Source organism: Trichosurus vulpecula, chromosome 7, assembly GCF_011100635.1.
Source record: "Trichosurus vulpecula isolate mTriVul1 chromosome 7, mTriVul1.pri, whole genome shotgun sequence".
Classification (NCBI taxonomy): Eukaryota; Metazoa; Chordata; class Mammalia; order Diprotodontia; family Phalangeridae; genus Trichosurus; species Trichosurus vulpecula.
In genome coordinates this window covers 243,061,038-243,133,126 of record NC_050579.1, presented here as the reverse complement: position 1 = coordinate 243,133,126, position 72,089 = coordinate 243,061,038, and the positions used below count along the sequence as shown (strand labels likewise).

The window sequence follows — 72,089 nt, the reverse complement described above, 5'->3', positions numbered from 1 at the left end:
CTCTGGTGTCTGAATAAATGGTTTACTTCTTCTACCTTCTATGTGGAGAGTCTTGTATACTTTGCAATACAGAACTACATAGGCATTTTGAAAATTATCATCTACATTGTTATTATTGCCTTGCTGTTGCACACTTCAGGGTGAGGGTGAGAAGCAGAAGAAAAACAGAACGGTGAAATGTCCAGTGAAGGATGTGACCCTGAGCTGAGATTTGAAGGAAGCTACAGATTCTGAGATGCATAGATAAAGAAAAAGTACATGCCAGACATGGAACAACACATTCTTAAAAGACCAAATATAGGAGTGGTAGCAGTTATAATATCAATTATGGGCAACAGTTAGTAACAGGTCAGTTTGACTAAAACAGGACATTCCTGAAAGTGAGTCATAGGGCATAAGACTGAAAAGGGAAGTGAGAATTATGGGATCCCAGATTTAGAACTGGAAAGGACCTTAGAGGCCATTGAATCAAATCTCTCTCTTTTGGCTAAGCAAGAAAATGAGGCAAAGAGAAGTTAAGTGACTTACCCAAGGGCACATAGCTAGTGCTTATTTGAGCTGGATTTGAGCTCACATCTCCTTGACTGGTCTGGTGCCCTACACACTATGCTGTGCTGTCTCTCATGGAAGGCATCAAAGATGAAGTTGATGTTACAGTAATTAGGGTGGGATTTTTTTGTTGTTGTCTTCTCTTTTGGAGTTACTTTAATGAGTCTTGCCTTTGTTTGAATGGGGCAGGTAAAGTGGGACCATTTTGTCTTTTGTTTAGAAGTGTTTCTCAGCACTGAGCTAATCAAACGCCTTTGATGAGTCTTGCTTTTCAAACGTAATGGCAAGAAAAATGGGACTTTTTGCTGTTTTTGAGTACTTCTCAGCACTGAGGTAATCAAGTCCCCAGGGCCCTGTATATAAGATCTGAAATTGGCATTTCACTTTTGGGGAGGTTTCACTCATTGGAAGACTGTTTGTGATTTGGCGAGATGAGAACTCTGGGTAGCTGTCAAGAGACCCACCCCCCGGCTTTGAAAACCCAGATGTTGGTACCTCTCTCTCTAGTAACTATTGTGATTTGGTCAGACGAGAGGCCTGTCTGTTGATCTCTGTGTGTTATTTGTCTGTTTATATAATGTATGCTTGTAATTTTTGTTTGTATTTTCTCTGAAGTTCAGGGTGCTGGCTTTTCCTCCTGAACTAAGTAAATGATATATGTGTGTTTAATTAAACTGAGATTGTTAACCACTTAAAGTTGCTTTCCTTAGAAAAACAGATCAAAGAACTTGTGTTAGCAGCCCTCCTGTGCACTCTTGTTGTTGGTCTTGTGTTGGTCTTTCACCTCCACAGCAGCTGCTAGCAACACTGTTGTTACAGTTGAATGTTTCAAATTTTGTCTTTGACAATGTCAGAACTATATTTTATGAAGATTGTTTTGGCACCTGTGTAGAGGACAAATCAGAGGAGAGAGAATGGGAGTAGGGAGACCAGGCAGGATATGATTGCAGTTGTCTAGGGCAGTGGTAATAGGGGCCTGAAAGAGGGTAGAAGTTGTGAGAATGAAGAAAGGGCAGGTGTGAGAAATGTTGAGGAGGTTGAATTGAAAAGATGGAGTCACTCCTTGGAGTAGATGGAACAGAGATAACAGATGAATTCTGAGAAAGCAGAATTAACCCATCCTTATTGTGCTTCTGTTTTCTCTACCAAGGGGAAGTAATAATCTTTGGTTCTGAATTGATAAAACAAAAAGTGGTCAACTGGGAGGTAAAATACAAAAAAAAAAAAATGACATGGTAAGAAATCATATAATCTGGTTCTGAGTGCTGAGTGAGATGGTAAGGTATCATACAACTTGGTCGTGAAATCACCATGGATCATAGATTTTGACTGAAGGGAACCTAGAGGTTAGGTAAGCCAGTCTCTTCATCCTATTTAATTTTTGACATGCTTCCTTCTTTTACATTCCTATCATTTCCTGGTAATCCTCCTCCCCTTCCCCACCCCCAACAAACCTTTTTGATAAGCTAAATGTAACTAGGATTAGATCACCACTGCCACAGAGATGTCATAAAATTTTGCTAGGCTGGTATGTGTATATGAAATCAGGTACTCTGAGTTATTCAAGGCTTCAAAGATATTGGTCTTGAGGTGAACTTCCACCCAGAGACTGCACAGGAGAAACCAAGAAGGACTGTATGCTGCTCTGGTCTTCCTTCTCCCCATTCTGAGATCATGATAGAGCAGAGGATGGGCACTAACCTTGTCATCTCAAATAGGGGAAATGTAGAGGAACTGAAAGTTCTTTGAAGATGGTTCATGAACCAGATAAAAGAAGAAAAAGAGAAAAAGAGCTTGTTATTTGGGGAAAAGACTAGAAAAAGCTGTCAGGGTAGAACAGCAATCAGCCAAACCAGTAGACCTGTTTGGAGAGTTGGATGAAGTCCAGGCTACATGTCCTTTAATCCCTTTTATCCTCAGAGTGCAAAACTGGGCAAATTTCTACCTAGGATTTAAGGGTCAGTGTCTCTCTTCAGCACTCCCTCAGACCATCTGTAGGGGTGGCAGGAAAAAAGGACAAAAATTCCTCCCTGACTGCCTGTCATTTTACAGTGTGCCATACTTTCTTTTGCTATTTCTTGTTTCCTATGTTCTTTGATACTTTTAGGAAAGTAAATGCATATTCATTCTGATTTTCCCAATCTTATAAGTTTGGGTGTGATAGAATGAGAAACAAAGCCTTAGTGAGGGAGAAAGATAGAGTCTCAGTGTGTGTGTGTGTGTGTGTGTGTGTGTGAGAGAGAGAGAGAGAGAGAGAGAGAGAGATGGACTGACAATAGATAAAAATGAAAATGTAATTGATATATCAGTGAATTTTGGACTACAAACATCATTGAAAAATTATAGCCCAATAGACTTTTGGATAATTACAAAAATGAATTCCCATATTTAAGCAAAAGCAATTTCATGATTCTCTTACCCTGATCTATTGCATGTGAGTGAACATTTTTACTTTTTTAGGTATTAAATCAAAATCCAGAAATAAACTTGATGCAGAAACAAATATAACACAGGATTTGTTTGGTGTTTTGCCAAATATTGTAAACCTTTTTCCAAATGAAAAAGTTTAACATTGAAATTAAATTTATATATGACTATTACATTACAACAAACATATTACAATTTGTACATCAGTTAATTAAAATATTACTTATAGTCAACAAAATTTGTAAAATAAAAAAATTTAAAATGAAGTCTTGCAGATAACAACAAGCATATGAGGTCTTACTGAATTATTCTTTAATTCTTACAAAATGTCCCAAATGAAATATTCATGATTATTTAACAGTTAGACATTAATAATTCTATATATAGAATTTTGAAAATTATAGCTATAACAAAATTTTATATTTCATAACTATATTATTTTTTAAATTTTGAGCTTTTGGGGTAAAAGTTATTATTGTAGTTATTGTAAGCACTTATTTAATCTAAAAGAATTTTATGACTGTTACATAAAATGAGCCCAGGCACTCACAACACGTATTTCTAAACAATGAACATCATTGCTGCAGACTACACCCCATAACCCACACAATGGCTTAATCAATGTATCTTTGGAGACTACATTTCACAATGGGAAAGGGCATAAAATGGTCGTGGGGGGGGTAGAGTTTGTAGTGGGATATTTGATATACCCTGGTCAAATCCATGGCAAACAACCAAGTCAAAATGAGTTCTATCATCTCTCAAAAAGAAGAAAAGGTGTAGGAGAATGTTAGGGGGCAAAGAGAGAGACTGAAAGAGGAGGAAAGAGAAGGACACATCATAGTTCTATGGAAAGGAGTGCAATTCCAGTGAAGAGCATTGCATAGATAGAGAGATATATTCCAAGAAAAGTGATGTGTCCAATCTACAATGGACCCAGTAAACCATGGCAGTGGTCTTTCCCCTGAGAGTGGTCCACATCCTTCTTCAGGAGAATGGACATCAGAGTTTTGGGGGGTCCTAGAATCCAGAAAAGTGAGAAGACAAGACTCAAAGAGGACATTGCATGGCAAATGAAAAAGAAAATGATCACATGGAGTATGAGGAGTAGAATCAGACTGAAGGATTTGGGATACAGTTAAATTTCTGTGGTGGGATAGTGCTTCTGTAGTCATCACATCCCTCATGAATTGATCCTTTAAGACCAAGGCACAATAGAAAAGAGGAATGAGGAGGTGAGAACTACATTTGAAATGACATAAAAAATTGGTTTGAAGAGGAAACTGAAGCTTTAATTTCATGAGGAATGCAAAGACATTAATGAATGAATAAATACACATACAGACAAAGAATCAAGGGATAAGAATTAAAAACACACATTAAGAGAAAAAAATTAAAGCATGGGAAAAAAGAAGAAATCCTTTTTACAAAAGGGAATATAATATTTTTGAAGAATTTGGAGGGTTAGGGAAAGAGGATTTAGAATTAACTGATTAAATGAGAAGAGAAAAAGAAGGGAAGAAATAGGTAACTAAATATAAGAAAGAAATTAAATCAAATTAAAAAGTGAAGCAGAGCTTTAAAACTGGGTAAAGTATTGACAAACCAAGGGGCAGTGGGGTTTCAATAACAGGAAAGAGTCTTAGAAACAGGGTTGTTTTAAAGTACTTTGAGCAAAAACAACTGTACCAACAAAGTACTTATTTGGAAAAAGGAGAAAAAATTCGTAATTCAGAAAATAAAGAACTAAAGACAAAAATGTGAAGAGCTTTTGTTTGGGGTACCAGGAAGAGATGGTGATGAATCTTGGGGAAGTAGGTCAAAGGAAGAAGAGCAAACATAGAGGATTTGGGGGCCCTGAATACCAACTTCACCTACTTCACCATTTGACTGACAGTTTTGCTCCCAATCAATCAGTCAGTCAACAGTTATTTATTAAGGGATTACAATGTACTAGAGACTGTGATAAGTGATGTGAACAAGCAAAAACAATGCTAGTGCTTTAGTCCAAACCATGTGGAGAAGAATACTTCCCTTGTACTCCCAGCCAGGGCTCTCTGAGAAGCTAAAGTTTAGCATTTACCTGAATTGTCTCCAGCACACACCGACATATTCAGTACCAGCAGTTTTACAATCCGAAAATATAAACCTAACTCTCATAATTTTAAACGTGAATATATTGAGCAATCCAATAAAACTGGAGAGAGTGAAAGATTGGATAAGAAAACAAAGCATCCCAATCTGTTACTTACAAGAAACACTACTAAAAAGCAAAGAAATATACAGAATAAAAATAAAGGCTACCATTTCTATAACTATACCACATAACCATGATAAAAATTGGACTTCCTTGCTTTATCCCTGACATAATTGGAATATCCTCTAGTACTATTTCTCTGTTATAGATAATGCTAGCTCTTTGGTTTTAAATAGATACTATCTGCCACAATAAGGAAAGGTCCATTTATTCCTATGCTGTTCAACATTAAAAACAAAACAAAAGTTAATTTTTCTCAAAGGCTTTCTTATTTACATCCCCAAAGTAAACGCAGAGGTTTAAAGATTCTAGTCCTAACCCATCAAACCTCAATCTAAGTCCTTCTATCCTACCATTTTTACTGCCATGCTTAAACTGCTAAGTTCATTTTAACTTTGCTGTTACTGAGGGATAAGCTTTGCTTGCTTTCCCCTTACAGGTGAGATTGGAAGGATTTTAATAAAGCTGGGGTAATTGGTACCCAATCCTAGACATTATAGAAAACATTATGGAATGAAAGTGGTGGAGAGCGTGCTGGAGAGACCAACAGGGCTCATGCAGGATGCAGTTTCTTATGTCTTCATGACTGCATGTTAATGGACTGAAAAAGCATGCCCAGAATCAACCTTCTCCAAGCCCCCTTTCACTTCCCCATCTCTGACCCAGGCAGGGCTTATTTCCTGATCCCAAATCAATTAGTAACACTTCTTTTTCTAGCTGCTGATTGTGAAATCTATAACCAGGAGGTCTCTGATCACATAGCAGGAGGTGAGGCATCCCCTGTCCTGGGGAGGGAGTCCTCTGAGATATAACAGAATTGCCAGCCATGGCTATCTTGTAGGTAGAAAGTATCTGATGAAGACCTTCTGACACTGTCCAGCTATCTCCCCTATAGCCTGGCCTGGCCTGTAACCTGGAGTTTCCAAAAACTCTGTCTTTGGGGTCAATAATTTAATTGGCACCTGTTAAAAACTTGTACTTCATCATGATTGCAGCCTGCATAACCTTTCTAAATGAGTGTTTGATGAATACCTACCATTTCTGGGGTGTGAGCCTAAGACAGGAGCCTTCCAGGGATCATCTGTCAGGGCCAGAGCAGTGAAAACAGGAAGGCAGCAGGAACTCTCAGTCTCATGAGGGTGGAATGGTTTCTTAACAGAACCTACAGTTCTAGTCAGTCCTTATGAAAGCTATGGATATACAGTGTAGGCAATGCCCCATGCAGTCAATCATCCAATCTACCAATATGTATTAAGTAACTACTCTGTGCTCAACACCATGCTTGGGATTCTGGAACATACAAAGTATAATCCTGTACACAATTCATGTTCACATGAAAATATGACCAATAATTTAATACACAACATGTATATCACATTTAAAACTGATACAAAAGTCCAAAGAAGGTTCAAAAAATGATCACCCTATTTCTTGGGATGGTCAGGAAGGAACATGTTACATTTGAACTGTGGAGTAAAGGAATGGTTTTCTCCAAATGACTTGCTTTGTGATCTTAGTCTAGGAGCTCAAATTCTATTGGTTTCAGTTTACCAAAGTATAAAATGGTGGTTGGGGAGAGGACAGACCAATTACTGCTATAGTTCTTTCCAGCCCTAAACTTCAGTTACCTTGCAAAGACCTAACCATGGGGCAGAGCAAAAATGGTGGATTAAAAGCAGGGGCTTGCTTGAGCTCTCCCCTAAACTCCTCCAAATACCTGTAAAAAATGACTCTAAAAAATTCTAGAGCAACAGAACCCACAAAATGACAGTATGAAACAAATTTCCATCCCCAGACAGTCTGAACGGTAGACAGGAAAGGTCTATTGCACTGGGCCGGGAGAGGAGCACAGTCTAGCAGAAAATGTACCAGTACAGACTGGGCCCCAGCAAACCTGGACCAGGCCTCTGGTAACCAAATCACTGACAGCTGTGGTGGTTTCCAGACTTCTCCACCCACAAACACCAGACAACTTAGAAGGTCAGTAGGATAGGTCTATCAGACCTAGGTGAGAGAAGAGTGTGGTTCACCCCAGCCCTGTGGTGACGGTGGCAGCAATAACAGCTATTCTAGAGCTCTTGGCCCACAGATGGTGGGGGGATAGAGGGACTCATCAGAGGGCAATTGCAAGTACCTCTTTGGGGGCACTTAGGCAGGATTGTCTTGCTTTGTCCATGCTTGAATCTGGGTCAGAGTTCTAGGTGGTGGTCGTGGGGTGAGGAGGAGTACTGCCATGGAGGAGCTTCTGGCAGCGGTGGAGAGGAAATCCTCCTCACAGTTCCAAGGCAGAAAAGAGTGCTTGTGGTCACTCACAGATGAGAACACAGGTCAAAAGAGGAGTTAACACCTCTCCTTTGATCATGCCACCTTGGAAAAACTGAAAATTTACAAGTCCTTAGAAGTATCTCTGAAAACAGCTGCACAAAACCCCTGAAGCTTGGGACAGCACACCCTCCACACTAGAAGCAGAGTCCTACCTTAACAAAGAGTTAAAAAGGTTAAATGGGACGTGGAGCAAAAATGGCACTCTGAAAGGAGGGAACTACTGGAGCTCTCTCACAAATTCTGTCAGATACATCTAAAAAAGTGAATCCGAGCAGATTTGAGAGAGTTAGAAGCCACTAGTAAACTGAGAGGGGCAGGAGCGCTAGGCACGCAGAACTGCACCAGACTGCACCAACCAGGAAGAACAGAGGAACCCAGCCAGCATGCCGGTCTGGGATAGCACTGGGCATGGCAAAATGCGGGAACAGCAGCAGGCCCAGGGCAGAAGTACCACCTACAGCAGCAATTGAGCCCCAAGTCTCTCAGGCCAGGACGGGAGTCTGTTGGAGCTACAGGAGACACCAGTACAGAGCCGGTGGCCATGGGAGAAACTACCCTGGAGGCACCCAGCCCACAGCTGAAAGGTTTGAAACTTGCCTTCTTGAAATTCTAGGAGCCATGATGGCTAGGTAAATCCTCTCTCCCTCCCTCCCTTCCTCACCCAGAGAATACACCCTCAGGAGAAACAGAGGAGCCAGAAGTGGGGCTTCAGTAAGTAGCCTTTTAGTGAGAGAAGTTGAGGACAGGGCACTTCTTGTGGAGGTAGAAGGAGACTAGTGCAGGAAGAGAGGTGTCCCAGCAGACCCCACTTCGGCAGAACAAGGAGAGTTACTGAGTCCCCAGGGGGTGGAGCTAGCAAATGTCGACACCGGGAGCCCAGACGTGCCCTTGCACAGCCAGGGGAAGTGACAGACACCAGCGCAGATAACAGCTGAGACCACCCATGCTGTAGAGCAGTCCCGGGGAAGAGGAGACTTCCAGCAGCCAGACCACGCCTCCCCCACACATCACAAAAATCAGAGGTCATAGCGCACAAAGCCAGTGTGCAGGCCCACAGATACCACACAAGAAGCTTGGCACAGACCCCCATGAGCCCCAGAAGCAGACATCCACTTTAGAAGCCAAATTGGAAAAGAAACACCATGAAAAAGCACCCTAAAAAGCCAAAGACCATTGATTCCTATTATGGAGACAGGGAAGATGAAAATACCAATTCAGAAAAGGATAGCATGGACACTATACCCATATCTGAAACGTCAAAGGGAAATGTGAACTGGTCTTCAGCACAAAAAGCATTCCTGGAAGAACTCAAGAAGGACTTTAAAAACCAAATTAGAGAGATAAAAGAAAAAAATGGAAAAAATTGTAAAAAAAATTCACTGATGAAAACAAATGTTTAAAAAGTAAAATTGGTGAAATGGTTAAGGAGATTCCAAATATAAATGGAGAAAATGTCTCATTGAAAAGTAAAATCAATCAGGTGGAAAAGGAGATAGAGAAGCTAAAGAAAGAAAGCAATACATTAAAAATTAGAATTGGAGAAGTAGAAGCTAATGACTCTATGAGACATCAAGAATCAGTCAAACAAAATCTAAAGAATGAAAAACATAGAAGAAAACATGAAATATCTGATTAGAAAGACAACTGACCTGGAAAACAGATCCAGGAAAGACAATCTAAGAATTATTGGTATGAAAAAAGAGCCTGGACAGTATCTTCCAAGACATCATCAAGGATAACTTATTTGAGGCTCTAGAACCAGAGGGGAAAATAGGCATTGAAAGAATCCAATAATCACCCCCTGAAGGAGATCCCAAAATGAAAACTCCAAGAAATATTACAGTCAAATTCCAGAATTATCAGGTCAAGGAGAAAATACTGCAAATAGCCAGAAAGAAACAATTCAAATATAATGGAAATACAGTCAGGATCACGCAGGATCTTGCAGCTTCTACATTAAAAAATCGGCGGGATTAGAATATGATATTCCAAAAGGCAAAGGAGCTTGGACTACAACTAAGGATCAACTATCCAGCAAAATTGAGCATAGTTTTTCAGGCACGGAGATGGACATTCAATGAAATAAGGGAATTCCAGACCTCCTGATGAAAAGGCCAGAGATCAATGGAAAATTTTATCTTCGAATACAAAACTCAAGAGAGACATAAAAAGGTAAACAGGGAGAGGGAAAACCCTTGTTAATCAATAAGGAAAATTATTTACATTCTTATATTGGATTATATTGTTTAATATATGTTTTATAGATATGTCAGTCTTGAGAACAGTACAGTTACTAGGGCAACTGAAACATATATATATATATATATATATATATATATATATATATAGAGAGAGAGAGAGAGAGAGAGAGAGAGAGAGAGAGTGTCAGTATAAAATAACTGACACAATGATAAAAAGAATGATTAAGAAATATAAGGGGATAGTTCTGGAAGAAGAGGTAAGGAGGTAGTAGAAAAGGGTAAATTAAGTCACATGAATAGGCACAAAAATATTATAGTAAAGGGAAGGAAGGGAGGGAGAAGAGCAGTATTTGAAGTTTACTCTCATCATATTTGGTTCAAGAAGGAAATAACATAATCTGATAAGTATAGAAATCAAACTTGTCCTATAGGCAGTACACGGGAAAGGGGAAAGAAAAGGGAGGGGTGGTAAGAAGGGAGGGAAGAAGCAGCAACGGGGGAAAGGCATGACAAGAGAGGGGAATGAAGAGGGAGAGTAAATTTTAGGAGGTGGGGGTCAAAAGCAAAACTCTTTTGAGGAGTGGAAGGGAGAAGAGAGAAATAAAAGCATAAACAGTGGGGAAAGAGGATGGAGAAAAAGACACAAATAGTAATCCCAACTCTGAATGTGAATCGGATGAACTCTCCCATAAAATTGAGATGGATAGCAGAATGGATTAAAAACCATAATCCTACATTATGTTGTTTACAAGAAACACATTTGAACCAGGGGGATACACACAGGGTAAAGGTAAAAGGGTGGAGTGGAATGTGTTGTGCTTCAGCTAAAGTAAAAAAGAGCAGGGATAGCAATCCTAATCTCTGACAAAGCAAAACCAAAGATAGATCTAATTAAAAGAGGTAAGGTAGGACACAACATTCTGCTACAAGGCACCATAAACAACGGAGCAATATCATTATTTAACATATATGCACCAAGTGGTATAGCATGCAACTTCTTGGAGAAGTTAAGGGAGTTACTGGAAGAAATAGACACCAAAACTATAATACTGGGGGACCTCAACCTCCCCCTCTTTGAACTTGATAAATCTAACCTCAAAATAAACAAGAAAGAAGTTAAGGAGATGAATAGAATTTTAGAAAGTTCAGATATGATAGACCTCCGGAGAAAACTGAATAGCGATAAAAAGGAATATATTTTTTCCCAGCAATATATGGCACATACTCAAAAACCGAGCATGTACGAGGGCATAAAAACCTCACAATCCAGTGGAGAAAGGCAGAAGTAGTAAATGCATCCTCTTCAGATCATGATGCAATAAAAATTCTTTGTAATAAAGGACCATGGAAAAATAAACTAAAAATTAATTGGAAACTAAATAATCTAGTCCTAAAGAATGAATGGGCCAAAGAACAAATCATACAAACAATAACTTCATTCAAGAGAAGGACAATATTGAGACAACATACCAAAACTTATGGGATGCAGCAAAAGCAGTTCTTAGGGGAAGTTTTATATCTCTAAATGCTTACATGAATAAAATAGAGAAAAAAGAGATCAGTGAATTGGGCATGCAACTGAAAAAGCTAGAAAAAGAACAAACTGAAAATCCCCAATTAAATACCAAATTAGAAATACTGAAAATCAAATGAGAGATTAATAAAACTGAAATCAAGAAAACAAATTAATAAATAAAACTAAGAACTGGTTTTATGAAAAAAAAGCCAACAAAACTCATAAACCTTTGGTCAACTTTATTTTATTTTTTTTATTATTCATTTATTTATTTCATATTTTTAGTTTTCAGCCTTGATTTTCACAAGAGTTTGAATTACCAATTTTCTCCCCATTTCTACCCTCCCCGCCCCACTCCGAGATGGCGTATATTCTGATTGCCCCGTTCCCCAGTCAGCCTTCCCTTCTGTCACCCCGCTCCCCACCACATCCCCTTTTCCCTTACTTTCTTGCAGGGCAAGATAGATTTCTATGCCCCGTTGCCTGTATATCTTATTTCCTAGTTGCGTGAGAAACTTTTTTTTGAACATCTGCTTTTAAAACTTTGAGTTCCAAATTCTTTCCCCTCTTCCCTCCCCGTCCACCCTCCCTAAGAAGGCAAGCAATTCAACATAGGCATGTGTATCATTATGTAAAACCTTTCCACAATACTCATGTTGTGAAAGACTAACTATATTTTGCTCCTTCCTATCCTGTCCCCCTTTATTCAATTTTCCTTCATTGACCCTGTCCCTTTTTGAAAGTGTTTGCTTTTGATTACCTCTTCCCCATATCTGCCCTCCCTTCTATCATCCCCCCTTTTTTATCTCCTTCCTCCTTCTTTCCTGTGAGGTAAGATACCCAATTGAGTGTGTACGGTATTCCCTCCTCGAGTCAATTCCGATGAGAGCAAGATTCACTAATTCCCCCTCGCCTGCCCCCTCTTCCCTTCCAATGAACTGCTTTTTCTTGCCACTTTCATGCAAGATAATTTACCCCATTCTATCTGTCCTTTTTTCCCTCAATATATTCCTCTCTCATACCTTAATTTGATTTTATTTTTTTAGATGTCATCCCTTCATATTCAACTCACCCTGTGCACTCTGTCTCTCTATATGTGTATATTCCCTTCAGCTACCCTAATGCTGAAGTCTCATGAATTATACACATCATCTTTCTGTATAGGAATGTAAACAAAACAGTTCAACTTTAGTAAGTCCCTCATAATTTCTCTTTTCATGCTTCTCTTGATTCTTGTGTTTGAAAGTCAAATTTTCTATTCAGCTCTGGTCTTTTCACTGAGAAAGCTTGAAAGTCCTCTATTTTATTGAAAATCCATATTTTTCCTTGGAGCATGATACTCAGTTTTGCAGGGTAGGTGATTCTTGGTTTTAATGCTAGCTCCATTGACCTCTGGAATATCATATTCCAAGCCCTTCAATCCCTGAATGTAGAAGCTGCTAGATCTTGTATTAATCTGATTGTGTTTCCACAATACTCAAATTGTTTCTTTCCGGCTGCTTGCAATATTTTCTCCTTGATCTGGGAGTTCTGGAATTTGGCGACAATATTCCTAGGAGTTTTCTTTTGGGGATCTTTTTCAAGAGGTGATTGGTGGATTCTATCAATTTCTATTTTACCCTCTGGCTCTAGAATACCAGGGCAGTTCTCCTTGATAATTTCTTGAAAGATGATATCTAGGCTCTTTTTTTGATCATGGCTTTCAGGTAGTCCAATAATTTTTAAATTATCTCTCCTGGATCTATTTTCCAGGTCAATGGTTCTTCCAATGAGATATTTCACATTGTCTTCCATGTTTTCATTCTTTTGGTTCTGTTTTATAATATCTTGATTTCTCATCAAGTCACTAGCTTCCACTTGCTCCAATCTCATTTTTAAGGTAGTATTTTCTTCAGTGGTCTTTTGGACCTCCTTTTCCATTTGGCTAATTCTGCCTTTCAAGGCATTCTCCTCATTGGCTTTTTGGAGCTCTTTTGCCATTTGAGTTAGTCTATTTTTTAAAGTTTTATTTTCTTCAGTATTTTTGGGGTCTCCTTTAACCAGTCATTGACTTTTTTTTATGGTTTTCTCGCATCGCTCTCATTTCTCTTCCCAATTTTTCCTTTACTTCTCCAACTTGTTTTTCCAAATCCTCTTTGAGCTCTTCCATGGCCTGAGACCAGTTTATGTTTTTCTTGGAAGCTTTTTATGTAGGCTATTTGACTTTGTTGACTTCCTCTGGCTCTATGTCTTGGTCTTCTTTGTCATCAAAGAAAGATTCCAAAGTCTGAGTCTGAATCTGAGTCCATTTTTACTGCCTGGCCATGTTCCCAGCAAACTTATTTGACCCTTGAGTTTTTCACTGGGGTATGCCTGCTTGTAAAGTAGAGAGTACTTTGTCCCAAGCTTGAGGGTCTGTGCTGTTGTTTTCAGAGCTACACAGCAAGCTCTGCCACACCAGCGCTACTCTTCCCCCAAGAACCGCCAACCCAGACTGGCCTCAGATCTAAGCTGGCTCTGCACTCCCACTCAGATCTGCCACTTAATTCCTCCCACCAGGTGGGCCTGGGGCAGGAAGCAACTGCAGCTGTAGTTCTGTAGCTGCACCAACTTCACTGCCCCCTAGGGGGTGGCTGAACCGCAAACTCCTTTCACTCTGTCTCTGAAGTTTTTCCCACTAACCTTCTCTCTTGTCTTTGGTGTTTGTGGGTTGAGAAGTCTGGTAACTGCCACAGCTCACTGATTCATGGGGCTCGGACCTGTTCCACCCAGCTCCTGCTCTGGTTAGCCTGCCCAAACTGGGCTCTGCTCCTCTCCACTCCCAGGTCTGTGCAATAGACCTTACCGTGTGACCATCCAGGCTGTCCTGGGCTGAAGCCCTGCTTCCCTCTGCTATTTTGTGGGTTCTGTAGTTCTAGAATTTGTTTGGAGCCATTTTTATAGGTGTTTGAAGGGACCTGGGTGGGAGCTCACCCAACTCCCTGCTTTCCATCTTGGCTCCACCCCCTCAATTTTATTTTTTTAAAAAAAGAAGAAATCCAAAAACCTCTTGGCACTGGCTAAGAAACAGACTGGTGGTTCAGTGGAATAGGTTAGGTACACAAGACCCATTAGTCAATGACTATAGCAATCTACTCTTTGATAAACCCAAAGAACCCAGCTTCTGGGCTAAGAATTAACTATTTCACAAAAACTGCTGGGAAAATTGGAAAATGGTAGGACAGAAACTGGGCATAGACCAGTACCTTACACTGTATACCAAAGTAAAGTCAAAATGAGTACATGATTTAGGAATAAAGGCTGATACTATAAGTGATTTGAGAGAACAAGGAATAGTTTACCTATCAGATTTTTGGGAAAGGAAAGAATTCATGACCCAACAAGGGATAGAGAGCATTATAAAATGCAAAATGGATAATTTTGATTATGTTAAATTGAAAAAGTTTTCTATTTAAAAAGCCAATGCAACAAAGATTAGGAGGGAAGCAGAAAATTGGGAAAAAAGCTTTACAACCATTGTCTCTGATAAAGGCCTCATCTCGAAAATATATAGGGAACTGAGTCAAATTTATAGGAATACAAGTCATTCCCCAACTAAGAAATCGTCAAAGCATATGAACAGGCAGTTTTAAGAGGAAGAAATTAAAGATATCTACAGGCATATGAAAAAAATGCTTTAAATCACTATGGATTAGTGAAATGCAAATCCAAACAACTCTTAGGTACTACATCTCTCCTGTCAGATTGGCTAACAAGATAAAACAGGAAAATGATAAATGCTGGAGAGATTGTGGAAAAATTGAAAATTGTTAGTGGAGCTGTGAACTGATCCAGCCATTCTGGAAAGTAATTTGAAATTATGCTCAAAGGGCTATAAGTATGTACATATCCTTTGACCCAGCAATACCACTTCTAAGGTTGTATCCCAAAGAGATCACACAAGTTGGAAAGGGACCCACATGCACAAAAATATTGATAGCAGCTCTTTTGTGGTGGCAAAGAATTGGAAATCAAGGGGATGTGCCTCAATCAGAGAAAGGCTAAACAAGTTGTGGTATATGACTGTAATGGAATACTATTGTGTTGTAAGAAATGGGGAAGATACAGACTTCCTAATAATCTGAAAAGACTTAGGTGATCTGATGTTGAGTGAGGAGAGCAGAACCAGGAAAACACTATACACAATTACAGACACATTGTATCTGTGTTGACTGACTTTGATAGACTTGTCTCCTCTCAGGAATACAAGGTTCTAAGACAGCTCCAACAGACTCATGATGGGAAAATCTATGCACATGCAGAGAAAGAATTATGCATTCTGAATGCAGATTGAGGAAAACTGTTTGCTCTCTGTTTTTTTCTTCTTTTTTGGTTTTGTTTCTTCTTTTCTCATGGTTCATTCTATTGATTATAATTCTTCTTTACAACTTGATTGTTGTGGAAATAAGTTTAATGTGAAGGTATATGTAGAACCTATATCAGATTACACGCTGTCTTGGGAGGGCAGGAAAAGGAGGAAGAGAAAATTTGGAAGTCAAAAACTTTTGGAACTGAGTGTTGTAAACTAAAATTAAAAAATAATTTGGAAAAAAAGAGAAAAACTCCATTTGAATGTGAGCTCCTTGGGGAAACCCAATCAAACTAAGCAAAGATTTATCTATTTTATTGGTTGGCTATTCTGTTCCAGGGTTTTTCCTAGGGTGATATTTTCTGGGCTTTCAAAGGTCAATAAGGGAGAGTGACAGCAACTTACTTCTTATTCCACCATCTTGGCTCCTGGAAGTTCTACCTCTGGTTACTACAATTTCAAAGATTTCAATTTCAGTTAGTTTGCTATTATTTTTTCCATTTACTTAGTTGGGATTGTTGTCTTTATATTCTTGATTCTCCTTATTTCACTTCATATCAGTTCATATAAGCTTTCCCTTTATTCTCTATATTAATGATATTCATTTTTTCTCTTAGCATCCTTCCATCGCATTAATAAACCAAAACTTTTTAGCAATCCCCCCATTCAATGCATCAGTACCTCTGATTTGCTTCCCAAAATTGCCCTTAAGGCTTGGGCCCCTGGAGGATGACTGCTGCTTTGAATTCTTGGAGAAAGTATATAGATCTGAAATCCTAAGACTTTAACTTATGAACCCCTGTTGGTATGCTTCCCATTATCAATCAAGCAATAGAATCTGTTACCTCGAAGCAAAGATATTATTTTGAATGATGTAGCAAGAGAAGCAGATATAACAAAAATTCTTTCCATGATATGGTATGGACTCTCCTACAAATACACATTGCATTCATGGAAATCATCAGTCTCAATCTAGACCATAATGGCAATCCATAATTAGAGAAAACATAGCCAAGGTGTAGCCATAATGGCCTTTGTTTTCTTTGAATGACTCAGCTTACCTCATTGAGCCTCTGGACGCTGGGGCTTGCTCTTCCGGGGCAGGACCAGAACTTCCTGTGTGATGAGTCATGGGGCTGGCTGAGGGGAGGTGTTAATGTCTATGCTAGGGGGAGGGGCCAACTCAGGAACCAATCGGCCCTGGTCATTTGGGCGGAGCTTGATGATGTCAAAAACCCTATAAGAGGGGAGAGGACAGCTTGAAGATTCTCTCTTTCCTTTTCCGGTTGGAGCCAGCGACAGTTACGACAGTTACGTCAGTTACAGCCACAGCGACAGACACAGCTGAAGCAGGAGCTGCCAGTAGCAGAGCTAACCTACGGGAGAAAGCTGAACAAAGACTTCAGGCCATTACAGCGACAGTTACAGCGACAGTTGGAGCCAGAGGCAGTTAAAGAGGCAGTTACGACAGTTACGTCAGTTTCAGCCACAGACACAGCTGAGGCAGGAGCTGCCAGTAGCAGAGCTGATCTACGGGAGGAAGCTGAACAAAGACTTCAGGCCAGTGGGTAATCTTATTACCATCGAGGGGGAAGCATGATTTTGCTTTACGCAATCATGCTTCTCTGTAGCCTCCTGGTTACTCTTGCAAGGCGTACTTATTGGGCCTGGAAGATTTTGATCAACATATCAAAATGGGGCTTCTGGTTCATGGGTTGGTTACTGTGGAGCCTAAATAAATGTTTTGATTCTTCTGCCTTCTACTTTGAGAGTTTCTTATATCCGGCGGTTCCGAACCTTTCAGACATGTTTATGATCCTCTTTGAGATTATAAACTCTGCCCTCCTGATACATTTGGCGTCACGAACAGGATCGCTAGGTATAAGAAACTCTCAAAGTAGAAGGCAGAAGAATCAAAACATTTATTTAGGCTCCACAGTAACCAACCCATGAACCAGAAGCCCCATTTTGATATGTTGATCATAATCTTCCAGGCCCAATAAGTACGCCTTGCAAGAGTAACCAGGAGGCTACAGAGAAGCATGATTGCGTAAAGCAAAATCATGCTTCCCCCTCGATGGTAATAAGATTACCCACTGGCCTGAAGTCTTTGTTCAGCTTCCTCCCGTAGATCAGCTCTGCTACTGGCAGCTCCTGCCTCAGCTGTGTCTGTGGCTGAAACTGACGTAACTGTCGTAACTGCCTCTTTAACTGCCTCTGGCTCCAACTGTCGCTGTAACTGTCGCTGTAATGGCCTGAAGTCTTTGTTCAGCTTTCTCCCGTAGGTTAGCTCTGCTACTGGCAGCTCCTGCTTCAGCTGTGTCTGTCGCTGTGGCTGTAACTGACGTAACTGTCGTAACTGTCGCTGGCTCCAACCGGAAAAGGAAAGAGAGAATCTTCAAGCTGTCCTCTCCCCTCTTATAGGGTTTTTGACATCATCAAGCTCCGCCCAAATGACCAGGGCCGATTGGTTCCTGAGTTGGCCCCTCCCCCTAGCATAGACATTAACACCTCCCCTCAGCCAGCCCCATGACTCATCACACAGGAAGTTCTGGTCCTGCCCCGGAAGAGCAAGCCCCAGCGTCCAGAGGCTCAATGAGGTAAGCTGAGTCATTCAAAGAAAACAAAGGCCATTATGGCTACACTAGGCAAATCATAACTCCTGTTGATGCAGGAATTCAATATCTTTTATCTTCTTAGAGGTCACACGGAGTTCTCTGGTGATCAAGGCATTGTGCTAGATGACAGTATGGAAATTGCTCCTCCCGGAGTACAGTCTCCGCTAGGCAATTCAGACCACTGGATGGAATGGCATTGCTCCTCTGTGGAGAACTATGTTCTCCACCACCCCCAGCTTCAAGTTCATTTGTAATCCTCAGGTGGGCTATTGCTATGCTTTTCCAGAAGAAGCAGAGATTTTTAGCCTAGGACTGGAAGACTTATCTGTCCTGCTTCCTCAGTGACTGGGTTCTAAGGATTTCCACCTGCCATTGAATATCATTGTTCCACAAAAGGGTGAATTGAACTGTTTCAGAGCAAACTGGTAATACATGTATGACCTGTTGAAGAATGAAGTTAGCAGAAATAGAAGAATTTATATAATGGTTATATTTTATAAAAATAACAATGTTGATAAACTATAGAACTCTGACTAACACAATAAGAGAGAATTTTAAAATTATTTGACGACCCAAAATCCATAATTGAAAAAGGATCTTAAATATCATTTTTCAAAAAAAATCTAAAGACAAACTGTTTAGACATCTTAGAAATAGAATGCAAAATAGAAATGGAAAGAATCCACTTGTCACATCCTGAAAGAGATCCCCAAATTAAAATTCCCAGGAATATTTTAGCCAAATTTTAGTGCTCTAGGTTAAGAAGTGAATACAACAAACACCCAGAGAGAAACAACTGAAATACCATGAAAGGAACCACAGTCAGAATCACACAAAATTTAGCAACTAGAACAATAAAGAACCAGAAGGTTTCAAATATAATATTCCAAAAGGCTAAAGAGATATGATCAAAATCAAGTATCACCTATCCAGCAAAATTGAGTATAATCCTTCAGGGCAGGAAATAAATATTTAATGAAACAGAAGATTTCTGGATACTCCTGATGAAAAGACCCGAGCTGAATAGAAAAAGTGACATCAAAACACAAAACTCAAAAGAAGCAGAGAAAGGTAAATACTGGTGAGAAATAATAAAGAGCTTAATGAGCTTGAACTGTTTACATTACAAAATGAGAAGATAATACATATAATCCTGAAGAATTTTGTGATCATTAGGGTGGATAAAAGTAATCTACCTTAGAGGTCATGAGTATGATTTTAGTTGTTAATATAATTTCAAAAGGAAATATAGAAAGAGAGAAAGAAGGATATACTTATAAGAGGCAAGGGAAGGGAAGAAAAAAGAAAATTTCCTCACGTAAAAGAGGTGTGTAAAGAAGAGTTTTTTTAATGAGAGGAAAAAATGGGAATGTGGTGGGAAATACTTGAACTTCACTTTCATCTACACTGGCTCAAAGAGGAAATATTATATATACATGCCTTTGGGTATAAAAATTCATTTTTGGGGCGGAGACAAGATGGCGGCTGGTAAGCAAGGACTAGAGTGAGCTCCCTCCAAAAACCTATAGGAAATGGCTCTGAACCAATTCTAGAGCGGCAGAACCCACAGAAGAGCAGAGGGAAGCAGGGCTCCAGCCCAGGACAGCCTGGATGGTCTCTGGGTGAGGTCTATTCCACACAGAGCTGGAAGCTGGGAATGGAGTGGAGCAGAGCCCAGCCTGAGCGGCGTGGAACAACCAAACTTGAAGTCGGGCAGAGGGGGCCCCTAGCGCCCTGAATATGTGAGCTGCGGCAGTTACCAGACCCCTCAACCCACAAACACCAAAGACTGCGGAGAAGGTTAGTGGGAAAAGCTGCAGGAGTGGAAGGAGTTCGCGGTTCGGCTTCCAGCCCCGGGGGCAGCGGAGGTGGGGCAGCTACAGTTCTGCTGCTTCTGGCCCCAGGCCCACCTGGTGGGAGGAATTGACTGGCGGATCAGAGCAGAAGTGCACAGCCTGTTGAGGATCTAAGCCCAGCCCAGGCTGGGAGTTCTTGGGGAAGGAGTAGTACTGGTGTGACAGAGCTGGCACCTCCCCCCCAAACGTGGAACATAGAACTCGTTAGTCTACAAGCAGTCATACCCCACTGAAAAACTCAAGGGTCAAGTTAGTTGGTTGGGAATATGGCCAGACAGCGAAAGCACACCCAGATTCAGTCTCAGACTTTGGATTCTTTCTTTGGTGACAAAGAAGGCCAAAACATACAGCCTAAAGAAGACAATAAAGTCATAGAGCCTACAACAAAAGACTCCAAGAAAAACATGACCTGGCCCCAGGCCATAGAAGAACTCAAAAAGGATTTGGAAAAGCAAGTTAGAGAAGTAGAGGAAAAATTGGGAAGAGAAATGAGAAGGATGCGAGAAAACCATGAAAAATAAGTCAATGACTTGCTAAAGGAGACCCAAAAAAAAATACTGAAAAATACACTGAAGAAAACAACACCTTAAAAAACAGACTAACTCAAATGGCAAAAGAGCTCCAAAAAGCCAATGAGGAGAAGAATGCCTTGAAAGGCAGAAGTAGCCAAATGGAAAAGGAGGTCCAAAAGACCACTGAAGAAAATACTACTTTAAAAATTAGATTGGAGCAAGTGGAAGCTAGTGACTTTATGAGAAATCAGGATATTATAAAACAGAACCAAAGGAATGAAAAAATGGAAGACAATGTGAAATATCTCATTGGAAAAAACACTGACCTGGAAAATAGATCCAGGAGAATTTAAAAATTATTGGACTACCTGAAAGCCATGATCAAAAAAAGAGCCTAGATACCATCTTTCAAGAAACTATCAAGGAGAACTGCCCTGATATTCTAGAGCCACAGGGCAAAATAGACATTGAAAGAATCCATCGATCACCTCCTCAAATAGACCTCAAAAAGAAATCTCCTAGGAATATTGTCGCCAAATTCCAGAGCTCCCAGATCAAGGAGAAAATACTTCAAGCAGCCAGAAAGAAACAATTTGAGTATTGTGGAAACCCAATCAGAATAATCCAAGATCTGGCAGCTTCTACATTAAGAGATCGAAGGGCTTGGAATGCGATATTCCAGAGGTCAATGGAGCTAGGATTAAAACCTAGAATCACCTACCCAGCAAAACTGAGTATCATGTTCCAAGGCAAAATATGGATTTTCAATAAAATAGAGGACTTTCAAGCTTTCTCAGTGAAAAGACCAGAACAGAATAGAAAATTTGACTTTCAAACACAAGAATCAAGAGAAGCATGAAAAGGTAATCAAGAAACGGAAATTGCAAGGGACTTACTAAAGTTGAACTGTTTTGTTTACATTCCTACATAGAAAGATGATGTGTATGATTCATGAGACCTCAGTATTAGGGTAGTTGAAGGGAATATTCATATATATGTTTATGTATATATATAAGTGAATGTGTATGTATGTATATATCTATGTGTATATGTATGTGTATGTATGTATATATATATGTGTGTGTGTTTTTATATATATATATATATGTAAAAAAGAGAGAGCAGACACAGGGTGGGTTGAAGATGAAGGGAAGATATCTAAAAGAAATAAAATGAAATTAAAGGATGAGAGAGCAACATACTGAGAGAGGGAGATAGGGAGAGATAGAATGGGGTGGATTATGTCGCATAAAGGTGGAAGAGGAAGCAGTTCTATGGGAGGAGGGGAGAGGGCAGGTGAGGGGGGAATGAGTGAACCTTGCTCTCATCAGATTTGGCCTGAGGAGGGAATACCATACATACTCAGTTGGGTATCTTACCCCAAAGGAAAGAAGAGGGAGGAAGATAAAAAAATGGGGGGGATGATGGAGGGGAGGACAGATGGGGGTGGAGGTAATCAAAACAAACACTTTCAAAAGGGGACAGGGTCAAGGGAGAAAATTCAATAAAGCGGGATGGGTTGGGAAGGAGCAAAAGGTAGTTAGCCTTTCACAACATGAGTACTGTGGAAGGGTTATACATAATGATACACGTGTGGCCTAGGTTGAATTGCTCAACTTCTTAGGGAAGGTGGGTGAGAAGGGAAGAGGGGAGAGAATTTGGAACTCAAAGTTTTAAAAACAGATGTTCAAAAACAACAACAAAAAAAAGTTTTGCATGCAACTAAAAAATAAGATACACAGGCAATGGGGCGTAGAAATTTATCTTGCCCTACAAGAAAGGAAGGGAAAGGGGGATGAGAGGGGAGGGTGGTGATAGAGGGAAGGGCTGACTGGGGAACAGGGCAACCAGAATATATGCCATCTTGGAGTGGGGGGGGAGGGTAGAAATGGGGAGAAAATTTGTAATTCAAACTGTTGTGAAAATCAATGCTGAATACCAAATATGTTAAATAAATAAATTTAAATTAAATTAAAATAAGACATAAGTGAAAGGAAAAAAATTCATTTTTACCCAACAGGGAGAATGAGGGGAAGAGACTAAGAAAAAGTGGAGTTGTGAAAAGAAGAAAAGAATTTTAAGGGAGGCAGAGATCAGAAGGAAAATAGACTTTTGAGGAAGGAACAGGATAAAAATTAAAAAGGATAAATAGAAAAGAATAGGATGGGGGGAAAACACACAGCAATCACAACTGTGAATATAAATGGGATGAACTTACTCATAAAATGGAAGCAGGTAGCAGAATAAGATTATAAACCACAATCCAACATGTTGCTTATAAGAGACACACATAGACTTTAAATAAGTAGCTTGCACAGAATCTATTTCACTTCAGATGAAGTAAAAAAAAAAAAGTATGAGTAGCAAACATCATACCAGACAAAGGAAAATCAAAAATATACCTCATTAAAAGAGACAATCACAAAAACTACATTTGCTAAAACTCACCAAATAAAATGAATTAATATAAATATTAAACATGTAAGCACAAAATGGCATAGCAACCACATTCATGAAGAAAAAGTTAAATGGTTTATAGGAGGAAATGGAAAGTGAAAATATACTATTGGGGAAACCTCAATGTACCACTCTTAAACCTAAAGAAATCTAATACTGAAGTAAATAAGAAAGAAGTTAAGGAGATAAATAGAATTTTTAAAAATTTTAATATAGTACACTTCTGGAGAATGTTGAATGGGGATAGAAATGACTTTACTTTTTTTGCTCAGCTGTACATGGCACCTTCCCAAAAAAGACCATGTGTTAGGGCATAAAAACTTCCCAAAATTGTCAAAAAGCAGAAATATTAGATTTATTCTTCTCAAACTATAATGCGATAAACATTGTGTTCAATAAAGGGTTTTGAAAGCATAGATTAAATATTGATTGGAAATTAAATAATCTAATCCTAAGCAAAGATATGGTCAAAGAATAAATAGTAGAAACAATCTAGAATTTCATTTAAGGTATTAACAAAAATGAGACCACATAACAAAATTTGTGATATTCAGACAAAGAAATATTTAGGGAAATTTATATTTCTAACTGCTTACATCAACAAAATAGAGAAAGAATAGATTAATAAATTGATCGTGCAACTTAAAAAAAAGAACTAGAAAAGGAACAAATTAAAAATCTTTGATCACACATGAAAATAGTAGTTTTGACAATCAAAGGAAAGATTAATAAAATTGAAAGTTTTTTTAAAAATCATTAAACTAATAAATAGACCTAAGAGGTGGTTTTATAAAAAATGAAACAAAATCGATTTACCTTTCATTAATGTGATTTTATTTTGCAGAGGGGAAGGCAGGGCAATTTGGAGTTCGGTGACTTGCTCGAGGTCACATATCTAGTAAGTGTGTAAAGTGTCTGAGGCCGGATTTGAACTCTGTTCCTCCTGACTCCAGAGCTGGTGCTCTACTCATTGCACCACCTATCTGCCCCAAATGTGATTTTTTTTAAAAGAAAGAAGAAAACCAAACTACCAATATCAAAAATAAAAAGGTGAGTGTACAACAAATGATGATGAAATTAAAACACTTATTAGAAGCTATTTTGCCCAACTGTATGCCAATTACATGTCAAATCTGACTATCATAAAGAAATGGATGAATATTTAGAAAAATAAATTACTCATATTCACAGAAGAGGAGATAGAATACCTAAATAATTTTATGGAAATTGAAAAAGCCATAAATGAACAAGTCTCTAAGAATAAAATCTCAAGATCAGACGGATTTATAAGTGAATTCTATGAAACATTTAAATAACCACTAATTTCAATACTATATAAACTATTTTTTAATCTTTAAAAAGAATTGTAACAAATTATTTCTACAACACACATAGCTTCTTGATACCTGAACCAAGGAGAGTCAAAACAGGGAAATAAAACTAGAGACCAATTTTCTTGATGAGTGTCAATGCAGCAATTTTAAATAAAGACTAAAGCAAATATACCACCAAAATCATATGTAATAACCAGGTTAGATTTATACCAAAATACAGTGCTGTTTGAATATTTTTAAAATTTGATTATGTCAATAGCTGCAGAAAAAAAAATTTTGAGAAAGTGCTGTATTCATTCTTCTTACAGACTCTTAGAAAGCATAGGAATAAATGGAGCTTTTCTTAAAATAACAAATAGTCTCTATCTAAAATCAAGTGTCAGCATGTTCTGTAATTAAAATTAGCTAGGAGGCTTTTCCAATAAGATCACAGTGATGTAAGGATGTTCATTATCATCATGATTACTCAATATTGTAATGGAAATGCTAGCTATAGCAATAATATAACAAAAAGAAGTCAAAGGAATAAATGTAGGTACTGAGGAAATGAAGTTACCACTTTTTGCTGATGATAAGATGGTATACTTAGAGAACTCTTGAGAATGCACCAAAAAACTAGTCAGAACTTAAGCAGAATTGTCAGATATAAAATAAACACACACACACAAACAACAAACTCACATATACATGCACAAATCATCAGTATTTCTATGTGTTACCAAAACCTAATTTAATTGGAGGAAATAAAAGATAAATACTTCTTAAAATAACTTCAGGTAATGTAAAATACTTGGAAGTCTACCTGCCATGACATATACAGGAATCATAAGAACTCAAGCATAAAACACTTTTCACACAAATAAAGACAGAACTAAACAACTTGGGAAATATTATTGTTCATGGGTAGGCTGAACCAATTTGCTAAAAATGATAACACTACCTAAATTAATTTACTTTTTCAGTGCCATACAAATCCAACTACCAAATAATTATTTCACAGAGATAGAACAAATAATAACAAAATTCATCTTTAGGAACAAAAAGTCTAGAATATCAAAGGAATCAATTAAAAAATAAAGATGGCCTACCAGTACCATATCTCAAAGTTTACTTTGAAGCAATAGTTATCAAAACAGTCTGATATTCAAAAAGAATCAGATTGGTCGATCAGTGAAATAGATCAGGAGTACTACATGCAGAAATAAATGACCACAGTAACTTAGTGTTTGATAAACAAAAAGATTCAATCTATTGAGCCCACATTTCACTATACGACAAAAACTTCTGGAAAAACTGAAAAGCAGTTAGGCAGAAAATAGTCAGAGACCAACATTTCACACTATATACCAAGAAAAGCACAAAATTGGAACATGATTTAATCATAAAGAGTGAAGTCAAAAGCAAATTAGGGGAGCAAGGAAAAAAACACCAGTCAGATCAATGGAAAAGAGAAAAAATTTTGGCCAAGCAAGGATCATGACAGATAAAATTAATAATTTTGATTACATTTTAATTAAGAAAGTTTTGCACAAACAAAACCAATACACTTAAAATTAGAAGGAAAGCAGGAAACTAGGGGAAAACATTTTACAGTGAATTTCTTTGATAAAAATCTGATCTCTCTAATAGATAGGGAACTGAGCTAAATTTATAAAAGTAAGTGCCATTCCCCCAGTTGATAAATGATCAAAGGATATGAACAAGCAGTTTTCAGAAAAATAAATAGAAGATATCAATAGTCATATAAAAATGCTCTGAATCAGTCATAATTAGAGAAATACAAATGAAAACAATTTTTAAGCAACATCTTACACTCATTAGATTGACTAATATGAGAAGAAAAAAACAATGACAGATGCTAAAGGAGATGTTAAAAGACAGGCAGACTAATGTATTGTTGGGTCACAAATTGGTTTAACCACTTTGGGGAACAATTTGGAACTATGCCCAAAGGGGTATAAAACTATGCAAAACCTTTGACCCAACAACACTAGATCTATACTCCAATGAGATCAAAGGAAAAAGAAAGGGGATCAATACGTACAAAAAATATTTATAGCAATTCTTTTTGTGGTGGCAAAGAATTGGAAACTGAAGGGATGCCCATCAATTGAGGAGTGGCTTAACAAATTGTGGTATACAATTGTGATGGAACGCTAAGTGATGAATGTGATGGTTTCACAAAAACCTGGGAAGACATCTATGAACTAATGGAAAGTGAAGTGAGTGGAACTAGGAGAACATTATACACACTAACAGCAATACTGTGCTTAGCTACTCTGGGAAAAGACTTAGCTACTCTGATCAATATGATGATCCATGATAATTCCAAAGGACTCATGGTGAAAAATGTTCTCTACATAAAAAGATAGAACTGATACATTCTGAGTAAAGATTGAAGTACATTTTTCACTTTCTTCATTTTTCTTGTTTGTTTGCTTGTTTTGATTTGTAACATGGCTAATATCTTCATATGTATAGCAAGTATTGTATTTTTTCCTTACCAAAGGGCAGGTTGAGGGATGGTGGGAGGAAGAAAATTTGGAATTGCAATTAAATAAAGTAAATCACATTGTGGGGGAGGGGGTAGAGAGAGAGAGAGAGAGCGAGGGAGGGAAGGAAGGAGGGAGGGGAGAGAGAAATGGAGAGAGAGAGAGAGAACCTTTTTTGTTTGTTTAACTACTGCTTTATTTTTAAAATTTAAGAGTTAAAATCCATTTGATTATTCCAACTTTATAGATGTATAACAGAATCATAGGATTTAGAGCTTATCTACTTCAAATTCTTCATCTTACATGTAAACATTTAATGAGAAATGAGAAAACTGAGGCCCAGAGTGGCTTGGTGCTTTTCTAATGATCACACAGTATTTCCATTAAATAATCAGAGCCCCATCCCAAGTCACTTCATTCTTAATCCAGTTCTACCAAACTACATTACTCAGAAACAGTTGTGATAAGGAAAACACATTCTGAGAGAAAGGACAGTTCATTTCTGAGTAATCCAAAGATGCCTGTCTTTCTGATCTGAGGAATGATTCCACTAGTAGGACAAAATCCTTTCCATTTCCTTCTTCAGCTTAAGGAGCCTGGGCTGCCTTTTAGGACATTATGGTACCAGAGTGTTGGATTTGGAGTCAGCAAAAGTCGATTTCAAATTCTGCTTTAGACATTCACTGTGTGACCTCAAGCAAGTCATTTAACCAGTATGGGCCACTATTTCCTCCTCTGTAAAGTGAGATGGTTGGACTCAACATCTTCTCAGGTGCCTTGTAGCTCTCTGTCTAAGATGCTCTAATTGTTTCCTTTGCAACTTCAACAATAGAGTCTCTGGAGTCCAATCAGTGTATACCCTAACTCTCTGGAAGGGTTTCTCAGGACTACTTCTGCCCTTGAGAAAGGGGAAACTTAATTCAAATTATCATACTAATTAATGATATGATAAAGGACAAAGTAGTTATCAGGTCAGCTTTCTGGGGTCCTATGAGAAACCCCCAATAAGCTCCCTGATGTCTGAGTGCAACACAACTGGTAGTAGAAGACCCAGGAGAGTTGGAATTGCTGCCCTTCACCAATCTTAATGTCCAATAGACCCCAGAAAAAGGAGTTTGATGATTTTTCCACATGCCAGTGATAGATCACAATAAAGCAACTAGGTATTTTCCTTTGGCAGATTCAGAATGTGGCCCTTAGTGTCAAGTCAGTCTTCAATAAAGCCCATGAGATAGGCTCATTAACTATCTTATCCAGGCTCATGAGGCCCCATTAAAAAGAGTCTATTGGCGGCAAGCAAAGTTAGGAGGAACCCAAGTTTAAAATCACTTCTAGAGAGGATGACTTAAAAGTAACAGAAGTTAAAAATTGTTTGAAATGATCAACTGAGTTGAAAAAAATAAAATAAACTGTATTCTTACCCAAACTTCTGCTCTATCATTTAGATTTTTTAAAGAATTATTTTCTTCACTTCTCTTCCTTACTTTTCCAAATCCTTTTTGAGCTCTTCCATGGCCTGAGACCAATTCATATTTTTCTTGGAGGCTTTTTATGTAGGCTCTTTGACTGGAATAGCAAAGCTTGTGGCAGCAGTAGAAAGGGAACCTCCTCACAGTCCCAAGGCCGAAAAGAGTGCTTGTGGTCACTCACAGAGCAGAGCACAGAACAGGAGAGGAATAAACACCTCTTCTTTCATCAAAAAATCTTGGAAGAACTAAAAATGTACAGGTCCCTAGAAATAAATCCAAAAACAGCTGCACAACACCCCTGAAGCCTGGGACTGTGCACCCTCCTACCTTAACAAAGAGCTAAAAATTCAAGTAATTGACTGGGAAAATGAGCAAAAAAAAGTAGACTACAGAATCTTAATTTGGTGAAAAGGAAGACCAAAAGATACAAAGGGAAGAAGACAACAAAGTCAAAGAGCCTACATCAAGAAGGATGCGAGAAAACCATGAAAAACAAGTCAATGACTTGCTAAAGCAAACCCAAAAAAATACTGAAAAATACGCTGAAGAAAACAACACCTTAAAAAACAGACTAAGGCCAGAAGCACAGGGAAGGGGAGTCGCTGCGGTTTCCTGCTTCAACAGTGCTTGAACGGAACCCGCTGCTCGATTCCCGGCCGGAGCCACCCTTAGCCACCTCTCCACCTTCACCTCCACTAACCAACACTTCTTCCGTCCTACCGTTCGAGCAGCAGCCGCTCGTTCAGCCGCCCCCCGGCCGTCGCCGCCACCGCCGCCCCAGCCCCAGCCGCAGCCGCTGCGCAGCCGCCTCGTCCCGCCTCCTCGTCAGCCTCCATCGCCGCCGCCGCCATGACCACCTCGTCCCCTTCTCAGGTGCGACAGAACTACCACCAGGACTCGAAGGCCGCCATCAACCGCCAGATCAACCTGGAGCTGTACGCCTCCTAGGTGTACCTGTCCATGTCCTACTACTTTGACCGCGATGACGTGGCGCTGAAGAACTTTGCCAAGTATTTCCTACACCAGTCCCACGAGGAGCGGGAGCACGCTGAGAAGCTGATGAAACTGCAGAACCAGCGCGGGGGCCGCATCTTCCTGCAGGACATCAAGAAACCAGACCGAGATGACTGGGAGAGCGGGCTGAACGCAATGGAGTGTGCTCTGCACTTGGAAAAAAATGTCAATCAGTCGTTACTGGAATTGCACAAGCTGGCAACTGACAAGAATGACCCCCATTTATGTGATTTCATCGAAACCCACTACCTGGACGAACAGGTAAAGGCCATCAAACAACTGGGTGATCACGTAACCAACCTGCGCAAAATGGGGGCCCCGATTCTGGCATGGCGGAATATCTTTTTGACAAGCACACCCTTGGAGACAGTGACAACGAGAGCTAAGCCACACCTGGCTTCCCCCACACCTGGGAACTGTGGGCGTGACTCCTGCTGTCTTTCAGTGCATGCATATTTTGGTTATCTGACCTTTTCATAATCTGTACCAAAAAACTACCACCATTTACATCCCAATAAAGTGACTTGGTACTGATGAAAAAAAAAAAAAAACAGACTAACTCAAATGGCAAAAGAGCTCCAAAAAGCCAATGAGGAGAAGAATGCCTTGAAAGGCAGAAGTAGCCAAATGGAAAAGGAGGTCCAAAAGACCACTGAAGAAAATACTACTTTAAAAATTAGATTGGAGCAAGTGGAAGCTAGTGACTTTATGAGAAATCAGGATATTATAAAACAGAACCAAAGGAATGAAAAAATGGAAGACAATGTGAAATATCTCATTGGAAAAAACACTGACCTGGAAAATAGATCCAGGAGAGAGAATTTAAAAATTATTGGACTACCTGAAAGCCATGATCAAAAAAAGAGCCTAGATACCATCTTTCAAGAAATTATCAAGGAGAACTGCCCTGATATTCTAGAGCCACATGGCAAAATAGACATTGAAAGAATCCATCGATCGCCTCCTCAAATAGATCCCAAAAAGAAATCTCCTAGGAATATTGTCGCCAAATTCCAGAGCTCCCAGATCAAGGAGAAAATACTGCAAGCAGCCAGAAAGAAATAATTTGAGTATTGTGGAAACCCAATCAGAATAATCCAAGATCTGGCAGCTTCTACATTAAGGGACTAAAGGGCTTGGAATGTGATATTCTGGAGGTCAATGGAGCTAGGATTAAAACCAAGAATCACCTACCCAGCAAAACTGAGTATCATGCTTCAAGGCAAAATATGGATTTTCAATAAAACAGAAGACTTTCAAGCTCTGTCAGTGAAAAGACCAGAGCTGAATAGAAAATTTGACTTTCAAACACAAGAATCAAGAGAAGCATGAAAAGGTACTCAAGAAAAAGAAATTGCAAGGGACTTACTAAAGTTGAACTGTTTTGTTTACAATCCTACATAGAAAGATAATGTGTATGATTCATGAGCCCTCAGTATTAGGGTAGCTGAAGGGAACATTCACACACACACACACACACACACACACACATATGTATATGTATGTATATGTATATGTTTGTGTATATATATGTGAGTGTATATGTATGTATATATGTATGTGTATATATATATAGAGAGAGGGGGGGGCACAGGATGAGTTGAAGATGAAGGGAAGATATCTAAAAGAAAATCAAATTAAGGGATGAGAGAGGAATATATTGAGAGAGGGAGATAGGGAGAGACAGAATGGGGTAAATTATCTCGCATAAAAGTGGCATGAAAAAGCAGTTCTGTAGGAGGGAAGAGAAGGCAGGTGAGGGGGAATGAGTGAATCTTGCTCTCATCAGATTTGTCCTGAGGAGGGAATACCGTACATACTCAATCGGGTAACTTACCCCACAGGAAAAAAGGAGGAAGAAGAAGATTAAAAAAAAGGGGGGATGATAGAAGGGAGGGCAGATGGAGGTGGAGATAATCAAAAACAAACACTTTCAAAAGGGGACAGGGTCAAGATAGAAAATTCAATAAAGGGGGATAGGTTAGGAAGGAGCAAAATATAGTGAGTCTTTCACAACATGAGTATTGTGGAAGCATTATACATAATGATACACATTTGGCCTATGTTGAATTGCTTGACTTCTTAGGGAGGGTGGGTGGGAAAGGAAGAGGGGAGAGAATTTGGAACTCAAAGTTTTAAAAACAGATGTTCAAAAACAAAAAAAAAAGTTTTTGCATGCAACTAGAAAATAAGATACACAGGCAATGGGGTGTAGAAATGTATCTTGCCCTACAAGAAAGAAAGGGAAAAGGGGATGGTAGGGAAGTGGGGTGACAGAAGGGAGGGCTAACTAGGGAACAGGGCAACCAGAATATACGCCATCTTGGAGTGGGGGGGAGGGTAGAAATGGGGAGAAAATTTGTAATTCAAATTCTTGTGAAAATCAATGCTGAAAACTAAATATATTAAATAAAAAAAATTTTAAAAAAGACCAGAGCTGAATAGAAAATTTGATTTTCAAACACAAGAATCAAGAGAAGCCTGAAAGGTAAACAAGAAAGAGAAATCATAGGAAACTTACTAAAGTAGAACTGTTTTGCTTATATTCCTACATGGAAAGATGATGTGTGTAATTCATGAGACCTTTCCCTATATTAGGGTAGTTGAAGGGAATATACATATACATAGACAGAGGGCACAGGGTGAATTCAATATGAAGGGATGATATCTAAAAAAAATAAAATTAAGGGATGAGAGAGGAATATATTGAGAGAGGGAGAAAGGGAGAGATAGAATGAGGTAAATTATCTTGCATAAAGTGGCAAAAAAAAGCAGTTCATTGGAATGGAAGAGGGGGCAGGTAAGGGGGAATGAGTGAATCTTGCTTTCATTGAATTCAACTTGAGGAGGGAATAACATACACACTCACCTGGGTATCTTACCCCTCATGAAAGTAGGGGAAGGGGATAAAAAAGTGGGGATGATAGAAGGGAGGGCAGATAAGGGGAAGAAGTAATCAAAAACAAACACTTTTTAAAAGGGACAGGGTCAAGGGAGAAAATTGAATAAAGGGGGACAGGATAGGATGGAGGGAAATATAGTTAGTCTTTCACAACATGACTATTTATGGGAGTGTTTTGCATAATGATACATGACTGGTTTATGTTGAATTGCTTGCCTTCTTAGGGAGAGTGAGTGGGGACCAAAGAGGGGAGAGAATTTGGAACACAAAGTTTTAAAAGCAGATGCTCAAAAAAAAAATTACTTTCTTCAGTTAGCTTTTGTACCTCCTTTTTCATTCGGCGAATTCTACATTTATGAAGGTGTTTTCTTCAGTGGATTTTCTCCCCATTGGGCCAAGTGTATTTTTTAAGGAATTGTTTTCTTCAGTCAATTTTTGTGCTTCCTTTTTTCCAAGTTGCTGACTCTCTCTTGCATGCCTATCATTTTTTTCCCTAATTTTTCTTCTACATCTCTTATTTGATTTTTAAAAATCCTTCTTGAGCTGTTTCAAGAAAACTTTTTGTTCTTGAGGCCAATTCATATTTCCCTTTGAGGTTTCAGATGTAGGTATATTGACAATGTTGTCCTCTTCTGACTTTGTATTTTGATCTTCTCTGTCACTGTAGTAGCTTTCTATGGTCAATGTTTGTTTTTACTTATTGCTTTTTTTGGCCTATTTCATGGATTTTAAAATTGAGCTCTCCTCCTGGGGCACAGGGGGCACTGTCTCAAACTCCTTGTGGTGGGGGTCAGGGACCTGGTCATTGACTTTGTGCTCTGGGGCCTCAGGTGCTGGCAGCTAGAGGCTGTAGTGGTCTAGCAGCTTACCTTGTTCTGAGCTGGGGATATAGTGGTGGTGTCTGCCATATGCTGAGGCCAGCTGGGCTTTTTCTGTACTTATCCAGAGCTACCCTGAAAACATATGGATGGCTGCCCCTGGAGAATGTCTGTTTGCCCTGGGCTGCACTGAAGCACTTGTTGTTCTTGGCGCTGGAGGTCGCTTGCCCACCTGGGGCTACACTGAAGCATGTGGTAGTTCTGGGAGCTGAAATCTGCTAGTTCCCCTGGCAATACTAAGGCATATGGGGGTCCTGGTGCTGGCATCTGCCTATTCCACCACAATAGGGCTCAAGATCTCCAGCTGGTTTGCTGAAATGGGTCTTGCTGCTGTCTTCCTGGGACATTTCATGTCCTGGACTACACTTCCCTCTTACCTGAGTGATATGGATGTTTCTTGCTGATGCTAAGAGTCTTCCAGGCTAAAAGACTGTTGAGGTCCTCCACCCCAACACCTAACTTGTGGCGGTCCGTTACCCCCCCCCCCAAGACCCAGGCCTTTGCCTTGCAAAGGACCTGATCTCGAGGACAATTAATGGGGCGGGAGCCAAAGATGGTGAGTGACTCTGTTTATTGTTTCAGCAAGCAGCATTTTTATATCTTTGGTTACATAGGCATTAGGGCCACCCTGGTTCTGCCTACTGTCCTCCCCTTCTCTTCCCACACTAACCCGAAGTTCCCTGCGGACAGGCAGTCCAGGCAAAGAACCGGAAGTTCCATGTGCTCTGGCAAGCCCAGTCAGAGAGCCGGAAGTGCCATGTGGTCAAGCAGGTCCGGGCAAAGACTTGGAATTGCTACAGAGGCAACAAAGGTGAGACCCCTCCTCCTGGCTCCACCTATATGTCAGAGCCCTGAGTTTACCTCAGCCTGGGCATGGAGGTCCAAGGAGGGCAGGCCTCAGCTCTAACTCACCCCGTAACAAAAGACTACTCCACTACATCTTTCCACTGGCTCTGCTGTTCTAGGATTTGTTCTGGGGCTCTATTTTATGTTTATTTGGAGGTAAATATGGGAGAATTACAGCAATTTACTGTGTGCTTTGCCATCTTGGGTCCCAGAAATGCTCTGTCATTTAGAAAGGAGGGAAAACCAAAATCATTCAGTTATATACCTTGGGCAAAATCTGACATCACTGAATCAATACCAGAAAGCTTATGGTTAAGAAGTGATACTAAGGGAGCGGAGCCAAGATGGCAGCATGAAAATAGGCACTCACTTGAGCTCTCCTCCAAATCCCTCCAAACCCTTGTAAAAAATGACTCTAAAAAAAGTCTAGAGCTACAAAAATCACAAAATGACAGAGTGAAACAAGTCTCCAGTCCAAGATAGCCTGGATGGTCGCTGGGAAGGGTCTATCACACCATGCTGGGAGCAGAGTACAACCCAGCGTGGGCCATGCTGGAAGAGACCAGGCTGGAGTGGACTGTGCAGAGCAGGCCTCAGGGCCCTGAATCACTGAAATCTGGCAGTTAACAGACTTCTCAACCCACAAACGCCAAAGACAATTGAGCATGTCAGTGGGAAAATTGTTGGACCTGGGTGAGATAAGTATGCGGTCCAGCTCCAGCCCTGGGGCAGTGGTGGTAGCAGCAGCAGCTGGGGCTGCTTCTGCAGCTCCAGGCCCACAGACAGTGGGAGGAATCAGGTGGCTGATCTCTTTGCTGGTGCAGAGGTGGCGTTCTCTTGCTTTGCCCTGATTGGATCTGGGTTGCATTCCTAGTTGGCAATCTTTGGGGGAGGAGGAGTGTTGGTTCCACAGAGCTTGTGGTGGATGTGGAGAGGGAGTCCTTCTGGTAATTACATGGCAGAAAGCAGTGCTTGAGATCACTCACAGACGAGAGCACAGGCCAGGAGAGGAGCATCATGCCACCTCCAAATAGAAGTAGCTCTGAAAATATCAATGCAAAACCCCTGAAGCTTGAGACATAGCACTCTCCACTCTGAAAGCACTCATACCCTGACAAAGAGCTCAAAAGTCAAGTAATTGGTTGGGAAAATGAGCAGGCGGTGTAAAAGGTCTCAGATTATAGAATCTTTCTTTGGTGACAAAGATCAAAACCTATAGCCAGCAGAAGTCAACAAAGTCAAAGAGCCTACATCAAAAGCCTCCAAGATAAATATGAATTGGTCTCAGGCCATGGAAGAGTTCAAAAAGGATTTGGAAAAGCAAGTAAGAGACGTAGAGGAAAAATTGGGAAGAGAAATGACAGTCACACAAGAAAATCATGAAAAACAAGTCAGTGACTTGCTAAAGGAGACCCAAAAAATACTGAAGAAAATAACACCTTAATAAATAGACTAACCCAAAAAGCAAAAGAGTGCCAAAAAGCCAATGAAGAGAAGAATGTCTTAAAAGGCAGAATTAGCCAAATATAAAAGGAGGTCCATAAGGCCACTGAAGAGAATACTGCCTTAAAAATTAGAATGGAGCAAGTGGAAGCTAGTGACTTTATGGGAAATCAAGAAATTATAAAACAGAACTAAAACAATGAAAAAATGGAAGACAATGTGAAACATCTCATTGGAAAAACCACTGACCTGGAGAATAGATCCAGGAGAGATAATTTTAAAATCATTGAAAGCCATGATCAAAAAAGAGCCTAGACATCAGCTTTCAAGAAATTATCAGGAAAAAATTTCCTGACATTCTAGAACCAAAGGGTGAAATAGAAATTGGAAGAATCCACCAATCACCTCCTGAAAAAGATCCCCAAAAGAAAACTCTTTGGAATATTGTCGCCAAATTCCAGAGTTCCCAGGGCAAGGAGAAAATATTGCAAGCAGCCAGAAAGAAACAATATGAGTATTAAGAAAATACAATCAGGATAACATTAGATCTAGCAGCTTCTACATTAAGGGATCAAAGGACTTGAAATATGATATTCTGGAGGTCAAAGGAGCTGGGATTAAAACCAAGAATCACCTACCCAGCAAAACTGAGTATAATACTTCAGGGCAAAATATGGATTTTCAATGAAATAGAAGACTTTCAAGCATTCTTAAAGAAATAACCAGAGCTGAATAGAAAATCAGACTTTCAAACACAAGAATCAAGAGAAGCATGGAAAAGTAAAAAGGAAAGAGAAATCATAAGGGACTTACTAAAGTTGAATTGTTTTGTTTACATTGCTACATGGAAAAATGATATTTGCCACTCATGAGACCTTTCTCAGTATTTGGGTACTCTTTGGGCGCTCTATACCCCTTGCTAACAGGAAGCAGTTTCAGAAGCTGAGACCTTCACCCCTGACCCCAAAAGAATTTGGGTCCCATTGGTTTTAAGAGGGAATGATGAGGTTTAGATTGTGGAAATCCCCTTGAACTCCACCCTGAATCTTCCTACTTGATCTGGATTTCCATGCCCAAATAACCTAGCCTAACCTTCCATTGTCTGGTTACCTCCAGATTGCCTTCTGACTGTTTCCCAAGTCTGTTACCCTAGCCCTCTGTTGTCTTTCATCTCCATATGGCCTTCAGCTATTTCCCACCCTTAATCTTACTCCTGGAATCTTGACCTCTAGTCACCCCAATCTCATCAAGATGCTCCTTAGGCTCATCCTCAAGACCCTAGTTACTGGCATTAGCATCACAAATGTTCAGGCTCCCTGAGAACCTGGCAAATCTTTAATAAACTTTGTTTTTCTTTGGCTGAGAAGGCTTGAGTCAAATTCATTCAGCAGGACTCAGCATGTTGGTATTTTTGGGTCTCGAGCACCCCTCAACCCCAAACCTCATCAGAACTGTATGTTGAGGTCAGGGGTTTAGGGGACCCCAAAATACTGATGCACCAACTCCTGCCAGATGAATTTGACTCAAACCTTCTTACAGCCAAAGAGAAAAACAAAGTTTTTTAAAGATTCACCAGATTGGTTAGAGTTTTAAGAAATCTCACCATTTGTGACATTTGTTTTCACAAGCAGGCCAGATTCAATCTGCTGAGCTAGATTGAATCTGAGCACATTCATGGAGGCAAAATGAGACATATACAGAAAGACTGTGGGAGGGATCTAGGGGTGGTTCTGGGGTGATGAGAGGAGGGGTTTATGGAGGGTCTTGAGGAGGTGTCCAAGGCTGAGACTGGGGTGAGGTCAAACTCCAGGAATGGGATTAAGGGTGGGAAGTTGCTGGAGGCAATCTGGAGGTACAGACAATGTAGGGCTAGGCTAGTTTAAGAGTAACAGATTTGGTCATAGATATTTTGATAGGATCTACGGTGGGCCATAGGGGACTATGCTAGGAAAGAGATTTGGCCCTAGCCATAATGGAAAGAGTACGGCCTCAGGCAAATGCCTCATCAAGAGGGAAGATTCAAGGTGGGTTCAAGGGGGTTCCCAGAGACTGTACCCCATCAGTAGTTCCTGGTTGTCCTTCCCTCTCTTCTGTTTCCCTTGAAGAGCTATGCAGGTGGAAAAATCTTGAAGTATTCTCAATGAGGAATGACTATGGCATAAGAAGACTCAATGAATGCATATGGGAAAAGTTGGTGGTCAAGGGACCCTGGAAAGACTGCCAGTGTACATAACTCATTGGCAGCAGTAGAGAGAGTTACTGAATCAGTGGGTCAGTGTGTGCCAGAGCAAATGTGAAGCTAGTAGACATAGACTTGGAAGAGGTGGCTGTGTAAGGAAGCAGGGGAGATCTGGGTCATAGTATCCTCATGCCAATTGAGTCTAAATACTGACATAGAGGGAGGATTCATTTTTTTTAAAAAATGTTTAATATTTTATTTCTTTCCCTAGTTAATGTCAAGAACATTTTTAGCATTCATTGTTACAAGATTTTGAGTTTCAAATTTTCTCCTTCCTCCTTCTCCTCCCTTTTTCTAAAAGTAGTAAGCAGTTTGATATAAATTATACAGGGTGCTCCTAAAGTCTGGACACATAGGCAAAACTGCATATTTTCAAGAAATGAAATGAATGAAATTTTCAACCACATTTTATTTAATTGGAATATTAACAAATAACATCTTCAATATGATTTCCATCATTTGTGATGCAAAGGTTGATGCACTTTGCAAGATTCACATGAACTCAATGCAATAACTCCACATTGCCATCAATTTTCCTGTATGTTCAGACTTTAGGGACACCCTGTACATGTTCTATTATGGAAAAAAAAATTCCCATATTAGTCACGGTTGTGAAAGAAGAAACAGATTTTAAAAACCCAATTTACAGATGTGGAGAAACAAACCATGAAAATGAATAAAGTAAGTGAAAAACATACTTTGATGTGCATTCAGAATCTATCAGTTCTTTATCTAGATATGGATAGCATTTTGCTTCCTGAGTCTTTTGTACTTGTCTTGGATCACTGTGTTGCTGAGAAGAGCTGAGTCATTCATGTTGATCATCACACAATGTTGCTAATATTGCATACAATGTTTTTCTGGTTCTGCACATTTTAATTTACATCAGTTCTTACAGGTCTTTCCAGGATTTTCTGAAATCTGCCTATTCATCATTTCTTATTGCACAATAGCATATGGAGGGAGCATTTAGAAGGTGCTATCAGAATAGGTTATATCTCATATAAAATCTCTGACTCATGAATCTCTGAGCTTAAGAAATAACTGGGAAGGTGGGAAGGAGATAAAGGAGAGGGACAGGGACAGGGTGGCTCAGGGCATGGAGCATATGTGACTGGGATTGTCAGCAACAATTTCATGATAGCTGCATAATATGATTTGAAGGGTTCAAAGGATTCACACTTCTCCACGGAAAGTATGTCATGACATAAAGTCAGTAATGTCATAGTATACTCAACAACTCAGTCAGTGGATAGAGAGTGGGATCTGGAGTCAAGAATTCTTCAGTTCAAGTCTGGCCTCAGACATTTACTTGCTACATCAATAGGCACATCACTGTATTGGTAATTAAGGTGGGACTTTTTTTACTGTTTTCCCTTTTGGAGCACTAAAATAATCAAATGCTTTTGGTGAGTCTGGCCTTTGTTTCTTTGCTTAAATCCAGAAGTCTTTGATGACCTGCTTAAGAAACAGGAAAGCCTAGTTCACATAGGCTTGAGTCTCATGGTTGTTCAGAAGCATCACATGGTTTTGAGTTACGTGATTGTGATGCCCTTCGTCCCTGAACAGGATATATAAACTTAGAGGTTAGCATTTTGGGGCTCTCACTCACTGGAAGAGTATTGTGTGATTTGACCAGACAAGACTCTGGGTAGCTGTTGTTAAGGAGCCCCCTAGCTTTTAAAATACCCAGATGTTGATGGTTCTCTGGTAAACTATGAATTGCAATGGATAGACTGGTTTGTGTTATTTGCTCTGTTTATATATGTTTGTAATTCCTGTTTCTATTCTCTCTGAAGTTCAGGGTGCTGTCTTTTCCCCCTGAGCTAAGTGAATGATATATGTATGTTTGATTAAAGTGAGATTGTTAAACCCTTAAAGTTGCTGTCCTTAGAAAAGCAGATCAAAGAACCTGTTAGCAGCCCTTCTGTGTGCTGGTGTCATTGGTCTTTCATAGCCACAGTAGCTGCTAGCGACATTGTTGTTACACTCACTTAACTTCTGTCTGCCTCAGTTTTCTCAACTACAAGATGAAGATCATAAAAACACCTCCCTCTTAGGGCTGTTGTGAGGATCAAAAGAGATATCTGCAAAGCACTTAGCACACTTCCTGGCACACAGTAAGCACTTCACAAATGCTTTTTCCCATCTGTCATAAATTAAATATTTTCAGCATTTTTCCCAGTTAAGTAGCATGGTATAAACATAGCAGTAGATCAGAAGGCAGAGCCCAGACCCAGTTTTTCTATTTGTATGATCTTGGGCAAATCGCTTAATTTCCTTGGGTCTCACTTTCTAAGGTGATTGGACTAGAGAACCTCTGAATTCCCTTCAAGTTCTAGAGCTATGATGCCCAGCTTCTTCATCTATAAAATGAGGAGACTGGATTCCATGTTACTGGAATCTATGACAAGAATTATATCCAACCAACATTTGTTTAGTAGCAATGGTAAAACTCTATGCTACGCACTGAAGAGGTTGAAAGTGTGCATAAAACATGGTCCCCGCCCTCAAAGAGTTTATGACTCTATATTTAGACCCCAACATAAACTCATCATGATATTCAAAATAAAAGCACCACATCGATATCAAAAGCAACTTTTAATATCAACATAATAATGGTCTCTTTCAGTGAATCCTAATGGAAAAACAATAAAAAATAACATACGTCATATTTACATAGAGAACTGTCATTTCTTATTTTCCATGAATATGAAAGAGCTCTTTATATTTAATCATTTTGTGATTTTGTAGGTAGATCTTAGACAAATGTCTTGAGAGGTCACATGCTGTCATGGATCAGAAAGTCAGAAAGACCTGGGTTCAAGTCTTGCTTCTTCCCTGTCCTAGGAGTATGACTGTGAACAAGTCACTTAACCTCTTCATACTGCCCTAACCCCCTTTCCCCACAACTCTCTAAGATGATAAAATTAGTAAAGAGGTGCTAATATGCATTGAGGAAAGGAATTCCTCATACCAAAGAAATCATAGGTCGGCTCAAATACAAACAAATGAATAAATGAATGAATGAACAAATAGAGATAGATAGGTGATAGATAGACAGATGGATAGATGGAAAAGAGTAGATAAATATATAGATTCATACATATATAAATAGGCAGAAGAAGGTAGGTAGATGGATATCTGAGTTTACATGACTTTGTTTTCAACATTTCACTTTGTTCATATGACCAAACAAATTCAAGTCCCCTACAAGACCAGTTTTGTCCATTACTTCCTATTCTGTGGAGGTCACTGAGAGGACCTTTTCTTACCCATGATTCTTTTCACAGACTCCTTCACATCCCTATTCCTCAGGCTATAGATCAGAGGGTTGAACATGGGGATGACAAGTGTGTAGAATATAGCTACGACCTTGCTTTTCTCTGGAGATGAGAGGGCCCCAGGCTGTGCATACATGAAGAACACTGTCCCATAGAACAAACTCACCACAGCAATGTGAGACCCACAGGTGGAGAAAGTTTTGCGTCTGCCCTGAGTTGAGGGGATCTTCAGGACAGTGGTGAGGATGTAAGAATAGGAGACCAGGATCACCAGGCTCGTGGTTATAATGATGACTGCAGAAAGTATAAACAGCACAATCTTATTTACAAAGGTATCCACACAGGAGATCTTGATCAGGGCTGAAACATCACAGAAGAAGTGATCAATTCTGTTCTCCCCACAAAACTGTAAACTGAAGGTGAAGCCAGTGTGAACCATGGAATTGATGCACCCACAAAAGTAGGAACCAGCCACAAGCTGGATACACACCTGCTGGGACATGCGCACAGGATAGAGAAGTGGGGAGCAGATGGCTGTGAAGCGGTCATAGGCCATCACAGCCAGAAGAAAGGCTTCAGCTGTGACAAAGAGAGCAAAGAAGAAAAACTGAGTGGCACAGGCATTATAAGAAATTGTCTTTCTTGTGGATAAGAAATTTGTCAAAGTTTTGGGGGCAATGACAGTTGAGTAGCAAAGGTCTAAATAGGACAAGTTTCTAAGGAAGAAATACATTGGAGTATGCAGCTGCGAGTCTATCTTAATGAGGACTGTCATTCCAGTGTTCCCCACCAGTATGACCATATAGATGAGCAAGAAGACCAAGAAGAGGATGATCTGGAATTCTGGGGGAACTCTGAATCCTAGGAGAATAAACTCTGTCACAATGGAGAAATTGCCAGGGACTCCACTCTTCATAGCTGGATCCTGGTTGGGACAGGGGTGAAGGTGAAAATAAAGAGAGGACTGTGGTCAGGGAGGAAGACATTTACTCACTGTTACATAAAACCAATCTAGAAGAGAATACAGCAGACTGATGAGTCAATTCCATCTCCATGGGCCATGAGACTAAAATGTGAATCGTTATTATCAGAGAAACTCTGAAAGGCTCCCAGATGAAATGAGTGGGTCAGGCATGCTAAGGTACACATCTGCCTATGAGCTCAAGCACTGGCCATGGGTCTATTTGCAGAGATATGCATATTTGTGTTGGTGCTAGAGGGAAAGAGGTATATAAGAAAAAGCCATTGGTTTTGGATGGACCAGAGGTCACTGAGGAATTGGGATAAAGCTCCTCTTTCCTACTATTTGGACCTACTTTACCTGATTAGAGGCTTTCTCCTTCAGTAACAAGAAAGATATCTCAGTTACAGCAAAATCAGAGGGCCAGTTGAAGGTCTCTTTTCCTACTTTGGAAACAATGGATTCAGCTTCCCTAGTGTTTTTGCCTCAAGGGAGATGAGGAGACAGCAGAATCTCTGTGCTCTAGCAAGAGGTAGACCATAGTCATAGATAGACAATCATCCCTTCCCACACCAATCTTCTTTTCCTGCCTTATAAGGCTCCCACATGGCGTGGAGGCTGCAGTGCTGGACCAAGTCAGGAAGACCTGGGTTCAAATCTTACCTCAGCCACTTAGTAGTTTTTTGACCCTAGGCAGGTCACTCAATGTCTCTTGGTCTGTTTCCCCACATTTGTAAACTGGGATATTAATAGCACTTATCTCACAGGGTACATGTAAAGATACACTTCACGCAAATAATTTGTTTGAAGTGCTTCCTTTGCAAACTTTAAAGCACTACACAAATGCTAGCAATTATTTTTTAAGAGATGCACTATTCCCCCTGGATACCCACAATATTATGCTCCCTTTGCTGGACCATTTCCCCTTCATATCACCATTTTCTCTTGCATAAGGTTTAATAGAGAATAGCAATCACTAATTCTTGCTTACTGGGGCAGTGGTATCCTGGATCCAGACCAAATAGAGTCCCCAAGCAAAGAAGAAGAAAAACAACCCTTTCCTTTTGCCAAGTAGCTCAGAAGGAGAAGTTTCTCTTCTTGTCCAGAGGGAGATATGTTGTTGACTTCTTCATTTATTCAGATAGATGATCCTGATCTCAAATGTACAGGTGAGCTCTATCTTCCAGAGGTCAGCTTAGCCCATCAGCCAGTCTGCCTGGGAAGCTGGGGTGAAGACAAGTAAACACAAGGTTCTTAGTAAAGATAGGAATGTGTGTGTGTGTGTGTGTGTGTGTGTGTGTGTGTGTGTGTGCGCGCGCACACGCCCATGCATGCATGTGTGTGGGTGGGTATGTCTGTGCACGTGCATGTGTGTGCACATGAGCACACATATCTGTGAGTGCACTTATTCAATTTAATCTAACAAAGTGCTATAGTCACAGTTTCCATAATTTTCAATTTCCTCCTCTGTAAAATGAGAATCATAAGAGCCCCTAGCTCCTTGGGATTCTTGTAAGGATCAAATGAGATAATAATTATGAAGTCTTTAGCACAGTGCCTGGCACATAGCAATTACCCTATGAATGTTTGCTAAAATAATTAGCAATAATAAATAACAACTGACAACTATGATTACAGCTAACATTTTTACAGTAATTATAACATAATAAATAATAATATATTTATTGTTAGGAGTAGTATTATTACGTTTTAGCCGTGCTTCAGCACAATCAGTAACCTGTACACAACACAGTGCATTTCATTCCTTTATCAGTGTTAAGCTAATAGCTTTACATCTTGAGGTTTCTTAGATAAATCTCCCTCCTTTGACATTTTTACTCTTCTTTTCTTGGTAGGTATAAATCCTACATTCAAAAAGTACACAATCAGAACAGTAAGAAAAGACTTACATTTAAAACAGTTGATGTAATAAAAATAGCAGGCAATAAAGTGGTCCATTATTACAATTGAAGGCCTCAGGCCACTTATGGGGCATCTTTCCTGTTAGCTACAGGGCAGCAACAACTGGTATCCTTCTTTCAAAGATGAGAAAACTAAACCCAGAGACTGAGTGACTTCTCTGAGCAGCCCAGCAGCCCACATCCCCCAGACTCCCTCTCCAGTTCTCTGTCCAGTTTCTGCCAAAAAAAGGAGAAAAATTGGATATTTGTAAGCCAGGTGTCTTTAGTGGTGCCACTTATTTCCATGTTCTTAATGATTCATCAGGTGCTAGAGCAGAAATACACCTTCAAGATCATCAGGTTCAATCCCTTCATTCTACAGATGAGGACAATGGAGTCCTTGAGAACTAAGTGGCTCATACACAGTCATGAGGCTGGCTAGCTAAAAGGCTAGGCTCTGAGACCAGGTCTAGAAATATCCAAGAAATTATTTTTTCCTCTTAACTAAACTGCCTCCTATCACTGAATGAACTCAAACAAACATACAAAGAAATGATCACCTTCCAAAACAGTGAAGTTGGAATCCAGGAATGTAAATTAAATTTCATTTCATTTCAAATTGTAAACTTTCCATCACTTTAATTTTTTCATCAATAAACAGTTTACAACTTGAAGTAAAATAAAGTGAAGTTCAAATCGCATTCTTAGATTCAAACACCACAAACAGGGATTTGTTGTTGTTGTTGTTGGATGTTTCTTTTGGTGAATCCGCTATAACCTAGAGGACATTTCTGGAGCCAGAGGGTGTCAGGAGTTCTCTCTGAACTCTAAGAGTCTTGGATATCTCCAATATCACGCTTTAAATCAGTTTCATTGTTGATCAATATGAGAAAATGTAATACAAGTAAAACAGATTAGGAACAAACTGGACAATTAGACTCAGGAGTAGATATAATTGAATAGAACCAAGATAAAATACAATGATATTGTCACATTTTAGAGGTGGAAGGGACCTTGGAGATCATCTTATTGGTCTCTTGGATTTCAGATTACATTAATATAATTTATATATTTATATCATGATAATAGTTTCATGCATCTAAGCTATTCTTATATTAAATTTTTGTTTCCAGTTATGAATTCTCTTACTCCTTTCACCCCACTCCCAACCAATGAGAAAGTAAAAAATATGATACCTTGTATTCATATGAAATCACATACATATAAACTAAACCCATATACTAGCCTTGTAATGTAGTGGGTCCAGAAGAAAAAGAAACTATGGAAGAAAAATATTTATCTCTTTAAAAGGAGCTTTTGATGATTTGGTAAGAGTTCAATAAATGGTCAATAATATATCCCAGCTTTTAAGCAGTAAGGAGCAGAGGGACAGCAAGGAGCCTAATTTGTGGTTCTAAGACCTATGTTCCTCATTTCCACCGATGAGCTCAATTAGCAGACCTATGTTTGGCCCTGTGAGACAGTCAAACTCTCTGAGCCTCATGAGATAGGGAACTCATTTTTTTCTATTTTGATTTATTTTGATTATTTAAACAGGTGTCTTAGTTTTATCATTCGATGTTTTCCAGACTTACTGATATCCCATTTCTCATATCTCATAACCATTTTCCCCAAATCCACTATTCTTTTTTTCAATAGATATAGAGATTTTATTTTTTTTCAGCAATCAAGTGATTAACAGAATTTTAATTATCCATTATTCTTGCTTAACCAAAACAATTTAAACCCCCCTGATGCTAAGGAAATAGTTCCAAACCATTGTCTTCTAAGTACTCACTATGAAAGGCCATCACAGCAAGGGTTATATATTTACATAGTAAAGGTCCCAAACTAGGAAGTGACAGCCAGTAAAGCTGAAGGTATCTCACGAGAAGATTTCATGTGCTCAAAATCACAGAACTCTTAGTAATTTCAGGAAAGGTTACTTCTATGAGAAAGAAAGAGTTTGGGTAAAGACAATTCACATGGCCAGACTGCAGCCTGGATGCATCAGTTCTCTGCTTTGCTAAATGTGACCAATTAAAGCCACTAGTTGGAGAAAAAGGGTTAATGAACAGAAGAAAATTCCTGGCCCTTTGAATGACTTGTAGATGCAGGGCTAGAATTGAGAACAAATTCATTTGGTCTATCTTCATCTTGGCTTGACCAATTCAACAGGAGTTAGGCAACACAGAGGGCTGATCACTTTAGTGCCCAAGTCAGGCTCTGGTACACAAAGTTGGAGCAGTCTCATTCTGGGGCTGTCTCACTGAGCCTCTTAAAGGAAAAGGTTACAAACTAATAAAACCTGAGCTAACACAGAGACTAATCCAAAAGGATGAAGGTCACAAATATCTCAAACACAGGTTGTCAGGACACCATCCGCAGAGGAAAGGACTTTAGTAATTTCAGGCTTTGACCTTTTCTTGACTCATTATTCTTTTTATGAATTTTAGTAATTTATTATTCTACTATGCAAAGTATAATGTGGAAAGTTAGTGTGTTATATAAATCGTTTCAGAATTTAGAAATTAGAAAGAAAGGTCATGCTGTGGCAGATTTCATTTTTAGCACTTTTGAATGCTTCAAGTATTCAAAGTTAAGACATAGTTAAAGTAACAACATTGGATGTCAACTTAGGGTGAACCAAGTGTAGTGTGCAACCCATGTAATAGTGTGGCCATTTTGGACCTTTTTCCTACATTTGCAAGAATAAGATACTTCTAAAACCTTTTAAAAGTTTGCTGAATTCACAATAGGTAGCTAGATCATGGAATGGAAATGATGGGAAAAAATGAAGAGCCTACATAATTCCAAGCAAGTTAAATGGTCAGTCCAGTACATGGTAGCAGAATAAGGATTTCCAAAGACAAATCCAGTGTTTTCTTCCAGGGCTTCTTAAACAAGAGTAGGGTAAGAGAACAGACTAGAATCAGAATCCTAACATACAGAACACAGTAGCTTCTCATTTTCCTTCTGCAAGAGATCTTTTTTTCCAGACACATGCACTGGTGGCGGAGCCATGGGAGTCTGGAGGCTCCCTATGCCCCTGTTCCAGGGCAGCAGGATCTGAGTGTCTCTTACACAAAGGTCCCCAGAGCTCCCTGATCCTTCAGCTGCCCATGGAGCTGGGCTGCCCAGCTGGGGCCCAGAAATATCCCAGGGAAGCACAGGGGCCAGACAGGAATTCAGCCCCAGAACACCAGTCCATTGCTGGAGGAGGATCAGGACTCTCTTCAGAAGCATTTCCTGTCTGAGGAGAATATGACTTCTGATTTTTCCTACCTCAGCCTAGAAAATGATCACCCCTACTATGGCCCATCAGTGGCTTTCTCCATGAGCACTCCAGCCCCACCTGTGACCAGACTTTTAGAACACTCTCTTCACTCAACTGAGGATCTTGGGGTCCTTTGTCCCAGCCTCCTGCTGGCCCTGAATCCCTACTCAGAGCTACTCCTCCAGCAATATCCAGGAAATCAAATCCCAGAAACCCTTCAGCTGCTGAGACTGGGGGGCTCCCAGGTATACCAAAACTCCCATAGTGGGGAGGCAATGGAACTCTGAACCTCAAGCAACTGCCCCTGTCCCCCAGGAACTCAAGCCTCTCAGTGCCCCCAACCTCAACTCCATGAGTTGGAAATGGGCAGAATCTGGGCTCCTCTGGAAACCATGGACTCAAAAGACCAAAGAGGGTCTAGACACCCATATATTGTACACAGACACAAAGAAAAGCACCCTCCGGTTTGAGATAGGTCTTTTACACACACACACACACACACACACACACACACACACACACACACACACTTAAGAGATGGTGGAGGAAATAGAACCACAGACTGTCCACTTTGAGAAACAGAGGGTAAAGAATATCTTAGGGGATGGGGTGGCTCCATAACAGAGGGTCTTTGTGAAAGCAAAATAAAGATTGGTGGGCAATCAAAAAAAGAGATCTTGTTTTGCTTCTGCTCTTGTCTTCTCCCTCTTTTGCTCCTGATAGAAACACTTGTTCTCATCCAGCTTCTTTATCAGATCTCTGACCTGGTTCCTGAGCTCCTCATGCTTCTGGGTTGATGCAGCCTCCTTTTGCTTCATCTCCACCGTCTATTCAAGCTTCTGCTACTGCTCCCTCTGTTGAGTCAAATAGAAGTAGCTGTTCATTTTCCTTCCTCAAATGCTCCAGCTAATGTTTTGTGCCAGTTGTCCCTGAGTCGGCTTCTCCATTTCTTTCTCTTGAACTGAAATCTGTACCTGAAGCTGATCAAGGTGATCAAGGTGGTTCTTCAGCCTGACGCTCATTATCTCATTGTCTGAGGACACATTCTGGTTCTCCACTTGAAGCCACACTGGTTCTGTCGCCCCACAGCCCTTCTGTATTTTGAGACCCTCCTTCTCTTCCTTCAGGCCACTGACCCTCGCTCTAACATCTTAGTGATATCCATCAGCAACTCTAGTCTCTCCTGCAGTTCCTGAGCCTTTTGGAGTTCACCATGCATGTCTGAGTTCTGTATCCGGACACTTACACAGGTGTCTCTCAGCTTCTGTTTCTGTTGGTGCAGCTCCTGGTTGAGCTGCTCAATCTCCTCCATTTCTCCTTTAAGGGTGACCACCAAAATGTCCTCCTCACTTTCTGGATGGAACTGGAAAGGGACAATGGCCCCCTCCCTGCCCTCTCCCCAGAAAACACCATTGTCCTTAGGTAGGTAAGAAGCTTTAAACTGCACTTGTTGCTATAAAGAAAATTTACTGCGGAGGTTGGTGGGCGAAGAGTCCACATAAAGATGTCATATTCTCAGGTTGTCTTCCATCCTCCTCTAAAGTCACCAACAGTCTTTCTGGATGGGAAAGAATGCTGGGTGAAGAGGTAATAACATTTGACGTCTTCTCGAGGGATGTAAAATGTCTAAAGATGATCTAAGAGAAATAGCAATGATCCAGCAGGATGGCTGACGGTGGGGGCTCCTCACCTATCTCTTCATGGTGGGGGGTCTGACAGCAGCAGCAGCAGCCACAAGCACCTGCATTGCAACAGCAACAGGGGCAGGGGCAGGACCCATCACAGGGAGAACTTTTCTGCACCCATCCCACCCCCAAATCCACTATTCTTAATGAGGGCACCACCTTTCCTGTCATCCATTGTCTGAAACTTCAATGTCATCTTCACTCTCCCTACATACCCAGTCACGTACTAGGTTTTGTGTGTGTGTGTCTGTATAACATCTCTTGTATATATCTCCCTGTAATTTAGGCCTCTGTCACCACATGATTATGGCAACAGTTTCCAAATTGTCTCCCCACACCAATCCATCCTTCACAAAGTTGCTGAGGCAATTTTCCCAAGTTATGAGCCCCACATATCCTCAATAAACTTCCATAGTTCCCTTTTCAAAACATATACAAGAATATGTTGATTATTAAAGATTTTTCCATCTGCAAATGCTCTCTTTCCTTTGCTTTAAAAAAACATATCAATTAAAAAATCTTAATTTAAAAAAAAACATATCAATCTTTTCTTTTTACATGACGTTCATATATGGATACACCCTTCCCCTCCCTTAACCTTTGAAACTATTATTTAAAAGAGAAAAAACTTCACCAAAAGCAGCCAATATAGCAACTGTGTCTGATGGTTTATGTATCATTTCACACCCATAATCCTCTGCTTCTGCAATGGAGGGATGTCTATTTCATCACCTCTTCTAAGGGGCCAAAGTTTGGTCATTAATAAATGGCTTTCTGTCTCTTCTGGGTGGAGCCAAGTTGGCAGCTGGAAAGCAGGGACTAGCATGAGCTCCCCGCCAAGTCCCTCCAAAAACCTATAAAAAATGGCTCTGAACCAATTCTAGAACTGCAGAACCCACAAAATAGCAGAGGGAAGCAGGCCTCCAGCCCAGGACAGCCTGGATGGTCTCTGGGTAAGGTCTATCCCACACGGAGCTGGCAGCTGAACGGAGTGGAGCATAGCCCAGCAGCTGGGTGGAGCGGGCCCTAGCGCCCTGAATCAGTGAGCTGTGGCAGTTTCCAGACTTCTCAACCCACAAACACCAAAGACAACAGAGAAGGTTAGTGGGAAAAGCTGAGGAGAGTGGAAGGAGTTCGTGGTTCAACCACCACCTTGGGGGCAGCGGAGGTGGGGCAGCTACAGAACTAGAGCTGCAGTTGCTTCTGGCCCCAGGCCCACCTGGTGGGAGGAATTAAGTGGCAGATCAGAGCAGGAGTGCAGAGCCTGCTGAAGACCTAAGTCCAGTCCAGGTTGGGGGTTCTTGGGGAAGGAGGAGTGCTGGTGTGGCAGAGCTGGCTGTAATAGTTCTGAAATCAACAGCACATCCCCCCAAGCTTGGAACATAGTACTCCTTACTCTACAAGCAGTCATACTCCGCTGAAAAACTCAAGGGTCAAGTAAGATGGCTGGGAACATGGCCAGGCAGCGAAAACTCACCCAGATTCAGTCTCAGACTTTGCATCCCTTCTTTGGTGACAAAGAAGACCAAAACATACAGCCTAAAGAAGTCAACAAAGTCAAAGAGCCTACAACAAAACCTCCAAGAAAAACAGGAACTGGTCTCAGGCCATGGAAGAGCTCAAAAAGGCTTTGGAAAAGCAAGTTAGAGAAGTAGAGGAAAAATTGGGAAGAGAAATGGGAAGGATGCGAGAAAACCATGAAAAACAAGTCAATGACTTGCTAAAGGAGACACAAAAAAGTACTGAAAAATACACTGAAGAAAACAACACCTTAAAAAATAGACTAACTCAAACGTCAAAAGAGCTCCAAAAAGCCAATGAGGAGAAGAATGCCTTGAAAGGCAGAATTAGCCAAATGGAAAAGGAGGTCCAAAAGACCACTGAAGAAAATACTACCTTAAAAATTAGATTGGAGCAAGTAGAAGCTAGTGACTTTATGAGAAATCAAGATATTATAAAACAGAACCAAGGGAATGAAAAAGTGGAAGACAATGTGAAATATCTCATTGGAAAAACCAGTGACCTGGAAAATAGATACAGGAGAGATACTTTAAAAATTATTGGGCTACCTGAAAGCCATGATCAAAAAAAAAGAGACTAGATATCATCTTTCAAGAAATTATCAAGGAGAACTGCCCTGATATTCTAGAGCCACAGGGCAAAATAGAAATTGAAAGAATCCACAGATTGCCTCCACAAATAGACCCCAAAAAGAAATTTCCTAGGAATATTGTCACCAAATTCCAGAGCTCCCAGATCAAGGAGAAAATATTGCAAGCAGCCAGAAAGAAACAATTTGAGTATTGTGGAAAGACAATCAGAATAACCCAAGATCTAGCAGTTCTAAATTAAGAGATCAAAGGGCTTGGAATACGATATTCTGGAGGTCAATGGAGATAGCCTTAAAACCACGAATCACCTACCCAGCAAAACTGAGTATCATGCTCCAAGGCAAAATATGGATTTTCAACAAAATAGAGGACTTTCAAGCTTTCTCAGTGAAAAGACCAGAGCTGAATAGAAAATTTGACTTTCAAACACAAGAATCAAGAGAATCATGAAAAGGTAAACAAGAAAGAGAAATCCCAAGGGACTTACTAAAGTTGAACTGTTTTGTTTATATTCCTACATGGAAAGATGATGTGTGTAATTCATGAGACCTCAGTATTAGGGTAGCTGAAGGGAATATACATATATATAGACAGAGGGCACAGAGTGAGTTAAATATGAAGGGATGATATCTAAAAAACTAAAATCAAATTAAGGGATGAGAGAGGAATATACTGAGAGAGGGAGAAAGGGAGAGAAAGAATGGGGTAAATCGTCTCACATAAAAGTGGCAAGAAATAGCAGGTCTTTTGGAAGGGAAGAGGGGGCAGGTGAGGGGGAATGAGTGAATGTTGCTCTCATCGGATTTGACCTGGGGAGGGAATAACATACACACTCAATTGAGAATCTTACCCCACAGGAAAGCAAGAGGAAGGAGATAAAAAAGGGGGACAACAGAAGGGAGGGCAGATAGGGGAAGGAGGTAGTCAAAAGCAAACACTTCTGGAAAGGTACATGGTCAAGGGAGAAAATTCAATAAAGGGGGATAGGATAGGAGGGTGCAAAACATAGTTAATCTTTCACAACATGAGTATTGTGGAAAGGTTTTGCGTAATGATACACATGTGGTCTATGTTGAATGGCTTGCCTTCTTAGGGAGGGTGGGTGGGGAGGGAAAAGGGGAGAGAATTTGGAACTCAAAGTTCTAAAAGAAGATGTTCAAAAAAAAGTTTTTGCATGCAACTAGGAAATAAGATATACAGACAATGGGGCATAAACATCTATCTTGCCCTACAAGAAAGTAAGGAAAAAGGTCATGGGGGGAGTGGGTTGACAGAAGGGAGGGCTGACTGCGGAACAGGGCAATCAGAATATACGCCATCTTGGAGTGGGGAAAGGATAGAAATAATGGGAAGAAAATTTGTAATTCAAACTCTTGTGAAAATTAATGCTGAAAACTAAAATTTTTAAATAAACACTGATTTAAACTCAAAAAAAAAACTTCTGTCTGCCTCAGTTTTCTCAACTACAAGATGAAGATCATAAAAACACCTCCCTCTTAGAGTTGTTGTGAGGATCAAAAGAGATATCTGCAAAGCACTTAGCACACTTCCTGGCACACAGTAAGCACTTCATAAATGCTTGTTCTCATCTGTCATAAATTAAATTTTTTCAGCATTTTTCCCAGGTAAGTAGCATGGTATAAACATAGCAGTAGATCAGAAGGCACAGCCCAAACCCAGTTTTTCTACTTGTATGATCTTGGACAAATCACTTAATTTCCTTGGGTCTCACTTTCTAAGGTGATTGGACTAGAGAACCTCTGAATTCCCTCCAAGTTCTAGAGCTATGATACTCAGCTTCTTCATCTATAAAATGAGGGGACTGGATTCCATGTTACTAGAACCTATGGCACAGATTATATCCAACCAACATTTGTTAGTAGCAATGGTAAAACTCTGTCAAAGGCACTGAAGAGGTTGAAAGTATGCATAAAACATAGTCCCCGCCCTCAAAGAGTTTATGACTCTGTATTTAGACCCCCACATAAACTCATCATGATCTTCAAAATAAAAGCACCACATCGATATCAAAAGCAACTTTTAATATCAACATAATAATGGTCTCTTTCAGTGAAACCTAATAGAAAAACAACAAAAAATAACATACATCATATTTATGTAAAGAACTGTCATTTCTTATTTTCCATGAATATGAAAGAGCTCTTCGTATTTGTTCTGTCACTTGAGAGTGATTTTGTAGGTAGGTCTTAGACAAATGTCTCTGAGAGGTCACATGGTGTCATGGATCAGAAAGTCAGAAAGACCTGGGTTCAAGTCTTGCTTCTTCCAAGTCCTAGGTGTATACTGTGAACAAGTCACTTAACCTCTTCATACTGCCCTAACCCCCTTTCCCCACAACTCTCTAAGATGATAAAATTAGTAAAGAGATGCTAATATGCATTGAGGAAAGGAATTCCTCAAACCAAAGAAAACATAGATTGGCTCAAATACAAACAAATGAATAAATGAATGAATGAACAAATAGAGATTGATTGATAGACATATAGACAGAGAGATGTAAAAAGGTAGAGGAATATATAGATTCATGCATATGTAAATAGGCAGAAGAAGGTAGGTAGATGGATATCTGAGTTTACATGACTTTGTTTTCAACATTTCACTTTGTTCATATGACCAAACAAATTCAAGTCCCCTACAAGACCAGATTTGTCCATTACTTCCTATTCTGTGGAGGTCACTGAGAGGACCTTTTCTTACCCATGATTCTTTTCACAGACTCCTTCACATCCCTATTCCTTAGGCTGTAGATCAGAGGGTTGAACATGGGGATAACAAGTGTGTAGAACACAGCTACGACCTTGCTTTTCTCTGGAGATGAGAGGGCCCCAGGCTGTGCATACATGAAGAACACTGTCCCATAGAACAAACTCACCACAGAATGTGAGACCCACAGGTGGAGAAAGTTTTGCGTCTGCCCTGAGTTGAGGGGATCTTCAGGACAGTGGTGAGGATGTAAGAATAGGAGACCAGGATCACCAGGCTCGTGGTTATAATGATGACTGCAGAAAGTATAAATAGCACAATCTCATTTACAAAGGTGTCCACACAGGAGATCTTCATCAGGGCTGAAACATCACAGAAGAAGTGATCAATTCTGTTCTTCTCACAAAACTGTAAACTGAAGGTGAAGCCAGTTTGAACCATGGAATTGATGCACCCACAAAAGTAGGAACCAGCCACAAGCTGGATACACACCTGTTGGGACATGCGCACAGGATAGAGAAGTGGGGAGCAGATGGCTGTGAAGCGGTCATAGGCCATCACAGCCAGAAGAAAGGCTTCAGCTGTGACAAAGAGAGCAAAGAAGAAAAACTGAGTGGCACAGCCATTGTAAGAAATTGTCTTTCTTGTGGATAAGAAATTTGTCAAAGTTTTGGGGGCAATGACAGTTGAGTAGCAAAGGTCTAAATAGGACAAGCTTCTAAGGAAGAAATACATTGGAGTATGCAGCCGCAAGTCTATCTTAATGAGGACTGCCATTCCAATGTTCCCCACCAGTATGACCATATAGATGAGCAAGAAGACCAAGAAGAGGGCAATCTGGAGCTCTGGGGGAACTCTGAATCCTAGGAGAATAAACTGTCACAATCGAGAAATTGCCAGGGACTCCACTCTTCATAGCTGGATCCTGGTTGGGACAGGGGTGAAGGTGAAAATAAAGAGAGGACTGTGGTCAGGGAGGAAGACATTTACTCACTGTTACATAAAACCAATCTAGAAGAGAATACAGCAGACTGATGAGTCAATTCCATCTCCATGGGCCATGAGACTAAAATGTGAATCGTTATTATCTGAGGAACTCTGAAAGACTCCCAGATGAAATGAGTGGGTCAGGCATGCTAAGGTACACATCTGCCTATGAGCTCAAGCACTGGCCATGGGTCTATTTGCAGAGATATGCATAATTGTGTTGGTGCTGGAGGGAAAGAAGTATATAAGAAAAAGCCATTGGTTTTGGATGGACTGGAGGTCACTGAGGAATTGGGATAAAGCTCCTCTTTCCTACTATTTCGACCTACTTTACCTGACTGGAGGTTTTCTCCTTCAGTAACAAGAAAGATATCTCAGTTACAGCAAAATCAGAGGGCCATTTGAAGGTCTCTTTTCCCACTTTGGAAACAATGGATTCAGCTTCCCTAGTGTTTTTGCCTCAAGGGAGATGAGGAGACAGCAGAATCTCTGTGCTCTAGCAAGAGGTAGACCATAGTCATAGATAGACAATCATCCCTTCCCACACCAATCTTCTTTTCCTCCCACATAAGGCTCCTAGATGGTGTGGAGGCTGCAGTGCTGGACCAAGTCAGGAAGACCTGAGTTCAAATCCTACCTCAGCCACTTAGTAGTTTATTCACCCTAGGCAGGTCACTCAATGTCTCTTGGTCTGTTTCCCCACATTTGTAAACTGGGATATTAATAGCACTTATCTCACAGGGTACATGTAAAGATACAATTCACACAAATAATTTGTTTGAAGTGCTTCCTTTGCAAACTTTAAAGCACTACACAAATGCTAGCAATTATTTTTAAGAGATGCACTATTCCCTCTGGATACCCACAATATTATGTTCCCTTGGCTGGACCATTTCCCCTTCATATCACCATTTCCTCTTGCGTACGGTTTAATAGAAGATAGCAATCACTAATTCTTGCTTGCTGTGGCAATGGTATCCTAGATCCAGACCAAATAGTTTTCCCAAGCAAAGAAGAAGTAAAACAACCCTTTCCTTTTGCCAAGTAGCACAGAAGGAGAAGCTTCTCTTCTTGTCTGGAGGGAGATGAGCTGTTGACTTCCTCACTTATTCACAGATAGGTGATCCTGATGTCAAATGTACAGGTGAGCTCTATCTGCCAGAGATCAGCTTAGCCCATCAGTCAGGCTGCCTGGGAAGCTGGGGTGAAGACAAGTGAATGGAAGGTTCTTAGCAAAGACAGGAATGTGTGTCTGTGTGTGTGGGTGCGTGTGTGCGTGCTCCCGTGCATGCATGTGTGTGGGTGGGTATGTCTGTGCGCATGCATGTGTGTGCACATGAGCACACATCTGTCAGTGCACTTATTCAATTTAATCTAACAAAGTTCTATAGTCACAGTTTCCATAATTTTCAGTTTCCTCCTCTGTAAAATGAGAATCATAAGAGCCCCTAGCTCCTTGGGATTCTTGTAAGGTTCAAATGAGATAATAATTATGAAGTCTTTAGCACAGTGCCTGGCACATAGCAATTGCCCTATGAATGTTTGCTAAAATAATTAGCAATAATAAATAACAACTGACAACTATGATTACAGCTAACATTTTTACAGTAATTATAACATAATAATATATTTATTGTTAGGAGTAGTATTATTATGTTTTAGCTGTGGTTCAGCATGACCAGTAACCTGGACAAACCAAAGTGCATTTCATTCCTTTTTCAGTGTTAAGCTAATAGCTTTATCTCTTGCGAGCGCTAGGTAAATCTCCCTCCTTTGACATTTTTACTCTTCTTTTCTTGGTAGATATGAATCCTACATTCAAAAAGTACACAATCAGAACAGTAAGAAAAGACTTACACTTAAAATACTTGAAATAGCAGGCAAGAAAGTGGTCCATTATTACAATTGAAGGCTTCAAGCCACTTATGCCACATCTTTCCTGTTAGCTACAGAGCAACAACAACTGGTATCCTTCTTTCAAAGATGAGAAAACTAAACCCAGAGACTGAGTGACTTCTCTGAGCAGCCCAGCAGCCCACATCCCCCAGACTCCCTCTCCAGTTCTCTGTCCAGTTTCTGCCAAAAAAAAGGAGAAAAATTGGATATTTGTAAGCCAGGTGTCTTTAGTGGTGCCACTTATTTCCATGTTCTTAATGATTCATCAGGTGCTAGAGCAGAAATACACCTTCAAGATCATCAGGTTCAATCCCTTCATTCTACAGATGAGGACAATGGAGTCCTTGAGAACTAAGTGGCTCATACACAGTCATGAGGCTGGCTAGCTAAAAGGCTAGGCTCTGAGACCAGGTCTAGAAATATCCAAGAAATTATTTTTTCCTCTTAACTAAACTGCCTCCTATCACTGAATGAACTCAAACAAACATACAAAGAAATGATCACCTTCCAAAACAGTGAAGTTGGAATCCAGGAATGTAAATTAAATTTCATTTCATTTCAAGTTGTAAACTTTCCATCACTTTAATTTTTTCATCAATAAACAGTTTACAACTTGAAGTAAAATAAAGTGAAGTTCAAATCACATTCTTAGATTCAAACACCACAAACAGGGATTTGTTGTTGTTGTTGGATGTTTCTTTTGGTGAATCCGCTATAACCTAGAGGACATTTCTGGAGCCAGAGGGTGTCAGGAGTTCTCTCTGAACTCTAAGAGTCTTGGATATCTCCAATATCACGCTTTAAATCAGTTTCATTGTTGATCAATATGAGAAAATGTAATACAAGTAAAACAGATTAGGAACAAACTGGACAATTAGACTCAGGAGTAGATATAATTGAATAGAACAAAGATAAAATACAATGATATTGTCACATTTTAGAGGTGGAAGGGACCTTGGAGATCATCTTATTGGTCTCTTGGATTTCAGATTACATTAACATAATTTATATATTTATATCATGACAATAATTTCATGCATCTAAGCTATTCTTATATTAAATTTTTGTTTCCAGTTATGAATTCTCTTACTCCTTTCACCCTACTCCCAACCATTGAGAAAGTAAAAAATTTGATACCTTGTATTCATATGAAATCACATACATATAAACTAAGCCCATATACTAGCCTTGTAATGTAGTGGGTCCAGAAGAAAAAGAAACTATGGAAGAAAAATAGTCATCTCTTTAAAAGGAGTTTTTGATCATTTGGTAAGACTTCGCTAAATGGTCAATAATATATACCAGCTTTTAAGCAGTAAGGAGCAGAGGGACAGTAAGGAGCCTAATTTTTGGCTCTAAGACCTATGTTCCTCATTTCCATCAATGAGCTCAATTAGCAGACCTATGTTTGGCCCTGTGAGACAGCCAAACTCTCTGAGCCTCATGAGATAGGGAGCTGGAGGACTGGGCAATCCCTCTGCAGGTCCGTCCTGGAGTCTCTAGGTAAACTCTAGCCAGCTACTGTGTCAACAACCTGGCTAGCAGCTTCTATGGGGGTATAAGATTCACCCACAGCCAGCACCCAGAAAGCTGCCAACAGCACAGGTTCTTTTGATCTGCTTAATTAAGGAAAGCAAGGTGAAGGGGTTGACAAGCTTACTTTTAATTCAAATATCATTCAGTTAGTTCAGGGGAAAAAAAACAGCACCCTGAACTTCAAAACAAAATGCAAAGAAATTACAGACATCAACAGACTTTGTCTGATTCAAGTCCCAACAGATAGTTACCATAGTTCAACAAAGTTTCAACATCCGGGTTTACAAGCTGGAGGGTTCCTTAACTACAGCTGCCCAGATTCTCCTCATCAACACCATCTCCAGAGCCCCACACAAATGGCTCTGTCCTCCCTTGTTATAGGGCTTCAGACATTAAACATCATCTGAATCACCAGAGCTCAGGCTCTGGTGATTGGTTCTTGAGTTGGCCCCTCCCCTTAGGACCCTGGGAGGTTCACATCCACATGGATTACTAACACCTAATGGGGTTTGGGCCTGGGGCTTAGCACCTAGTAAAGCTCACTGAGATAAATTGAGTCACTCAAAGAAAACAAAGGCCATTCTGGTTACACTCCACCCCTTGTTCTAGGATACGTAATCTAATCGGCCATGTATCCTAGAACATACATTGTGATCCAATTACAAAGGAAACTAAAACATATCATTCATAATAAAGCAAAACATATCATTCAGTGACATTCCCAAATATTGGTTTACAATTCAAATGTGACCCACCCCTAGGTCCCAGCAAGATAATTTCTTCAATCAATCATTCCCAAAATACTTGTTAACTATTCAAATGTCCACCCCTAGGTCAAAGCAAGTTAATCTCTTAAGCTCATAAAGTGTCCAAATAAAGTGCTTCTTCAGCAGCACACTGCCATCGCAGGCTTCCACGTGGCACCCAAAGTCCCAATTTCAAAGAAAGAGTCCAAACAAAGTGTTTTTAGGATCTGTTCTCCCCATTAAGTTCCAGTCCCCAGTTCCAAGTCCCGAGGGTTCACTGGGCAATAAAGCCAACAGGGTGGGGTCCCTGGGGGTCCAAGGCACTTCCCCCACCCCAACAAAAACAAATCCATGCCTCCCTCCTGGATCCCAAGCAGCCCAACCTGAAGGGACCAAAAAGGCAGACTCAGTGCCTTGCTGTAAAGTTTTCATCTTGTGCCAGGACTGGACTTCAGGCTCCTGGGTTCCAACTCCAGCTGGCCTCACCTGGTTTCTTCTGGAATCCTGATGTAGGTGGTTCTCCATCTTTGTGCTCACCTCATCAAAGTCAGCTGGAAAGCAGCTCACTGCTCTCACCTTTCCAAAGTTCTCATGCAGGCAGTCTTCTGCTCTGTCTGGGTCAGTATTTTGGCAGCTGCAGTCCACTTCTTTTTTCTCACCAGCCCCTCCTGCCAAATCTGTAGGAAGGCCATTCTCCAACTCTCCAAGGCCATTCTCCACTCCTGTTTCAAAACTCCATACACAATATAATCTCAAGACTTTCCCCCTTTCAGCACAGTCCTCCAGGGCCAGGCTTATCAGCTTAAGTCCTGGGAAGAAGGGATTAACTGCCGCTCTGGGCCCCTGGGAAACCATGCCCAGCACTTCCACGGGCCTGTTTTCCTTCAGGACTTTGTTGCTCCTGAGGCTGCACAGAACCATAGCCACTCCAAGTACAAAGAGCAATCCAAAAACTGGGAAACATTCAACCAACCCAGTACCCCAACACGCCATGCTTCCTTGTTAAAGGCAGATCCTGCCGACTACGCCATATAATGTATTAGGCGGGCAGAGTTTATAATCTCAAAGAGGATCATATATATGTCTGAAAGGTTCGGAACCACCGGATATAAGAAACTCTCAAAGTAGGAGGCAGAAGAATCAAAGCATATATTTAGGCTCCACAGTAACCAACCCATGAACCAGCATCCCCATTTTGACATATTGATCAAAAGCTTCCAGGCCCAATAAGTATGCCTTACAAGAGTAACCAGGAGGCTACAGAGAAGCATGATGGTGTAAAACAAAATCATGCTTCCCCCTCTATGGTAAAAAGATTACCCACTGGCCTCAAGTCCTTGTTCAGCTTCCTCCCATAGGTCAGCTCTGCTACTGGCAGCTCCTGCTTCAGCTTCGGCTGTGACTGTAGCTGTAGCTGTAGCAGCCTCTGGCTCCAATGGAAGCTGTTTTTAACCATCCAGCTTCTGCGGGGGTGTAAGGTATGCCGGGGAAAGCACAGGTTCTTTCAATCTGCTTAAGCAAGGTGAAGGGGTTGACCGGGAAAGCACAGGTTCTTTCCATCATCTTAAGCAAGGGAAGCAAGGTGAAGGGGCCAACAAGCTTACTCCAGTCCAACATACAAACAGCATTCAGTTCAGGGGAAAAAACCAAACTAGTCAAGGCCACTTGTTGACTAAGTGCTAAGGAGCCCATTTTTGGTTGCCAACACAGCTACTCAGAGGCTACCAAAACTCCAGAGGAAGAAAAGACACATTATGAATAATTTAACCATTACCTCAGAAAGGTAACTTATCCACTTGGAGGTCATGAGGTCTAGCCCCCTGTCTCCAAGCAGAAGAATAATTGCATCATTTTCAGCAGATGTGACTCAGCCCTGCTTATAAACACCCCCAGGAAGTATTCCTTGATTTCAATGTCTGACAACTATCACTGTATCACCACCACATTCTTCTACATAACGCAGAAATTATATTTCAGAATGAGCCTATTCTACTTTGGTGATCCCAGAGGAGCCTGGTCACAATGTCTTCAAATAACCCTCAACCACCTCCACATTTATCCTTTAGTTTTCTTTTATTCCTGCTAAAGAAGATGACCTGTTTTGCCATACCCATAGGCAATGGGGTACAATGGAAAGGACAGACTGAGAGTCATAGCACTTGGGGTCATATCCATGCTCTTACATCTGCACATCCTTGGGTACTCTCTGTCCCTTCCCTGGACCTCAGTTTCTCCCACCACAAAATAAAGGGAATTTTACTAGATTACTCTTCCATCTCTATGATCCTATTCATATAATATTTAAATAAGGCCCTTAGGGAAGGCTATATATAAGCAAGGAATTACATCTCTATTAACTTGAGTCCTGGAGGACAATGCAAACTGTATTAAATGTACCTGAGTTAAAACCTGTTGTGTTTCAATAATAGGAAGATGATATATGTTTCCAGGAAAATATTTTAACGAGGAAAGGGGAAAGGTGAGAATGTATAACAAAATTTCTTCATTCTTAGTACAAAGGTTTCCCTTTAGCCTGGAATAAGAAGCATACTTATTTTCTCGGATTCCTTTTTTTCTAACCAATACATGGTGAAGGAGAGAGTGTGTATGTGGCATCGATCTGGTTTGGGGTTTTTTTTAGAAGATACAAGTTCCCAGGATCCATAGCCCATAAACAGCCTCCCTACACTTGGGGCATGGACATATAACTGGACTTGTAGTCCATATGACAGACAGCTTCCCTGGTTTCACCAGAGAATGATGAGACCAATGCATTAGCAGGAGTGTAGTAGCTTAAAGATACCCTGGCCTCAGATGTGGCACAAGGTTTGCATCATAGATTACAACATACTGGGCCCCACACAAAGTGGAAGGTTGTTAAGCAATGGGGTCTGCCCCTGACCCATGAAGAAGTTATTGTGGCTAAAGGTGACTGTGTGGCCTGTTCCAAACAGGACCCCTGCGGATACCACAGTCAGATGGTGCCATGGCATGGGGGCTCCGACCCCTGGTGAGATGGCAAATTGACTATATTGGGCTGCTCCCACTTTCACAGGGATATTGGTAGGTTCTCACAAGTGCTGACACAACTACTGGACAGTTAATGAGATTTTCTGCCAGGTATGCTAACCAAGCTCCTACAAAGAGGGCACTTTAGCAACTTTCAGCTGCATATGGGCACCCTGAAGTAGTGGAAAGTGACCCAGGCAGCCACTTTTCCAGTCATGCTATACAGTCCTAGGTGAAAGACCAGGGCAGATACTGGCTCTTCCACATAACCTACAACCCACAAGGGGCTGGCATTATAGAATGATAAAATGAACTACTGATATGGGCCTTGAAAGTGGAAGAAGGGGCTATGAAAGAATACACCCACTTGTGGTCTATTATTTGAGCCCTTAGTGAATGGCCTCAGTGAGGACAGGAAGCCCCAATAGATGCCCTTTTGAAGTGTGCTGCCTCCTCAACATAGCTATAAGTACAAACTAAAGATGAGTTGTTGAAACTGGGCTTAGGACACCAAGATAATGTCCTTTTGCCAGCACTAACTGTGCTGAACCCAGGAGATACAAAGGTCTGGACATGGCCATGGACTTTCAAACAGGCCACCAATGCTTGTTGGCTGGCCCTATTGGCCCCCTGGAGGGCAGAATTACAAGCAGGACTCCTTTGTGTGCCATCTGTAATGGCTGTGTGGCTACTGACCCTAACAGTGGCACACCTATGCACAGAGGAGGGTAAGGCTATCTTACAGGGGACATTTGTATTGACTTTGTGGCTTTTCCACATGCCCCCCATAGCTCTGTACAATGACTCTTCCATAACCCCCATAGGGCTAGGGATAAAAGTCTGGTAGACCAAATTAGGCCAGGGTCCCATCCTGGCAGTGGTGCTATCACAAGATAAATCACTTCCATATATACTTCTTGATGGTCAAGATTTATCTTTATTAGTGACTTTATGCCATTTGTCTTATCATCCTTAAGGTACACAGAACCGAACTTGTTCATGGCCTGGATTCACATGCTAGCTGGGGTGGCCAATAAATTGGTTTGTTGGGTCTACACTGAGATCCCATCTAGTATGGCATTCAGCCTGCTGAGTGCTGTGTGGAATGTCCAGACAGGCTAGACACTACAGTAATGGAATGGACACCTAGTCCCCATGTCATGCCATAATGGTTGTCAGTGTTCAGAATACAATTACTCCACAAGACCAATGGTACCAAAACTATAAAACTGGTGCCTATATGGTTCTTTGAGGTTTCATGTGGGTTTGTGGTTAGTAAGGCTAGCTGTATCTCCTATTTAATTGGACTAGTCACTGTGCCTGGCAACAGCCATACATACCATGCCACATTTTGAAAACATTGCCAAAAACACCAACTAATTGGGACCTGTACAAGCATTGACACCATGTCATATGCACTGCATAGTGTTACTATGCTTTGGCTCTTTTTTCCCCACAAGAAGCTTCCACTGTGACCCAAAATGAGCTCACTGCTCACCGCTAAGGCATCGAATGCTAGTCATTGTGCCCCCTTATTACTCAATAATAAGGTTAGACAGCTACATACTATAGGGCCTTAGACCTCCTTACTGCATCCCAGGGAGGGATCTGTGCTATGTTACATACTGAATGTTGTGTTTATATGCCTCATGCCCAACACAATGCTCTGCCGCCCTTCAGCAATTGCAACAGGAAGCCTCTCACATCACTGCCCTTTGTTAGGATCCTGTTTCTCAGTGGTGGGCCAGTATTTCCTGGGAGTGGAGAGTTACTCTCTTGTCTGTTTTAAACCTTGTGGCCACTTTAATAGTATGTTGTTGTAGCCCATGTTGTTGTCGTGGGCTGTAGATACAATGCTCCACCTTCCTGGCTCAAGGGTTCCCAAAGGCACCACCTGTGTAGATTGCAAGGGCCGGGATCATGGAAGGGTGGAACATATGTGTGATGGATCTGTTATTTTTTTTTTCTTTTGAAGATACAAGTTCCCAGTATCCATGGCTTATAAATAGTGCCAATGTGCTTGCACATCATTATGTAACCATAATTAATGTAAACATTTGAGCTTAGCCCATAAGCAGCACACTGTGCCTGCTCTATGTTGACGCATCATGATATAACCAAAGTTAACGAAAACTTGTGAGCTTATTGTTGGCACATTGCCTTCTTTGTCTGTTTCTCTGTAAATCAAGTGGGCACTGGCTGGAAGGTGCAGATGTTTTCTTCACCTCATCTCGATCAGCTTCCACAAGAATAAAGTAGTATGAATTCTTTATCCGGAGCTCCATTGGCATTTTTCAGTCTATCAGAAACCTGTGTGTGAACCTGCCAGGAGCTGAGCTCCTTCGTCAAAGAGTGACACAAAGAGAGACAGAGCAAGAGAGAAAGACAAAGATGGAGAGACATAGAGACAGAAAGAGAGATTAGAAGTCTCCAGATGGCCCTAATAAGTAATATCTTCTTCCCATGGTACCTCAACCTAGTCACTCCTGAACCACTGGTGATAGATGGGTCAGTACTGAAAGTTTTCTTTACACAGACTGGGATTTCTGTTAGAACCTCTTCTGGGTTGTTGAGGTTGTGGCTTCTAAAATACACATTCAATTCATTAATCCTCTCCTTTTTTTCTATGTTATATATAATTTAAGGATGTAATTTTTCCTCTGAGGTTTGCTTCAGCACCCCTCCAAAGCAAAATCCTTATAATTAATGGCAGAAAGCTCTAAATAATCAAGTGTTCATTCAGAGACTCTTCCCAAGGATGAAGAGACTCTGCCCAAAACACCTACCTTCCCCTTCCCCACCTGGAGAAAAATGTGGTAAATATTGATTCAGATTGGCTAGAGGAAAGTCCTTCTTAAAGACACCCCCTATTCTTCAAATCCTAAGACATTCAGGAATGTAATTTGGTAAATTCAATGACAAGCAGCAAATTCTTCAAGCCATCAGAGAAAGAAGCTCAAATATAAAGGGAAGGATATTCAAATTATAGAAAAAAATTGAAACTATTCCACAGCAATGAGAAACAGCAAAACAAAGTGGAATAGTACATCTTGGAAAGCAAAAAAGATCAAACAACAAACCACAACGACATGCACTGCAAACCAGAGCCCAATTACCAAAGAAAAAGATGGACATTCAATAAGACTGGCATATGGTGATTCTTTAGGAAAAAATAAAGGTATGAGCCGAACATTTGGCTTGTAAACACCTGAAACAATAGAAGTAGGTAGAATTATCAAATAAACAATAATCAGTGAAACAAACTACTCTAAATTTAATTGTGCATGTGAGTGTGTGTGAAAGAGAGAAAAAGACAAAGATAGAGACAGAGACACAGAGAGAGACAGGATTTTTAAAAGGAACAAAAAGAGATCATCAAAAGATAGAGATGCAAGTGAAACAGAAATTATTTTAATTAACATTTTCTTTAATAAAACAAAAGCAATTTTAATTTAATTTTCATTTCTTTGGTAAGTCACAGTGAGTCAACAGCTGTTGAATTATTTCTTCTCTTGAAGAGGCTATAACATTTTTAAAATGATTATTTGGAATCATAGGACATGGATTCCAAACCTACCCTTACCATATGTTGCCTGTGTGACCTTAGGCACCATCCTCTCTAAGCCTCAATTCTCTTGTCTCTAAAATAAGGGTCTAGACGATCTCCAATCTAGTTTCTGGAGATAAGAATATGATTCAACGAAGAATTTCTTCAGATATTTTAAACAATAATCAATGGAGAAATGACTTTTATAATTTTTAAATTTATGTTGTTTTGATTATGGATTTAAGAAATGCCCTGTGAACTGAACAATTCTCTGTTCAGAGAACAGAAAAGAGAGTTAGTTATAAACAAAACTTCAAATCTCTATTACTTTTCTTTTTAAGTATATAAAGATCAACACATAACTTTGTAAGTTGTCTTGCTTGTCTGTATTTCACTTTTACCTTCCTTTGAATCTCTTCTGGGCATTTTTAAAAATTCTTTCTCTTTGTTTTCTTTTGCTTTTCTGGAACCTTTATTATTAGGCTCCTTCCACCTTCATTCTGCCTAACTCAATTTTCTTCTATAACAAAAAAAGGAATAATGTAGCCCTTGTGACAAATATGCATAATTAAGGAAAACAATTCCCATATTGACCATGACTGAACAAGGATGTCTCCTTCCGCACAGTGAATCAATCATTTCTCTTTCTGGAGATTATGAGCAAGCTTCATCATCAGTCCTCTGGAACTCTGGTTGGTCAATGCATCAAATACAATTCTTAAGTCTTTCAAAGTTGTTTTGTTTTTCTATATGTTGATACTACATAAATTATTCCCCGGTTCTACTTCAATTTATAATAACTAATATCTTCCAATTCTTCCCTGAATCCTTCCTCTTCATTAACTTTATATAACTTGGTTTGTTTTGCCATTAAGCAATCAGTGAGCACTCATCTTGTTCTTACTTCTTTGGTGCCACAAAAAGTGCTGCCATAAAGATTTTGATCTGTATGTATATACATCTTTGTCATTTTGAATGTGATAAAATTTGAATGTCTAAAACTGAAAGTTAGCATAACTTGCAAAGGGGTAACACAAGACACTTCCCCAAGGAATAATGGAGTAAAGCCAGGAGGCTTCCTCTCCCCCATATTTTGGGCACCTGCTACCCAGTGTGAAGCAGCGTTACACTGGAAACATCACTAGCTCTGGAAGATATGACCATGTTATTTTCTTATTCAACTAAGTCCAGTGACTCCCTAATACATAGAGGAATAAAAATAAAATCCCATTTCACTGTTAAGACTGTGAGCTCCTTCAAAGCAAGGACCAGTTTCTGCCTTTCTTCATATGCCCCCAATTTAGCACAGTGCCTGGCACACAGAAGGCACTTAACCAATGCTTACTTATCTGACTGGACTAATCTTACTGGGTGTCACCTTTTTCACCTATAAAATGAAGTGTCTAGACCAGATGGCCTCATGGTCTCTTCCAGCTCTAGAACTGTGACTGATAATCAAAGGGCATTGATTGCTAGAAAATTCATCAAAGGAAACATTGAAGTCCTAGCACCTGTGGTCTATTTCTTTTTTACCAAAGAATATTCCAGAGAGACAATTGCTTTGGAAATGGACAGGTTAAGTCATAGAAACTAAAGAGAATTCTCTTGGGATTCACCTGTTCCCAAAAATTATTTAGTTACTTGTCTCCCTGTGTGATTTGTGGCTTTCTCCTCCATTATCTTATATCCCTAAATTCTTGAGATCTTTGTTTCCAAAAATGATGATTTCATAGATAACAATCATATCAGCCCAAATAAAAGAGTTTGGCAGCCTAAATGCTAGGAATAATAACAAATATCTGCATCCTCCCGAATGTTCATTAGAGGGGATATTTCAATGGATTAGAATCTATGGGAACATGAAAACTGAAATATTGATCAGAAATGACATTGTTTCTGTGCAAAAAGGAAAAGTAGCTGAGCAATCTTGGGTGTGTCATCCCCCACCAACCCTTTAGGGAGCTGCCACTCTCCCCACATCTCTCTAGTTCCCATTTACTGCTCTAAAACTGACAGGCTTCTGCATTCTCCAAAGAGGGAGAAGAACCCAACTTGGATGCAGATCAGAGGGGGCCCAGCATCTTCATTTCCATCCATTCTGACACTTCTGCTGCTGGTCAAGAATGGCCTCCCATAAAATTCATTAGGAAAAGGTAAGTTCTGGGCAGCCCCATCCCTTGAATGGAAATGAATTGACCACAAAAATTCACTCAATTAAAAACATTTCCTGCTAAGCATTATGGGTGAATGATTTGGTGTGGTAATTTTTAAAAAAATTAATTTCCTTCTCCTTACCCCAAATAGCACTAATTCAGGGGAGATCTTGGTTAAGACTCAGTTACTATAACTAATAAATGGTAACAAACTTCTAACCGAGGTCGTGGGAATAGCTGGAAGTAGATTTCATAACTGTGGCTAAGGGGAGAATTGTTAACTAAATAAGACTTAGAGGAAACCTAGAGGAGAAAACAATTTTGATTATGCAAAATTGAGAAGCCTTTGCATGACAAAAGCAACAGCTAAATTATTTGTTGATGGGGAAAAATGTCTTTGCATCAAATGTGTCTGATAAAGGTCTATTATACAAGACTTGTAGAGAATGAACACGAATCTATAAGGCCAAGAGCCTTTGCCAGTATGTAAGTGGTCAAAGGAAATGAATAGTTTTCAAGTTTGCTCCAAATCCCTAACAATGAGAGAAATGGAAATTAAAACAACCCTGAGGTCTCGCCTCTTCTCCAGCAAATCTTCCAAGGTGATAACACATGAAAATGGTCTGTGGGAAGGACTACACAAAGACAGGCAGGTTGATGCCCTACTTATGGAGCTGTGAGCTGGTACAACAATTATGAAAAACAATTTGGAATCATGCTTGAAAGTGTCAACATCTCCATATCCTTTGATCCTGAGATCTCACTGCTTAAAATACATGCCAATGGTGTGAAAGATGGGAAAAAATCTCAGATATAAACAAAGTAGGTACCACTAACTGAGAAAGGACTAAGCAAATTGTGGCACATGAACATAATGGAATTATGTTGCAACAGAAGAAGCAACAAAAATGAGAAATTCAAAGAAATATGGGAATACTTAAGTGAACTGATAGAGAATATTATAAGCAGAACCAGAAAAGAAACACACCCAAAACTACAAAAGGTGGTAGGGGGAATGATGCTAAATATTATGTAATTATATGTAATTATAGTTACCAAGCTTGGCCACGGAGAAAAGGAAGTAAACACTTCATGGAAGAAGTGGGGAGACTATGGGTATGGATTGTTGTATATACTGTTAGATATACGCCATCAAAGTGAGAGTTACTATGGAACTTTTGAATAAAAATTTTGTTATGAGGGAAGGCCAATGGAGATAGGGTATATATTAAGCAATAAATAAATGTAAATGCAAAAGGTATTACTAAAACTTTAATTTTTTAAATTAAAAAGCAATGGAGAGATACTTGATAGGTAAGCAAAGGCTACAGTTTATCATCAAAGAAGAACTGAATAGAAGTGGTAGAAGGAAAGTTAACAGAAATGTATCACCAGAATGAGGGGGCCCATCACATAGAGAAAGCTAAGGATTTCTGGGCAGACAGTCTGTGAGGGCCACTGGTATCTATGTAATATCAAGAAATGTAAAGGAAGGCCACCAGCATGCTCGTTAATCAACCTCTACAGGAATTATGGAAGGAAATGGACAAGAGGCACCCAGGATGAAAAGGTGTGGATGGATCTGTACCTCTGGAGGCATTTCACACTTTGACAGATTCTGCAAATCCAAGTGCTGAAATTTCCTCCCTCCACTCCCCTCCCTTTGTCTCCATGACACCAAGCACCAGTTACTTCTCAGTCTTCTCATTTATTAGGGTGAAGGCTCAAGGAATTAAAATGGATAAAACCCATGCAGGAACAAAGAAGGATGGAAGGGGTCTTTGAAACTCTGCTGGGGAAATGCCAGAGTCCAGAAAGAGATAAAGGTACAGGGAAGGAGCTATTCCAGGGAAAGTGTCAGTAGAGTTAACCTCCTGGAGATCTAGGCAAACGTGAGAGGGAGGCTGAGGGGAGGCAACAGTTCCAGGGCACACAGCCTCAGGGATCAGCTCAGGAGCCCTGCAGAGGACAGAGAACAGTCATATAAGAGTCTACATGTGGATCTGAAGCCACAAGTAGAACCACTTCTACCCACTAAGGGCTCCCAAGTCTCTTCTTAACTTCAGACCCCACTGGGCAGACGCTGTAGCTATGAGAACCGTGATCCCACCTGGGTAGAAGTATCTTACCTGTTGGTTGAGAACCACAATTTCCTGGGAGAGAAAGAGAGACAGACAGACATAAAAATCCTTGTAAATCTTAGAATAATAGAAACAAAGGGCACCAAGGTTCTGAGCACCATGGGAAAGGGAGGTCCTAACGCTACTTAGCTCAGTAACTGACACCACAGAGGAAGCACTTAGCTGATGCTATATCCATACATCTACAATTGTGTGAATGCATGGTGGAGGGGAGAAGAAATTGCAGGGGGAGGGGCTAAAGGATGGAATCTGAGACCGCTCCCAAGAATGGCTCTACTAGCAAATATGGGATTCCCATATTTGGGAGCCCTGGGATCTGACCTCTTCAACATCTTCCCCAATGAATAATGGAAGAGCTGAAGACAGAGGCAAACCACCCCTTCACCCCTGACCTGGGGCCATATTTCTGGCAGAATCAAATATCCTCTCTCCCCTGGAGGAGAACATGGAGGGGAAGGGGCTTCAGGGCTGTCCCCAGACTATCTCACCTTTCTGATTCCTCTTGTGCACAATGAGGCCAACCACAAAGAAGATCAGCCCTAGCACAAGGACCCCGATTCCACTCAGCATCTTATTCTGGGCAGATTGAGACTGTGCTTCTGCAGAGAAGAGACATCAAGAATCAAAACTTTCCCTCTAGGAGCCAGCCCCATGTGGGGAGGAGATGGATCTGAGGGGAGACAGAGAAGGTGGCTAAATCCTGTCTAAGAAAGGAAGGGACAGATGTGCAAAGGGCCTTTCAACGACTCAGGAAGTGAAAGCTCACCAGGAGACACTGACATCAATCTGTCTCAAAGCCTAGCTCCCCTATCCCAGGTGAATGGGTCTATAGGCTGGTCACAGAGTCCCAGAGAGCGGCCAGCTTCCAAGGCTGGGGCCAGCTCCCAGGGCTGGGGCCAGTGAGGAGTCTGACAAGATTCTAGGTCCCCATAGCTCTTAGTTCAACACTGCCATTAGGGGGCTGTGCTGGGGAAAATGGGCAGGGTGGGTAGCACCACAGGGAGTTTGTATTAGCCCAGGGCAGAAGAAAAGAGGACACAGCACACACACTGAAGGGATCTCACAGCTACCTCTATATTGTAAGCAATGTTAGAACTAGAGGGTGAGGGAGCTCTATCTCACTCCAGTCAAAGATGACAGGTCTCTGAAGGCTGGAGTGCTCCACTTGGCAGGTGTAGACATCTCCACGCTTGGGGGTCATTTCCAGCATCACCAGGATCTGGTAGGTCCAGTCTCCATTGCTGATCAGGCCTGTGGACACAACCCCCTCTGTCTCCTCCTGTCCATTCAGGAACCATTGGACTTCAATTTCCCCAGGATAGAAACCAGTGACAGAGCAGACAAGTAGGTTGTGGTGTCCCAGGGGAGCCATCTTTGATGGATACACAGTCACCTCAGGCTCAGCTGGAAGAAAGAAGAAAGATCTTGAGTGAGGAGCCAGAGCAGGTCTTCCTAGTCCAGTCCTCTATCACTTGATGCATAACCAGGCTCAGGTCTCCTCTCCTCCCCAGGGCCAAAAATGTACATCTTGGTAGACATTTAAGCTCCCCCTGAACTAGCAGGAAGTAGGCCCAGGAGTCCACGGTGCTGAATCATCATGGCCCCAGCCCATCATTATCCAGTGATATGGGAAGAAATTAGCAGGGAAGTCTTCTTATTATAAATGGATGCTTTGTAATGGATTATTTCCAAAAACAGATCATGGCTGTAGATAATAAACTATTTTAAGAAAGATTTCTTCATCAAATATTAAGAGATGCTATCAATCCGCTGAAGAAATTTTGAATCAGGGAAATTGTGGAGAATGTCTAGGCCCAGTAGGAACCTGAGCACCCTGACCCAGAGTCCAGGGGCCCTGGGAAAAGAAAAAATATGTCTGGGTCTCTGGAGAACGACAATTTCAGTGATTAGCCCTCAGTTGTGAGAGTTTGTGTTATCAGAGAAGACCAAGAGGGGGAAGGGAAGGAGGGAAAGTGGTTGAGACAGGAGAGAGCAGAGCATGGGAAGCCTCTGCTGAGCTTAGTTTCAGGGATAAAAAAAGAATAGTTTTATTTAAGAATTTAAAAGATTCATGACACCTGGGCACTCAGGACTTGGGGGGAATTTAATTTTATATTGTGTGTGTGTGTGTGTGTGTGTGTGTGTGTACATACAAGATATTTTATATTAAATTTTGTTGTTCATGTCCAAATCTTTGTTATCTCATTTGGGGTTATCTTGGCAAAGATACTGGAGTGGTTTGCCTTGTTCTCGTTGGTTAGACCCAGGTTGTGGTCACTGATTCGAAGGCAAGGTATCGATCAGGGCTGACCCGCCTCCACGTGTCTCCCTAGAGCACTTCACGAAGCAGGTGAAGGGAGAATTTATCTCAATTTAGAGATGAGGAATTTAGGTAAATAGGATCAAATGACTTGCCCAGGGTCACACAGCTAGGAAGTTTCTGAGACCAGATTTGAACTCAAGAAGATT

At 40.5% G+C, this 72,089-nt stretch overlaps 3 protein-coding genes and 2 pseudogenes across 3 annotated transcripts in view; 2 read left to right on the top strand and 3 right to left on the bottom strand.

The window, feature by feature from the left end:
- Window positions 1-29,138: 29,138 nt before the first annotated feature.
- LOC118855721 lies at window positions 29,139-29,905 on the top strand (annotated as a pseudogene).
- Window positions 29,906-40,914: 11,009 nt separating this feature from the next.
- Window positions 40,915-41,862, bottom strand: LOC118855839 (olfactory receptor 12-like). Its single transcript, XM_036765858.1, has one exon. It carries the CDS (start codon window positions 41,860-41,862, stop codon window positions 40,915-40,917), a length of 948 nt encoding a protein of 315 aa, XP_036621753.1.
- Window positions 41,863-43,068: 1,206 nt separating this feature from the next.
- LOC118857858 lies at window positions 43,069-47,372 on the top strand (annotated as a pseudogene).
- A 6,204-nt stretch (window positions 47,373-53,576) lies between these two features.
- On the bottom strand, window positions 53,577-56,738 carry LOC118858800 (olfactory receptor 12-like). Its single transcript, XM_036769434.1, is given in 3 exon segments — window positions 53,577-53,779; window positions 53,782-54,483; window positions 56,699-56,738. Coding segments are annotated over 3 exon segments (945 nt in total).
- Window positions 56,739-69,286: 12,548 nt separating this feature from the next.
- The window catches only part of LOC118856781 (DLA class II histocompatibility antigen, DR-1 beta chain-like), a 14,067-nt gene continuing 11,264 nt past the window's right edge, over window positions 69,287-72,089 (bottom strand). The window contains exons 3-6 of the mRNA XM_036767284.1: window positions 70,743-71,024; window positions 70,109-70,219; window positions 69,609-69,632; window positions 69,287-69,438 (exon numbers count right to left, since the gene is read on the bottom strand). Coding sequence (XP_036623179.1) covers window positions 69,425-69,438; window positions 69,609-69,632; window positions 70,109-70,219; window positions 70,743-71,024 — 431 coding nt within the window. The 3' untranslated portion in view covers window positions 69,287-69,424. The remainder of the gene's footprint in view (window positions 69,439-69,608; window positions 69,633-70,108; window positions 70,220-70,742; window positions 71,025-72,089) is intronic.

Bases quoted from the DNA above. Each gene is read 5' to 3' on its own strand.
- LOC118855839 (XM_036765858.1), bottom strand. From the start codon at position 41,862: ATGAAGAGTGGAGTCCCTGGCAATTTCTCCATTGTGACAGAGTTTATT.